This window comes from Kogia breviceps, chromosome 3, assembly GCF_026419965.1.
Source record: "Kogia breviceps isolate mKogBre1 chromosome 3, mKogBre1 haplotype 1, whole genome shotgun sequence".
NCBI lineage: Eukaryota > Metazoa > Chordata > Mammalia > Artiodactyla > Physeteridae > Kogia > Kogia breviceps.
In genome coordinates, this window is record NC_081312.1 from 47,737,548 (window position 1) to 47,798,495 (window position 60,948).

Genomic DNA, 60,948 nt, shown 5'->3' on the forward strand with positions numbered 1-60,948 from the left:
TATATCATATAGTATATGTCCTCTGACTTCATTAAATTAAATTACAACTCAGTAAGATAACTAGAAAGATAACTAGGAAATCTCCAAATGTGCAGAAATTAAGTAACATACTTCTAAATAACCAATGAGTTAAACAGGAAATCATAGGTAAAATAAGAAAATGTTTTGATCAGAATTAAATGAAAACTTGACACATCAAAACTTGTGGAATGCAGTGCTCAGGGGAAATTTTATAGTTCTAAACACATTTATGAGAAAAGAAAGAAGGTTGACAATCTATAATATAGCTCCCAAATCAAGAAAAAGAATAGAAAATTAAATCCAAAGTATAAAGAAGTAAATAATAAAATAAGAGCAAAACTCAGGGTAAAAGGAAATATATGTGTAATAGAGACAATCAACAAAGACAAAAGATGGTTCTTTGAAAAGAGTAATTAAATCAATAAACTGCTAGTAAGACTGATCAAGTAAAGAAAAAACACAAATTACAGATAAAAGAAATGGAAAGTAAACATCACTAATAAGTCTATAGACTAAAAAGATAATGAAGCTATTATGAACATTTTGGTGTCAATAATAAAATAATAATTAATAATTTCATCTGAAAAATCAAATGAAATGGACAAATTCCTTGCAAAACAAAACTTACCAAAATTGACACAAGAAGAAATAGAAAATTTGAATAGTCTTGTATCTATTTTAAAAATGAAATCCATAATTAAAACTCTTCCAACAACAAAACTCCAAGATTTAATAGCTTTGCTGGTGAATTTTCCAAATATGCCCAGAGCCACACAACCCTGTCTCATCCTCCTTCTGCCTCAGTGTTCAGATCCTCACCATCATGCTCTGCTTTGAGACCAGGGGGACCAATGCCACCATTTCCAATATCCCTGTGTATGTTAGTTGCCACCTGAAGCCCAAGGTCATCTCCCAATACCCTCATCTCCACACAGCTCTGTACATTTCTTAAATGAATCCATTTCTAATGCATCTCCAAATTTCAGAAACCTTCAGCTGTGCCCTCTGGAACTTAGCTCACCATCAACTATACCACCCATAAACACAACCTCTTATCTGAATAATCCCTTCACTTTGTTGCTCTAATTGAAACTGGTTCTTACCTGAGGACACATTTTTCCCTCTCAGATGGTGGCTGTTTTCTTTCCCACAGTCCTTGTATCTGGATCTAGAGTATGAATAAAGCACTAAGTATACTGGAGTCTAATAGTCTAGTTCTATACTAGGGTATAGATAGAAGAGCCCTGCTTGGTCACACCTTCCTCTTACCTTAAATTCCTTTCCTCTCTACATAACCAATTTATGACCTTGCTACCTATTTCAGTGAGAAACTTCACTATGAGAACTTCTATATAATTTCACCACTACATCTTCCCACAGCTATACTCTGGCTTTCCTCCTGTTACTATGCGTGGATTATTACATGCTCCTATCTAGCCAACCCTTAGCTCCCACCTAAGGTCACCAGGTCAGATCCCCTTTCACCTACTCAAGGACATCACACTAGGAAATGTTCCCTCTCACTTCTAAATCATCGAATGATTCCTCATTACTGGATCATTCCCATAAATATGCTATAATATCTCCCATCATAAAAAGAAAAAAATTGACCCCACTTCCCCCTCTAGTTACCATCCCATTTCTGTGCCCTCCTTTCCATGAAAATTTCTTGAAGAAGTTATCTATACTCACTGTCTCCACCTTCTCTCCTTTCATTCTCTTCAAACCACTCCAGCCAGGAGTTTGTCCCCACCATTCCAATGCAACTACTTTTGTCAAGGTCATCAGTGATCACAAGTCTAATGGCCAATTATTACACCTTATTTTATTCAACCTCACAACAGCATTTGATCCATTACTCTCTAGCTGCTTTCTTCTCTTGGTTTCTAGGACACCACTCTCTCTCGGTTCTCCTCCTACCTCAATGATGGCTGTGTATCAGTTTCCATTGCTGGAAACTTCCTCTCTTTGACCTCTAGCCGTTAGAATTCCCCAGACTCAGCCTTGGACCTCTTTTCTTCTCTATTTATACTCATCCCTTAATGATCTCACATAATTCCATAACGTCATGTTATGTAACTATTGACAATTCTTACATTTTCTCTCAATCCCTGGCTTTTACCTTGAATTCCTACCTTGCACAAGATCATGTTAGGTCCTAGAGAACATTCTCAACCCACAGGGAGTGAGCTGAAACCAGAGGCACAACAAAGGGTAAGAGGTGGAACAGGGACACCAGAGTTCCAATATCTGGAAGACCTCACATTTTCCTTTAAGGGAATATGTTATAACATAAATGGTTTAACTTTAATTGTTAGATCTATAACTCTGAAATATGAAATTATTTGTATGATGTGTAGAAAAAAAAGGCACACCAGATACAGATTATAAAATCTGAAGGAAAACATTCTGAAAAGGTCAGACCTAATTAGGTAGTTTTATTGTTCTACCTAATTTCAAATAATTTAGCTGACAGTATCAAAAGATAAGGAGTCTTCTAAGCAATTAAAATGGAATAAGTTTGCCTGGACAAATGTCATTTTAAAAAGCAAAGCAGTAGGGGAAAAGGTAGATTTTTCAAAGCAGTTAGCTTTCAAGCAATATGAAAAAGTAACAAATAGAACCAAGTAATAATATATATCTTCTGATGATAAACAATAATAACTTCCAAAATGATATATACAAAATAGGTCTGTGATTAGTGGTCCACACTTAAGAAAAAAGAAGATTTTAAAGGAACAGTTAAATTAAAAGAGTATGTAAATCTCAAATATATAAAGTATCCAGAGCCTTATAGACACCGGAGATCAATGGAGGAATGAGAGGAAAACAGAGACCTAAGTGGAGTAAAGATTATCTTGCAAGAGGATGGAGAGAAGTGTGTGATAACCTCCCATATCCTATTGTCTGACTGGCTTGTTCATCTGCAGCAAGTATGACAAGTGGTTTCACAAGTCCCATCCCTTGTCCTGTTAACCAGAAGAGAATATTCTGATGAGCTCCCACAGGAAACAGAGGATATATTTATACTACTTCCAGTTGATCAAGCCTGGAACTAACTCCAGTTGGAACTCAACATAATAGTAGAGGTTGCAGACATTGAGGGATTGCTAACAACTGCAAGTATATAGAGGTGCAGCAGGACTGAGAACTGTTTTGTACTTATCCTTTTTTTTTTTTTGAGTCCTTCAAATGAAACCTAAAATGTTTTGCTTCTTACAATGGCAGAGTAGGCCATTTTTAAAACAACCCCCTTGCAAAGAACAAGTAGAAAAGTTAGATGAACTTTCTTTTAAGAATCTATTGAAAGGTACTGGAGATCTCTCTAAATGGAGAAGATTATAAAATCAAAAGAGAAAGGAAGCCAAGAGAGAGTAGTATAGCATTTAAAGATGCTTTTCCAAATTTTCTAATTCCAAAAACAGCATCAGAGAGTCTGAGTAGCTGAATAAAAAACTTTGTATGGACTCATTGAGAACCCCAGAATTGGTGTAAAGATTATTTTAAGCAGAAAACATTTGAGACTCACCAGATGCAGAAAGAAGCTTCATTCGAGATTCACTTATCTGACTAAAGCAGAAACTTCTCAGAAATGAGGCTGTTATAAATTCCCTTTTCAGGGTAGGTCTATTTCCAGAAGAGAGACTAAGAGTAAACCTACCATAAATCTCCTCTCCAGAGAGTTTCATGGCTATGACAGAAAGACCACTTGCACCTGCATAAACAAACATTGCAAACCTTCTTAGCTTTCGTTTGTTCTCCTAAAAACCCATTTGTCTTTCCTAAAGAAACCTATTTGTTCTTCATAGAGGAGCCTTTTCTCTCCACTCCCTTTCTCCAACTATGTTAGGTGTATAAGCCCCAAGTTCTAACCACCCTTTGAGTTAGTCACCACTGGGCACTCCTGCATGTATGCATGTTACACACGTAAGTAAACTTTTTCTCCTGCTAATCTATCTTTTGTCAGTTTAATTTGCATGCACCCAGGACGTTAACATAAGAGAGTAGAGGAAAAGTTCCTCTCGGACACAAACTTCAATAAACTAATGGGGCCAGGAGGACAAAAGGGGAGGCTTAGTTTCTCCAAGGAAGAGAAGTTCTAGTCAACAGGTTTTCAAGAGTGACACCTAAGAACTATACTCCAGGTTAAGAATGAACACATAAACAGACCGGTCCTCACAGGAATTGAAAACCTTATTTGAATCATTCAATCCTGGTTAGGGTCATGAACTGGGATTGATTGCTGGTGCCATGGCTAGCTGAATGCCAGAAGCAAAAGTTAATCCTCTCTAGGGTAAGATATCATCACATAGCATCTGAAATTATCTTTACAGAGTTTTCATATTCAATGTTTGACACTCATGTTTGTATGCGTTTGTATATAAAAGGCATACAAAAATACAACATGATTGAAACCCAAGAGGGGAAAAAGGCAGATAAAAGAAACAGACTTCAGAGAGCAGGGAGAGCAGAAAACAGGGAGTGATTGCTAACTGATACAAGATTCCTTTGGGGGGAAGATGAAAATGTCCTAAAGTTAGACTGTGGTGACAGCTATTCAACACTGTAAATATACTGATAACTATTTACTTATACATTTTAAACAGGCTGATTTTATAGCATATAAATTATATCTCAATAAAGCTCTTTCTATATTCATTAATTAATTAATGGGGGAAGGATATGACTGTGAGAATTTTGGCTCAAGACCCTGGAATTGGGGAGACATCATAAACTGAGATGGAGGAATCTGTGAGTGGAGCCAGTCTAGGGGAATGAAGCTCAGGAGCTCAGCTTTGGACATACTGAGTTTGAGATGCCTGTTTTACATCCGGTGTAGGTATCAAGTAGAGAGTTGAACAGATGAGTCTAGAGTTTGGAAGAGAGATCTGGGCCAGAGATAAAAATTTTGGAGTTCTAATATAGAGACAAAGTTTAAAACTATGAGACAAGTGGAGATCACCAATGGAGTAAGTACAGCTAAAGAAGAGAAGAGGTCAAGAATTTAGCGCTGGGAGACAAAGACAGACAGAAAGGAAAGGAAAGGGGAGGGGAGAGAAGGAGAGGGAAGGGAAGGGATGAGAAGAGGAGGAAAGGGAAGAACGGCGGAAAAGCAATAAAGAAGAAAGAGAAGGAGCAACCAGTGAGTGTTCAGTGTCTTGGTAGCCAAGTAAAGAAAGTTTATCAAGGAGTAGGGAATCATCAACTGACAGGCCAATAAGCGGAGGAGTCACAACACTGGATTTTGCAATGCGGTGGCCACTAATGACATAAAAAAACGCTTTCTGCGGAGAGCTAAGAGAGAAGGACTGATCGGACTGAGTTTAAGGAAAAAATTAATGAAGACAATTAGGAAATTTTTAGAATGAATAATTTTTTAAAGATATTGTGGAAATGAGAAGCAAAGAAGTGGGTATATAGCTAACAGAAGAGTAGGGTCAAGAAATGAACTTATCCTTTCTTCAATGTCTGGTCTTCAAATTTCAGTTGATGGTAAAATTGTAATTTCACTACCACCAAAACCAGACCCATAGATAAGGAAAGTATCAGGGACAAACTTTAAAATAATGATGACTAATATATTAAGGGAATTAAAACATAAGATTGATCATTTTAACAGTTAAATCCAACTATTTTTAAAGAACTGGGAAATTCTGCAACTGAAAAAATACGATAAATGAAATTTTAAACTCAGCAGATGTATTTTTAAGGTTACTTCAAATACAGGGGTTCCATTTCTGTTAATAGCCAAGTAAATTTCTCTTGTACCAACCATTTCAGAAATCACAACTCTAGACGAATAATAAAACAACTATCTGCAGGCACTGGGGAGGGACCAAAAGCAGGCAGGTTCTGAAAGGGAGTCAGCACTTGGAGGAAGGACCTGGCACTGAGCGTTCCCCCATTTTACCATTTCTTGCTGGAGGGAAGGTACCAGTCAGATCCCTGCAGGATTTTTTAAAAAAACCTCCCCATCTTTCTGCCATGAGGAGCCAGAGCACAGAATTTAGAGCAGCCAGCAGCTGTGAAGTGAGAAGGGAATCCCAGACAGGGAGCAGAGAGGGGACTCCCAAGTCCTGCTTTAACTTCCTGCTTTCCCAGTGTTGTCAGGGTGTATTCCTAAACCTAGAAATTCCAGAAGTGACTGTGCTTGTCTCAGGGAACTAGAGACACTTGTAGATTGTATTGGGCTCGGGCAAGGAACCCTGGACAGAAGTAGTAGGTGGTGCCGAGGGCAGAGAAGCAGGCAGCCCTATCTTTGCTGCCACTGGGCTGAAAGGAAGAGGACCACCAGGGGATCCTCGGCCTCTGCGCAGGAGTAAGCATCCCACAGGAGGTCCCCAGCACCCATCCCCCAACTCCTACAGTATTCAGTCTCCAACTCCTTCTGCATCCTCTCTTTTACTCCAGTTGGAGACTTGCCTTCACAGCATTAACAACCTCTATGACTTGGAGTATAAAGATTCCCATTCCAATTGCAGGGAAGAACGAAGGGTGCCGGCATCCACTAATATGAAGCTTAAAGAGTTTGACGTTATCAGCTGAGGGTTGAAAACTGTAGTGCATACCATTGTCTTTTCTCCTCCACTAAATATATTGATGTTCCCACCTCTGTTAACTTATATGGTGGAAATAAAACTTTTCCACGCCAAATCATGTTCTGACTCACATAAGAGTTCATAATAATAAATAAAGACTATGTGCTTCACACCTATTAACTCAGTTCATGTTCATAACAATGCTGTGATGTAGGTATTATTCTTATCTTCATGTTACATATGACAGAACCGAGGCATAGAGAGATTAATTTATACAAGTTCAAATTACAAATTCCTTGCAAGTAGGTAGTATGGATTCACACCTGGGCTCCAGAATCCATGCTCTTAATCACTATACATGCAGCTTCTCATGGGCTCACAAGAACCTTCACCAAAAATATAAAATGCAAGAGTACATTTTTATTCTAATGGGCATCGAAAGATTATAGTTTTTTTTTTCATTTTTCACAGTTTTGCCCATTGACCAATACCTGCATTTTGTATAAGCCTATGCTAGGTTAGAAAAGTAGAAAGCTAGAAAAGAGGTGAGAAACACAATAGAAAGGGCTAGAATTGAGAAGGCAGCCCATGAGTTGTATGAGTCTAGTTTTTATCCAGATAAATAAAGAACTGTGGAATATTAATACATAGGGACTTCACAGCATCAAGAGACATTTTGAAATGGCTGAACCTAAACATATCAAAGAACAGTGTTTCCATGAAAAAATATATTAGGATTGGCCAATACAGCCTAAATTTTTATAATTAAACTTTTTGGTACCTCAAACATACCTGTAAGACAAAAGTAGGTATTAAAGCATAATTTTGCCTCATTTATTTGTATAAATGTATATCTTTATTTGTATAAATATTTGTATCTTGTCGATTCATTTTGTACGTTGGGTACATTCTTTGGCCAAAAATCCTGAGGAAAGAAGTATTTACAGATTGTCACAGAACATACGGGGACTTGAAAACAGTCTGTTAACCAAAAAACTTTTGATTGGTCATGTGGTAATAGTTGGGTTTGATGCGCAGAAGACTTTTCATTAGTGAATGGATTCTTAGCTAAAAAGCCACGCTTACTGTGGCTGAGGACCTTAACCAAGCACCACCTGGCAACCAAATGCGTCACCATCCCCAGGACCACTCAGAAAAGCTTCTCCCCTGGGGTTACCCATGATTCTTCCTAGACCAGGGGATACCTGGCCTTTCAGAAAGTAGCGTCCTAGTATATGGTTCTCCTTCCTTCTGTCATGGCTTCCCAATCTCAGCTCAGTTCTGTCTAATTCCACTTAACACACACTTACTGATATTTACAATGCACCAGATGCAGCTAAACACCAGGCATGCAAAGATGGAGAAAGTATGGATCTTGCTCTCAGGGATTTCACAATCAATAGGAAAGACAAGTATCAAGAGATGACTTTAATTCAGAGTGGTAAGTGACCAGATACAAAGATATTCGCAGTGTGGGAGCCCAGGGGAGAGGCCTTTAGCTAGTCTGGGGTTTAGGAATGGCTTCTGTGAGAAGCTGAGTATTAAAGGATAAAGGATAATAAAGGGAAGAACAAAAGCAAGGGCGCCAGCAGGAGGAGAAGCATGGTGTCCTGAGAAACCAGGACGCCAAGGGATGAAAGAGGAAGCCGCGTAGGGAGAAAAGGGCATGTCGTGGAGGAGGGTTTGCTTTGCTGCAGAGATGTAGGAAACTTGGGAAGGTTTTAAGCAGGGGAGAGTCACGATCAGATATGTGTATGGAGGCTGGATCTAGAAGTGGCAAGGCCTCAGTTGGCCTGAGACTACTCAGTAGCTGGAGCTTCGTGAGTGAAGAAGAGCCTGCTCTAGATAGGGCTGGGGGGCTCGAGGGCCCCTGGGTTTTATTTCGAGAGCAATAGAAATCCATGTAAGGGTTATAGCAGAGGAATGACATGACATCCTTCCTTCTTCCTTTCTTTCAATACATATATACTAAATACCTATTACTCAGACCCTACACAGATCTTCCAGTAAAGATATACAGTTAAACCAGCAATTCTTGTTTGTTTGTTTGTTTGTTTTTAACCTGTGCTAAGGATTTTGATAGGAGAAGAACCTAAAAGACCTAACCTGACCTCTAATGGGTCAGGGAAAGCTTTGTCGCGGACAGGGCATTCAGACTGAGCCTTAAAAAGAGACAGAAATTGAGAGTGGTCTGGGCCACTACTATGTGAATGTCCTGGCTGCTCCTCCTCTTTTCTTCTTCAGTCTTCCTTCAGAGATGTTAACTTCCAGGTAGGATACCTAAGTCTGGCCACCATCAAGAGCACCTCAAGACTCTTGGCTGCCTAAGTCTAATCATCTTCTTCTAGAAAGAGTTTAATTATAACATAAATTGTCTTCAAAAAGATTACACTATGATTTGTCATTGGTTAAAAAAAAAAACATTGCATATATAGAAAGACAGAGAAACAAGGCAATTGAATGTAAATTTGATATTGGGATGCAAATACTTGGATAAATGATTGCAATTCTTATTTTGTTGCAAAACGACAAGCAAGTGCTCTCCTGGACCTAGAAAGAAAGAAACACATATGCCACTGTGAAACTGTTACATTATTTTACTGACTCCCTTGGGAAAGTACTGCCCATCACTTGCCAAGCATTGTGATTAAAGGCAAAAGGAAATTCCAAGTCCCTCAGTGTAGATAAAAAAGATTTCACTGTAACAAGAGGCTATTATAAGAGGCTGATCCATTTATGCCTTCCACAGAACTATCATTAAGGCATTGTATCATAGTCTTAATGAAACATAAAATAATAGTGCATCTTACAACAGTGGCATCTTCAAGTTGATAAGATACAGTCATCCTAAAGCCAGGCTTTATTGTTGACAGAGAAAAGAGCTTTTTTTTTTTTTTTTTTTTTGCCGCCTTTAGTATTTCAAGATTCAACCTTAGTGCCCTAGATCATGAGCTTATTATGGGCTTTACTAAAACAAACTCACAATATAGAGGAAATAGAAGGCCTGTCCCTTCTTCCCAAAGGACTGTGAAAAGGAGAAAGGTATGGCTGCAGGAAGAACACACTGCAAAATCATGTATGATGACCACTCCACATCTAGTGAAAATCCTAGAGAGATTGTGTTAATATAAACCGTTGGGTAATCTGGAGGGTCCCAGGGAGACCGGTTTGATTCTCGGTCTATTAGGCAACTCTGAGCTAAGTGGAGAAATAGTGGCAGAGGTTGATACATTGATTTTTGTTCCCTGTGAGAGGCATAGCCTGAGAAGGATAGCTGGGGAAAATCAGGTGATTGGGAAGCTCATTTTGGGAGGAGGGTTTCCTGAGTCTCTTGGCATGTAATTAATTAACTGTGCCCAATAGCTCTGAGTCAGCCGGGCATTTCCCACCCATTCAGTGAGGAAACATAGATCAGGGTATAACTCTATGCCTGGTGTGGAGTAAGCACCATACCACGATGATGTTAATAACCAGGCCACTGGACTTTCCATATGACAATTTATTTAACTAACATTCTAGGGAGAGAGAGTTAAGTTGTATCAGATGTTTTTTCCCAAAACAAAGAGAGGTGCAACTCACACCCTTGGGAAGTACTATGCCTGCATCAAACTCAAGTGCCTGGTTCTCTTTCCCCATACTTCCCCAGCTGTCTGTCTTCTCAGCTCCTCACTGAGACTAGGGTTGAACCCACCAGACCAGCCCTAGCAGGGAACACAACTTAAACTCGGGTATGATTGATTCCCTGCTCCCAGAAGTTGGAAATCAAAGTCACCGGAAAAGTCCAGTGGCCTGGTTATTAACATCATCCTTGTATGGTGCTTACTCCACACCAGGCATAGAGTTATACCCTGATCTATGTTTCCTCACTGAATGGGTGGGAAATGCCTGGCTGACTCAGAGCTATTGGGCACAGTTAATTAATTACATGCCAAGAGACTCAGGAAATCCTCCTCCCAAAATGAGCTTCCCAATCACCTGATTTTCCCCAGCTATCCTTCTCAGCCTATGCCTCCCACAGGGAACAAAAATCAAAGTATCAGCCTCTGCCACTATTTCTCCACCTAGCTCAGAGCTGCCTAATAGACCGAGAATCAAACCGATTTCCCTGGGGCCCTCCAGATTACCCAGCGGTTTATATTAACACAATTTCCTGTGCTGGAATGAATCAGAACTACAGCTTCAGGGTGCTAGCTCTGGGGATGCAGACCAGGGTTACTAAAAGGCCTCACATATCCTGAGTTGTCTGCCCGTATGGTTAGAATGTGCCCCAGACACGGGGCACCACAGTGTTTTAGATAAGAAACACTCAGCATGATCTAAAAATAATTAATTTATTATGGAACTGATAGCCTCAAACTAAAATAATTAAATATATGCATTGCTTAGAAATTAATGTGGTAAGTAAATTTTATTGATTTATATAACATTAATTATGGATCATTCCAAGCAATTTGTATAGGTGGGTTTATTTTCTTCCTGTACGCACATTAATTTTTCAGCTCAACCATGTTAATGCATTTCATTTAAGTAAATTTTTGTTGTTCTTTTATTCTGAAAGATTGTGCTCTGGAGAGAAAATTTGAATAAAATAGATTTATGCCTTATTCATTGTAGTGGTTACCATTTCAAGGTACCACTTTCTGTATTAGTTGTGGTAACAACAGCTATACAAAATAACTCCAAAATGTATACTAATTTAAGACGAGAGAATTTGTTTCCCACTCCTCTCCATTCTAAGCAGTAGTGTGGGAGTGGAGGGGAAGCTCTGTTCCACATGGTCATTCAGGGTCCCAGGCTGTTGTAGGTCTGCCATCTTCACCAAGGTCATCCAGGGCACAGACATCCAGGAGAAGAGAGAGAAGGAGATTTCAAAGGTGTTTTGGACCAGGCCCCAAAATAGGGGACATCACAGATGCTCTCATTCCACTGGCAATAATCCACTCACTGGCCACACCTAGCTGCAAGGGAGATTAAGAAATGTAGTTTATCTGGGGTTTCAGGAGGTAAACCACATGGTTTGGTAAAGAGCTAGCCAATCTCTGCCTCACCCTTTGATCTAATAATGTCATTCCTGGAATCTATCCTAAATAATCAATCCAAAATATACAAAATTTTACACAAAGAATTCTTATAATAGTGAAGAAAAACTGGAAGCATACAATATATACAAAAATAATTTAATTAAATTCTACTTCAGTCATTTGATAGACTGAATTTCATGCATTTTTAAAGTGGTATTATTGAGACTATATAGAAACACTTGGAAATGCTTAAACTACAAATAGAATGAAGTCAAAGCAGAGCCCAAAATTTTATATACTTGTTACAACTATATTTAACTGTTCACAGGACAATAAAAGATTGTAGAATAAGCGCTAATAATTTTTAAAGTTATAATAATGATCTTTTATTTGGTTTTGTTTGTTTGTTTTTTTCGGTATGCTGGCCTCTCACTGTTGTGGCCTCTCCTGTTGCGGAGCACAGGCTCAGTGGCCATGGCTCATGGGCCCAGCCGCTCCACAGCATGTGGGATCTTCCCGGACCGGGGCACAAACCCATGTCCCTTGCTTCGGCAGGTGGACTCTCAACCACTGTGCCACCGAGGAAGCCCTACTAATGATCTTTTAAAGCATGCCTGCGACGGGCTAGGAAAGCACTACCAGCATTTGTATGTATTATCTCTAATGCTAACCACCCTGTCAGATAGATATTACCTGCAGCAGACTGAGTTAGTAGCTAACAGGTCTCAGCCAAGAAGACAGGGCTGAACCCCATTCCCACCCTTAATCACTGGTTGATGGGTCCAGAGATGACCCATTTCTGGCCATGAGACATATCAGCCAGAGACCATTTGGAAAAGAGTTTCTTCCCACATAAAAGTAGAATCTTCTGAAGAGAGAGTCCTATTGCCCCCATGTCTTGCCTTTCTGCTCTGAATATCATTATGTGAGGCATTATTTATTTATTTATTTTTGGCCACGCCCCATAGCTTGCTGGATCTTAGTTCCCCAACCAGGGAATGCTGAGGCGTTATTTCTGAGCTAAGGTGGCCATCTTGGGACCATGACTTGACCAGCCTAATAATGAAAATACTTCGGATGTCAAAGAAAAAAAAAAAGAAAATAGAGCTTGGACCCTTGATGACATTGTTGAGATGCTGCTGCCTCAGTCCTGCAGAGCTGACCTTCAGACTTCTTTTTAAGGGATATAATTTAATGTCTTTACTACTTAAGCCACATATGGTTGGGTGTTCTGTATGTTTAGCTGAAGATATTCCCAAGTGATATTTCATCCTTCCTTTACAGGCCTCACAGTCAGCTAGTAAGAAGCAGAACTGGGATATAAAACAGGTTGCTCTGGTTCTAAGGGCCAAGAACTCTCTACTCCACCACCATATGGTGAAATCAAAGCATTCTCACCTCACTCCTTTTCCTTCAGGTTATTTCCTATACATGTACACACAGCAGCCATAGCCAACAAAATCCATTTCCCTCTCTCTCCTCGTTAACCTCAGATGCCTATCAGCTTCCCTCATTAACTTGACAGATGGTGTTTTCTGCTACAGGTGTTTCCAAAATGTCTGTAAATATTATTCCTTTTTGGCATGTCTCTTTTTTTTTTTTTTTTTTTGCGGTATGCGGGCCTCTCACTGCCATGGCCTCTCCCATTGCGGAGCACAGGCTCCGAACGCGCAGGCTCAGCGGCCATGGCTCACGGGCCCAGCCGCTCCGCAGTATGTGGGATCTTCCCGGACCGGGGCACGAACCCGTGTCCCCTGCATCGGCAGGCGGACTCTCAACCACTGCGCCACCACGGAAGCCCCTTGGCATGTCTCTTGACACAGTGATCTTAGAGGTAGATGTTTGAGAAAGGAATGATATCCCCCAAAACATCTTTTTCTGGCCTTTTTCTGTTTTTTCCAGGTTCAACAGACTGTACTTGAACCTTCACTTTATTCAATGTATTCAATCACTACATACCTTTGGTTTTGAAACTACTCTTTCTCCAATGCAGTCCTTTATTTCCCATGTGCTATCTATCCTCCAACTGTTTGCTCAAAAAAAAAAAAAAAAAACAATCTGAAAGAAATCTAAAATGGTAACAAGTACATAGATGAAATACTATCTGTACTGCCAAAATCACCTTCAGACAAATTCCTACCCACTTTGTGTCTCTGTAACACATATTTCACTTTTTTCTGCTTCTTTTATGCACTTTTCTGCTTTTTTTATGACTTCATAAAATGAACTTCCTCCTACAGATCTCTCTGGCATAGGTCTCCTTTTTTCCCCATTTAATTTCTACTCCCTTTTAACTAGAACACAAGAAGCCAGAACATCATGTAGAGAGGACATTAACTCGCTCATCTGGAGAAAGGGACATTTTGTTGTTTACATCCAATGTCTTAACCTCAAAGAGATGCTTTGGAGGGCCCCACCTGTGATGATCTTTCAGATTAAGAATTGTGTTGGATATTTTGGATGCATGCAATCAAATACTGTGTAACAAGCTTCTGTAGATCCTTTGACACCACGTATTGTAGTGGAGAATGCATGATAAAGTTGAATTCCCCAGATATAAAACCATGTCCCACTCCCGAGAAGGGCAAACAAATGATCTGCAAAAGGGAAATTGCATCTATGAACACTCTTTCCTCTAAATTCAGAGAATTAACATGCACCTCAAGTCCAAGTCTAAAATTGTAAGGTAGAAAGACACAATTTAAATTTTTACCTATTTACTACTCAATGAAACCAAATCAGAGAATGAAAGAGAAAAACTCAACTGCTGCAAGTTGAAATAAAGCACTTCAGAGAGAGTCCATGGAAAAGAATTCAGTCTAAGAATTTGGACACTCAGCTTTTAGTTTCTCCTCTGTTACTAACAAGCTGTGTGTCCTTAGGCAAAACACTTACTCTTTGTGAACAGTCTTGGTTTTCTCATATGTCAAATAACAGTAGTGATGATAACATATTTATTCTGAGCTTCATGGTTACAAGGTCCTTCTTCATATTTTGATACAACATCCCTGGGAAGTGGGTTAGACAAATCCCCATTTTAGAGATAAGGAACCAAGACTCAGGGAGTTTAAATGATTTGGCTGAAGTTCATTCAGTTGCTAAATATAAGATGATATACAAATATAGGTCTTCTAAGTCTAAAATCAATGGTCTTTCTGCTATGCCCTATTGAGCAGAAAGATACCTATGATGCTATGATCAAAATTCCAAGAAAGTAAGGTTAAGTTATTCGTGTGTATATTGAGAGATTAAGTCCTTTGTTTTCATTTTCTTTTTGTTACCTATATCATTCTTAGGGCAAAGGCCATAGAAGTGAAGTGGGAATAAGCCAACCTTCAGAAATAGGAGAAGGGGCTATGTAATTACATAGGAAGAAGAGAAAGAGTAATGACAAGTTCAGGACACAATGGAAGGAGTTGTTGAATACCTCCAAATAAGAATTTTTATAAGCCAAGGAATCATTTTGATTCCAATAAATCAGTCTACTTTTTCTCCCTTGGGTACTTTGATTAAAGGATTTTTTTATCCACTATTCATCACAGGCATCTTTATCATCTCAAAAGAAAATCCTGCTGTGAATTAAACTGTGCAGCATAATCAGCTACTATTACAAATATGTTTCCCCCTTCAGTCATCATCCTCTTGGAATATACAAAAGTAATAAAATGAAATAAGTTAGCATGCTTTATTGCTCACGGATCTAAACTGTTGCCCATTCTGAAAAAGAGAGAGGACCAGTATATAAGATTTCCGAGAGTTGAGGGATGAGAATCTCAGAGTTATGGGGGAGGGGAACGTATATTAATTTTTTCCTTTGTGAATTTATTTCATCTTTTTATATGTAAATGTACATTTTCTAAAATGAATTTGGGGCAATTTAGGGTAAAAGACACCTATTAAGCCACTACAATTGAAATAAAAACAGCTTTTTTTTTTTTTTTTTTGGCCTCACCCTGTGGCTTGTGGGATCACAGTTCCCCAACCAGAAATTGAACCCATGTTCCCTGCGGTGGAAACGTGGAGTCCTAACCAATGGACCACCAGGGAAGTCCAATAAAAACATCTTTTATTTTTCTCTCCATCTTAAGTTTCAAAGAGTAAAGGTGTCTCACTTCAAAAGCAAATAATAGTAGAAACATATATTGCACCCTAAATACAAATTTTATAACCCCAGAAATTTATTACTAGTTTAACTAACTATCTACTGGTATCATTGAATGAGGTGAGCAATATAAAGCAGTTAAAGATTTTGCTTCTCGGATACCATCATTGTTGTCATCAATTTTATGAAAAGTGTTAAGTGCCTAATTACAAAAGTCAATATACTTAAGGATTATAGTTTTTAAAAAGTTGAATAGACTTGGTCCCTATCATCATGGAAGCAGAATATATCACATGAGAAGCAGAATAGGAACATTAAACCAAGCCTTGACTGGACAGCAGGGTCAAATGGGATGAAGGCATCTCTTCCATGACCATCAGGGAAGGCTTTGTGGATGAGTTTTGTCTTCAGGGACTTTGGAATAAGGGAGACAGGATGACTAACTAGTTGCAGAATAGAGAGTGTTTGTTAAATGGCATTGCATTGGAGGTAGCAGTGGTTGAACTAGTCTAATGGTCAGTCATTCTGACATTGGTTGGCAGCCAGTGGAATAACCATCCTCTCCTTGCTGGTAGGGAGAGAAGATGGGGAGTAACCATGGAAAGTCTGCCTACCAAAATGCTTCAGAGGACTTAGCCCAGACCATGAAGAGATGGCTCTGCCCATATACATAAATCTCAGGGTGAAAGGAAGGACAGCACAATTATAGTGATTTAATCAAGATAGACAACCAAATTCAGATAACATAATGACAGTCAAATATTTGCCAACATTTTCCTCTATACATGTATATTAGCCAATTTTAATCCCGTTTGTGAATATTGTGAAAGTCGTGAAATGTGAAAATGTGAATTTCAATTGTGAAAATGGTATAAGTCATTCTGATTATCAGAATGCTGATAATGACGTATAATGGTGTAAGTCATTCTAAATATCAGAATGCTGTAAGAATAAAAGGAATAAAGTATTAATAATAAAATGTCAAGTAGAACATTTGCCATAATCAGAGTTAGCAATGTAATGTGAAGAGCTACTTCATATTTTCAATTCAGTAATGTAGGATTTAGTTTCTTCCAATTTTCATTATCAGACTTAGAGGATAAATAACTACTTCTTAATTTTGTCTATTCAAAATACAGAAATCTCTGAGGAGAAAGAAATGAACTAACATTTTTCTATAGAAGCAAAAATGAGAAAAGATAGTAATTCTATAAAATCTAAGGAAATGTTGATATTTATGATTATTACTATGAAAAGTTTCATTATTTCAGAATTCTTAGCCAAATCTGATAAAATCCCTCTAACTCCCTCTCTCTGACCACTATTCTTCCAGTTCTTCACTCCTTCAATCCGACCTCACTACTTCCTACCTCCCAGGGAGAGCTCCAATCCCACCATACCCACTCCCTTCATCTAATCTATCAGCTTTCCACTTCCATAAACAGCCCAGACAGACCCAATGGTTCCTCAGTTCTATCGTGCTATTGACAGAATTCTCAGACCCCTTTTTCTTCACCTAGAGATCAATCCAGTTATCTACTGTGTATGTTCCTACATATGGCAGCCAGGTGGATTGCTGCCAGAACGAATGACTGATCTCCCACTGCAGACACTATTCTGTGTCAGACGTTATTAGGCTCAGGAAATATAGAAGTGACTAAATGTCCTGTCTCTCTCTCTAGAGACAGACCAATAAACCAAAAATTATATGAGACTGAAATGAGATACCATTACACATCCACCAGAATGGCTAAATGTTAAAAGTCTCACAGCACCAAATGCTAGTGAAGATGTGGAGCAACACATTTTTGGTAGGATTATAAAATGGTAAAACCACTTTAGGGAAAATCTGGCAGTTTGTTTTAAAACTAAATATAAATATTCTATGACCATAAATTCCAATCCTAGCATTTACCCAAAAGAATTGAAGACATATATCCCCAAAAAACTTGTACAAGAATATTCACAGTAGCTTTATCCGTAATAGTCAGAAACTAGAAACAGCCCAAGTGTGCATCTGTTGGATAATGGATTTTTTAAAAACTGTGATATATCCATACAATGGAATATCAGTAATATTTTTTAAATGAGCTTCTGATACATACAACAAAATGTATGAATCTCAAAAATATGCTGAATGAGAGAAGTCTTACATGAAAGCATATATACTGTATGATTCCTTTTATATGAAGTTCTATAACACAGAGAACTAGTTGGAAGAAAATCAGAATAGTCATTGCCTCTGAGAGAAGAGGGAGCAGAGATTTCCTGAGTAGGATCATGAGTGAACTTTCCAGAGTAATGGTAATGGTCTGTATGTAGGAAGGGTTTAGGTTGCTCATGTGTATGTATTTAGTGGATCTCATGGGACACTTAAGATGTGCGCATTTCATTGTATGTAAATTTTACCTGACATTTAAAAAACAAAGAACTGCAAACAGACACAGAACTCCACATGCTATGTATGAACTCTAAATGATACGTATTCTGAATTATTTGGAAGGAAGTATATTGATATCTGCAACTTACTTTGAAATGCATTTTTTAAAAAGATGGATTTATGGATAGATAGAGTGGTGACGAACTAAGCACAGTAAAATGTTAATTGTAACATCATGCAAAATTCTTTCAGCTTTTCTGTCTGCTTGAAAATTTTCATGATTAAATGTTGGGGAAAATTATATGAGAGTACAGAAGATAAGTAAGGTACAGAGATGCAGACAGAAAGGTGTTTCACTCTAGCTGTGGAGGAGAATGGAGCAACGTCAGAGATAATGTCAATGAGAAGGTGACATCTGAGATGTGCTAAATGAATAGTAGTATTTCACCAGGCATGAAAAACCTGTCTGGTTGGCTGCAAGCAGCCTGATCTTACTGGAGCATGGGTAAGCATGTAAGGAAGAGGGACCAGAGGTCGGGATAAAGTGGTAAGCAGAGGCCAAATCATAGAAAGTTGTGTGTACTATGCTAAGGTTTATCCTATTATGGATGGCGAATTATTGTAGGGTTTTTTTTTTTTTTTTTTTTTTTTTTTTTTTTTTTTTTTTTTTTTTTGCGGTATGCGGGCCTCTCACTGTTGTGGCCTCTCCCGTTGCGGAGCACAGGCTCCGGACGCACAGGCTCAGCGGCCATGGCTCACGGGCCCAGCCGCTCCGCGGCATGTGGGATCTTCCCGGACCAGGGCACGAACCCGTGTCTCCTGCATCGGCAGGCGGATTCTCAACCACTGCGCCACCAGGGAAGCCCTATTGTAGGTTTTAAACATAGTTTGTGGTGTGATAAACCTTGCACTTTAAGAAAGTTCACTCTGAAAATAGCATGAAAGAGAAATGTCCAACTATGAGGCTGGGGGCAGGAAAAAGAGGACAAAGCCTGCTGCACTAGCTTTGATAAGGGGTAAGAGTGGCTTGACTTAAGACAACGGAAGTGCAGGTGGTGAGGAAGCATTGGATTTGGAAACTGTTTAAGATGTAAGATTGACAGGAGATAAAATTGAGAGAGTTGGTGATTGAGTTGATGTGTGGGGTGAGAGAAAGAAGAGTTGAGAATGATCCTAAAGGTCCTGAGTGAATAATGATAAAATATAAGGGGTGGGAGGAGCAAGATTTAGGAGAGAATATGCATTCAAATGGGGAAATGTTTATTCTCTAATGCCTATATGGAATGTCCAGGTGAACCTGTTCAGGAGGTTATTGAACATAAAGCCTGGGCCTCAGTAAGGAAATCAACATTGGATTGATTGATTTCCTTATTTTCTTTTTATCATCGACTCACATCTAACTCATTCCAAAGAGGATTTTGGAGATAACGACCAATACATAGTTCAAGCCATCAAATTGGATGTGATCTTGTATATGACTAGCCCCTTACCAACTGCAAAGGGAAAAATCAATTGTTACGTTCTACAGCCACTCACATACAGTTTGTGTTTTCCCCCCATGGGGATACAGTCTTCTGTGCGTCCGTGATGTAATAGAAAGAACACTAAACAAGGAGTTTGGAAACATGGTCTCTGGTTCCGGCTTCTCCATTAGCAGTGTGACTCTGAGCAACTCATTTAAGTCCTCAGAGGCCTCCAATGTGAGACAGCTGAATTATTTGATCTCTGTGATCCCTTCTAGCTCTCTAGTGGGAATTTTCTTTGAGTTCCATTTCATGGGTTATTATCCAGACCCTTGTCTTCTCTCAGTGACCTTCACTTGGCCTCCAAGGTACTAATTAGCACCTCAACTTGAGAAGGAGAGAAAGAAAGGTTAAAAAAAAGTATGTGCTCTTTCCCGGATATTATGATAAGAAAATATTAAAAAGGGGAAAACATATCACTAAAATTGATGAGGTTTGGGTTTATACAGACTCTCCCTACCCCACAACGTCGTAGACAATGTAAATCCAGGTCCCCAACAGGAAAGACCATTTAAAGTAAGTTCATTTAAAGATAAATGAGGAAGTCCATATACTGTGGTTTTCCCATGCATTTCTATAAAAATCACAATGTTTTCAGTATAATAAAAAGAGTGTTCAGCCAACTTCAGAGTTTGATTTTCAAAAAAGAAAACAATCAAACTATCATACAACCAAAGTTCTTTCTAAATGTGATGAATAATCACAATCATAAAATTAAAATGCTTTATGACCAAATGACCTGAAATGAGAAAGACAATAAAGATACATGGAACAAAATGTTGAGCAAAACTGCTGCAAAATTCCAAGTACAGTCAACACACTATGTTCAAGCCATGAAAAAACCTCATGGTATGCTGTGAGTGAGCTTTATTCTGGTTTGGGGGCACAGTTTTCCAATGGCCTGCAGTGCTCCTTCCCATCTCCTGTCTGGAAAATGCTTCCAGCCACTGTTGTCAAACTTAAGTGTGTATGAAATCCAAAGGAGGGCTTATTAAAACACAAACTGCTGGTCCCTACCCTCAGAGTTTGTGATTCATTACATCTGGGAAGGGCCAAAGAACTAGCATTTCTAACAAGTCCCCAGGTGATGCCAACGCTGCCGGTCCAGTAACCATACTTTAAAAACCACTGGCCCTACCTACTTCCATTTCAAAAACCCAGCTCAAATCCCAGTCCCTGGGTGAAAGTGGGGTGGAGTGGGGAGGGGTCTTACTTTCCAGTTTTCTTCCCAGAAGACTATAGACAATACTATCTTATAGCTAGATTACAGCACTAGTCCTGAATCTGCTTCCATGTCTCTACCCTACCCCGACCCTGGTCCTTCAGAAGTTCCTGGAAAGGAAGGCCCAAATCTTATTCATACTTTTATGTTTCCCAGTATGTAGAGCAGTGTTTGTCCTCATCAGATACTTAAAAAATGGACCAAATAATAATAATAATATTAAATTAGTAAATGGATGAACAAAAGAATGACAATGAAAGCACTTTTACAGTCAAAGTGCCATGAAAAAAACATACTGCAGATGAATCTCCTCAAGATCTAGTTAAAATGCAGATTCTGATGCAGAAGGTTTGAGGTGGGGCCTGAGAGTCTGAATTTTAAAATTTCTAAGTCAGGCTAATACCATTCACAGACCACACTTTAGGTTGCAAGAGATTGTAACAGTAGTTCCCAGCCTTGACTGTACATTAGGACGCCTGTGGACCTTTGACAACATAGTGTCTGGTCTACTTCCCAGACCAATTAAGTCAGAATCTCTGGGTGTGGGTCCCAGGTATCAGTGTCTTTTCAAAACTCCTCAGTTATTTTAACACACAGCCAGAACTGAGAGCAGTTGCTATCTACAATAATCACATATGATATAGTCACCTTACCTTAAAAGTCAAACTTATGTGATCCAAATTATGGGAGTTTTATATTATTTATGATTATATTGATATTACCAAATATATAATTTTTTCTCTTAAAATCACTTAACATAAAATCATGTTGTTATCTGGCAGGTATTATCTAAACCCAGCTAGAAAAGAAATTTCTGACAGCTTTTAAAATAAAGTTTTATTTAATGTTTACTTAATGTTTCTCAAACCACCATATTTTAAAAGATCAGTAACTATTTTAGACAATTATGATATGTATTTTTCTTAGAAACAGGGTAATGTACCCCTAAAGAAAGTGCCTTCAACATTCATATATGACAAATGTCAGATTTCAGAGCATCTGGCCCTGAAATACTGACTTCCAGAAAGGACCATTGTTTTCACAGTCTGTCTTAAAGCAGAGTCTCACAGTCTATGCCACAATATAAGGAATGCCTCTAAGATTGACTTTGATCTTGGTGTTTAAAAAAGTGGCCCAGATACTACTAAACTTTCCAGAGTTGGGGTGATCTGTTTTGATATTCCTCTAGAAAAGGGCTACATAATCCATCCCAGGTCCCTGCCACCCAGGCTCCAACCAGCAAGTTCAGAGTCTTTCCTGGCCAGGATGTGTGTTAAACTGTCATACACAGTACTAGGTAGAGCTACTTGGCAGTGCTGCAGATTCTAGTGTTCTGTACCCGATTCTCAGGATAAGAAAGAGAAGCTCAATTATGCATATGTGCAAACCAAAGCTGAGTTCAGGGAATTAGGCCTCTTCCAGGCCTCTTATACTTTAAGAATAAAAGATTGGAATGAAAAGATTTGAAACACTTAGAGTTGAAACTCTTTATTAGGTACAACTCTTATGATGTTCCTTTTCTGATAATCTTAAATATCCAGTCAATTGTAATCATCAAAGACATATTTGAGACAGCATGACTTGCATATAAGTATGAGTAAGCATGGTGCCAAGTTCAATAAATTGTGCTGTTATAAAACAACCACCTGACAGAAAGGAGACATGCCAGAAATAAGCCAAAAGCTGTCTACACATAAATTTCCTACTGTACTGAATTTCTTATTCTTGTGGCTGAATTCAAAACCAAAAGGTGTTTTGAACACATTAAGGAAAAGCATTGTGAAATCTCAGATCGGACTTTTATTTTCTTCTAATTAATTCAGTGCCTTAAAATCCGATTTCCAGTTTTATTTATTTTTTGAAACTCTTCTAAGATCATCAATGGCATCTCACAAAAAAGAGAAGAGGTGCCAGAAATCTGAAGAATACCATTTTTTTCATTCCTGATTTCCAACAAAGAGCAGAATATGAGTTTTATAAAACCAAAAAGGTAAGGTAAGCCCACCACTGATTCTAGAAAAAATTCTAGAATCAATTATTTTAAAGATATTAAGATAGCACAGGGAACTATATTCAATATCCTATTATAAATTATAATGGAAAAGAATATGAAAAAGAATGTATATATATGTATAACTGAATAACTGCTGTACAGCATAAATTAACACACTGTAAATGAACTACAATAAATTTTTTTTTTTTTTTTTTGGCTGCGTTGTGTCTTCATTGCTGCGCACGGGTTTTCTGTAGTTGTGGCGAGCAGGGGCTACTCTTCGTTGTGGTGCGCGAGCTTCTCATTGCGGTGGCTTCTCTTGTTGCGGAGCGTGGACTCTAGAGTGCAGGCTCAGTAGTTGTGGTGCACAGGCTTAGTTTCTCTGCAGCATGAGAGATCTTCCCAGACCAGGGCTTGAACCCATGTCCCCTGAATTGACAGGCAGATTCTTAACCACTGTGCCACCAGGGAAGTCCTCAGTAAAATTTTTTAAAAATATTAAACACTTAAAGAGGAAGTTGTGATCACTAGGAACTACCCTGAATTCAAGAACACTCATGACAATTTTTTTTCCCTAAGATTAGTGGTGTGGTAGGAATCACAGACCTGCTATAGATATTATAAATCTGCATGTCAGCAATCATGATACCCTTCTAAACAAGATGGATAAATGTGAACCGCTTTAAAACATAAGTAGTGCCAAACCCAAAGAAAGCTGAGTTATGAATCAAAGTCACTCCAGAGAGAGGTTTCCAAAAGCTTTATCCTTGTTCCTTGTTCCTAAACTAGTTCATGCTTTTATTGGCAACTTGAATGAGGGTATTTGTGGCCCAGTGATCAAATATTCAGGCAACTTGAAGATGGAAAAGAGAATAATGGTAAATGACTGAATAGATCACAAAAAGATTACAACTGCCTGCGCCAACTGGCCAAACCTAATTCGATTAAATTTAACAGGGTAAACATAAAGTTCCTTGATCCAGCTCATCTACTACCTCCAGGACCAGAACGGGAAAGCATGTATTTCTCAGGGCCGATGGATGGGAGAAAACGCCAGGAGGTTGCTCAGCACAGAGCCTGGCACATAGTTAAGTCCCCCAAAATGCTAATTATTATGATCATCCTGATTACTCATTATTAGTTACTTTAGTTCATGAGGCTCTGCCAAGAAAATAAATCTATCTTTTAAAACAACTTTCAGACAATTGAAAAGCAGAGTCACACCCTTCATTCTGTGCCATTGTTTCCACTATGGTGAATGTATGAATGGATGACCTCTTGCCTCACTTCCTGTATTGGGGGAGAAGAGAGGTGCCAATCATGTACTTTGTATCTGTATTAATATGTTAATAATTTGGCTCCCAAAGCCCTTTACTTGGATTTTCCTGAACTGCCTGCCATATAGTTTTTCCTAAGCAAATCTGAGAAACATTTATAAACATAATAGCTACCATTTATTCAGTGTTTCCTGTGTACCTATCATTCAGCAAGGTATCCATTGGTAGATTATCTCTAAACCTCACCAAAACCCAATGGGGTAGGTATTATTCAATTTTATGCACAAGGAAACTGCAACTCAGAGGATCATAGAGACGTGTGTGTTCAAAGAATCAGTGGTCAAGTCCCTCAGTCACCTTCTCTCTCCTCCTTGAGGCCAGATAATTGTCCTCAAATATTTTAGGCATCCTGCAATCATAGCCCCCCACCTCCAAGCCCCAAACCACCAAATCCCCGGGCCATTCCTAACCTTAGTATACTTGCACACGTGCATTTTACACTCAGCACAGAGCAGTCATAGCTTCACCTGGTCACTGAGGATCAGCCAATCACAGCTGTGGGAAGGCATCCACGATTCTGAAAGAATTCTTCATTAAAGTCCCAATTCTCATCTCTCTGGACTCACAGAGGTCATTCCTTATTGAGAGTGAACCCCCTTCACCATGGTCACACTAGGACTTGAGAACTAAGGCCCTCCCCTCCTGCAGCTTCTCTCTTCCAAAACTTAAATGACCCCATAAGGGAGAATACACTTCTGGCTAAAAGCTGTATTTGAGCCCCCAACACCTCGTTGTAAGAACAACACCCTTAAGGGGTCGATTTAATTGAGTTGTATAGTAAGTGTCATGATAATGTTACAGAGTCCAAGCTTACTCTGCTCCCGAAGAACAGGTCAATAAATCAGGAGACGAGGTGCTGAGGCAAGGAATACAACTTTGACTTTTCCAAAAGCCAGCAGAATGAGAAGATGACAGACTAGTGTCTCCAAAAAACCATCTTATTGGGGTTTGGATGCCAGTTTCTTTTATAGAACAGAGATGGGGAGAAGATGAGGAAGTAAAGTGAAAAGGCCTTAAGTTTTGCAAATGTCCCCTGGGATGGCCAGCCTCAGTTCATTTCTTCTTTCTTGCAGCCATCCACAGGTGGACAAGGTCAGGGTGCTTCCCTGAACAAAGGCACTTTGGTTTAACATTCAGGCAGAGGGCAGTGTTCCCCAAGGCAGGTCACTGTGTATAGACAGTATCCTTTTAGTGAACAAAAGCATGGGAAGCAAAGGTTCAAGTGAAAGAAACAGATCCAACATGTAGTCAGATTTGGCTCTTTCCTGTTACAATAGTATGTCGTGGAAGATCCATTTTCAGTAGGCGATTCCATTTAGGAAGTAATTTTTTTTTTTTTTTTTTTTGCGGTACGCGGGCCTCTCACTGCTGTGGCCTCTCCCGTTGCGGAGCACAGGCTCCGCGGCCACGGCTCACGGGCCCAGTCGCTCCGCAGCATGTGGGATCTTCCCGGACCGGGGCACGAACCCGTGTCCCCTGCATCGGCAGGCGGACTCTCAACCGCTGCGCCACCAGGGAAGCCCCCCCATTTAGGGGGTAATTAAAGAAGAGTTTAAAGACCTCTCCATCACTGCAGTGTCACAGATTGCTTATCCATCTCACGGGGACATCTCGGACGCAGGGGCATCTCATATGAGAAACCAGAGGTAAAGCAGGCAGGATTCCAGGCTGATAAATCAAAGTCAGAATCCCAGGTGTCCAGCATTCTGGGTTCACCTTTTCTTTAACATCTAAATGCACTGGCTAAAACCCTCATTCTAAATACTACACAATCCAGAATTAGGGAAGAGCCAATTTCGACTCCTTGTAGGATCTGTTTCTTTGACTTTAACCTTTGCTTTTCATTGCTTTTGTTATTATAATCATACATAATGGCCTGCCTCAGGGAACCCTGTCCCTCTGCCTGAATGTTAAACTAAAGTGCCTTTGTTCAGCTCACAGTTAGACAATCTGACCCTGCCCACCTGTGAATGGCTGCAGAAAAGAAGAAATTAACATGTCGCCTCCCGATGCTGGCCATTCCAGGAGATGTTTTGCAAGACTTATGGCCCTTTTTACCTTACTTTCTCACCACCTCTCCCTCTCTATTCTGCCTTTTTACTTTACTCCCTCTTTGATGGTATAAAAGAAAATGGCATCCAGACCCCAATAAGTCGGTTTTTTGGGGACCCTAGTCCGCCATCTTAGTCTTTCAGCTTTCTGAATAAAGTCGTATTCCTTGCCTCCGCACCTCATCTCCCGATTTATTGGCCTGTCGTGCAATGAGCAGAGTGAGGTTGGACTCGTTAACAGAATCTCTGGTGGGATTTTCTTTCATTCCAACAATTTTTTATTGAGTGACTATTGTGTGTCGAGCTTTATTCTAGGCACTAGAGATAAAGCAAGAAGAACATAGATTTTAAAAAAAAAAGTCCTGCCCTCATGGAGCTTACATTCTTTGTGTGTGCTGGGAATAGGGAAGTTGGGGATAGGGTGGGCTGATCTGGTGAGTCCATTCTGAAGCCTGTAGCCCCCTGTATCCTGGTAGCTGCTGCCATCTCTCTCTGCCGTGGTGGGCAATACCACCCCCACTTTCTTCACTCCCCACAGAGTACCACTAATACAAGCTGGTGTATAATAGGTTTTTGTAGGGGGTGAAGGGTAAAAGAAGATGATTGCATTAGTGAAATGCAAGAAACAACTTAAAATGGAATATTAAATACTGCTGATCTAAAAAGCCACTACCCATTCTCCCTGGTGGGCTGTTTCTTGCTGGCCATATTCTCCCTCAGGCTCTGGCTTGTTGCCATCTTCTCCCACCTCTCTCCCAAGGTCCTTTTCCCAGCCCCTGGTTCTCCTAGCAGCCAGCCTCTGACCCTCAATTTCTTTTACTTTTCTCACGCAAAGCAATCACCCACAGCTTCTGGACTATGCCCTGGGGTGAGGTGGATGGAGAGAGAAGGGCTTCACCTTTCCCATCCAAAAAGTCAGCCAAGATATTTTTTAAAATAAAGAGCCATCTTTCCTGTTTTGAATCATGCCACTCCCGTACTAAGGCAGCTGCAGTCTGTTCTAGTTTCAATAGAATTTTTTTTTTCTCATTGCCGTCAGCCAGCAATTGTGGGAAAACAGTATGCAGAATGAATTGCTAAAGACTACCAGTAAAGTGGAATTTTAAGCACTCTCATTAACAAAGCCTTTGGAAAATGTCATTAAAGATTCCAAACAAGTAAGCAATCAATCCCAGTAAACTCAATGAAGAACAAGTAGAAAGTGAGAGCCTTTCGAAAAAATAAAGCTGGATCACTACCTCACGTATTACATTAAAATGACTTTCAAATATATCAAAGATTCAAACAGAAAAAAGGGTCCACAAAAATAATAGAACATGATTGAGGTTTCAAAAAACAATATTTTTGGAGTAGAAAAGACTTTGTAAGTATGATATTGAATCTAGAAAAATAAAAGAAAAAAGTTAGCAATCTGACTGAATATAAATATTAAACTTCCACAAAGCAAAATTACCATAAATCAAGTCCAAAAAAGGTGTGAGAAAACGTTTAATACAAAAAACAGATTAGAGAATAAATTTCTCAATAGACAACTCAAATATCATCGAAATGAACAACAGAAATTTTAAAGGTAGGCAAAGGATATGAACAAGCAGCAACACACACATGGTCACTAAAAATATGGAAGTATGTTCAACTTTGCTCCTACTTAAATAAATAAAATTTTGAAAAGGACATTGTTTTCCACCTAGCAGATTGGCAAATACTTCAAAATTTACAACACCAAGTGGTGGTAATAATAAGAAGAAACACTCATTTTCATATACGTAGATGTGTAGTGTAAATTGGTACAAACTTTTTGATAGATACTTAGGTAATATCTGACTCAAATTCTACCTTGGGAATTTTTCCTCAGATGTATGTAAAATGATGTTTTAGTGCAGCGTTGTTTATCATGACAACACAACTATAACAGTGGAAATGCCCATCACAGGAGTGGTTATTTCAATTATAGTGCATTCATACAATAAAATACTGTGCCACCATATTAAAGAATGAAGATAGTTATATCATAGATATATTATTATGGAAAGAAGTAGTAATACCATTTGTATAAAGATGTATACATAGCACTTTTGAATCTTAATTTAAAAATTGAAGAGTACCCAAAAAGTGTAACTTTATTTCTTTTGAGCTATATGTAATGTCTATATTGAATTCCTATTCAACCAACTGGCAAAAACCTAATTGTAATCAATTTGATGTCACACTTTCCTGAGGGTTGTTGTTGTTTTTAGCTCTGCAAAGGGTTATTTTTAAGTTCTGGGGGAGCTTCCAGCTTGGAAAGACCTTTAACAGACAAAGACATCTGTTCCCTTGAATGGTCATATATCCACATTGGCTTCCACGAGTCATCTTTTTTCCATCTGGTCTACCATGATCAGTTCACCAAGGACTAATATTTAACTGGTACCCACCTGTAAAGGCAGTACAATGTTTAACCAATTTTTAAAATATTGAAAATCTTCTAATTGGTAAACAGACTGCTTTAAGCACTCTCCTTCACCCACTAGACCTGGCCACCCTCCCCCTCCTCTACCAGAGGAGCCTTCCTTAGCGCCTCCACAATCCAACAGCTAAAGGGTTATTGCCAGGAACAGCCAGAGCTTCCAGGAGCCTTCTCTAGGGACACAACCAGTATGTCTTCAGATTGGCAAGTATGCTATGCCTGCTGCTAAATATTGTCAAATGCTGACTCCCTCAAAACACTGCCGAAATAGTCTGTTCATAAAGCAAAGCTGAGTTTATTGCTCACTGTAGTAAAAGGAAAGCGCTACACTGACAGTGTCTTAGTTGTATTCTGAAGTGGAAAGGCAAAGTTGGAATGTTTATGAGGTTTGGGGTTTTGGTTTAAGGCAAGTCTTCAAATAAGGGGATGATTTAATTAATATTGGGGAAGGATCATGACATAATAGTTTAGGATTGGTGTATACAGCAAGGTAAGGTGTTTTTTTTTAAGTTTTATTTTTTATGTATTTATTTTATTTGTTTATTATTTTTGACTGCGCTGGGTCTTCGTCACTGTGTGCGGACTTTCTCTAGTTGCAGCGAGCGGGGGCTACTCTTCGTTGCGATGCATGGGCTTCTCAATGCGGTGGCTTCTCTTGTTGCAGAGCACAGGCTCTAGGTGTGCGGGCTTCAGTAGTTGTGGTGCGTGGGCTTCAGTAGTTGTGGCTCGTGGGCTCTAGAGCAGAGGTTCAGTAGTTGTGGCACACGGGCTTAGTTTCTCCATGGCATGTAGGATCTTCCTGGACCAGGACTCGAACCCATATCCCCTGCATTGGCAGGTGGATTCTTAACCACTGCCCCACCAGGGAAGCCCAAGGTAAGGGTTCTGAGGCAAGGGTTTTAAAGAGTCTTGGAGAATAAATCATCATTTGATGTTATGTATTAAACATTTAGATGTTTATTTAAATGGGTTTTTAGGAAAGTTCTTAAAATGGGAAATACAGGTATTTGCAGTTTTTATCTTCTTGGTTAAGAGTTTCCTGAAGTCTTGGGTGAATCGTGTCTCTTTCCAAAGACTTTCTACTTTGGAGGGTTCTTAAGAATCTTCAGTTTGAGTTCTCCTGCAGTGACTTTATTGCAGTGATTCAAGGATGGTTTGTGCCTCTTTAATTAAGAGGCATGAATCCAAGGAACAACGCTTTGGAATATCACTACCATTCTAGTTAGCTAATAGGGTCTTTTCCATCAGGGTTCAAGAGCTGTCTTTCTCTTATATTTCTTCCAAAGGCCAGATCTTCAAGTTTTAGGTCATAAAAGGAATATTTAGATGTTTAGAAAAGGCTACTCATAGTTGCTGATAAGACTGTGTGTACTATGAATTCCCTGCATGTCTACTTGGTCATGTCTATTTGTGATAAGATGGTCTCTAAAATTGGGGAAAATATTCCTAGATGCATGGCTGGCCTGTTAGTAATCCATGAGAAGAGAGTCAGTGAAATTCAGAAGAAAAACTGATCTCATTGTCATTAAAGTCAATAGCAATGTCTTAGGACATAAAAATACTGGAGTCTCTAAGACCTTTGCCAATAGAGTTTTGGAATTCGATTTGTATTTTCTGCCACTCCTGAAGATTGTACATAATATAGAACAGTGAAGTTTCTGTTTAAGTTGCAGGCTTTGCAAAGTTCTTAAATAATAGTCTCAGGAAGGGGAATGGGATTAGAGACATAGGTTGGAATTCCCCAGGTCAGAAGCAAAATCAAATAAGTTTGTTTGCAATTGTTGGAGCCATAACTCTCTGACAAGGAAAAGTTTCAATCCACCCTGAGAATAAGCAAACAGGAGTTTGCCGCTGTCTAGAATGTAGAAAGCTGGAAAGAGTTTCACTCCCATCCTAACAACAAGAAAATGCCAGATAGTGATATTTCTTAAACCCATTCAAGACCTGAGGTCATAATGCAACCAAAAAGCCTGAAACCCAAAAAAAGACATACCCTTCCAAGAAGAGATGGGACATGTGCACTGACTCACATATGGCAGAGTACTGAGGGGGAAAAAAAGACACTAGGTGCCATAGATGCCTGTAGGAAGAATCCAGCTAACATTTATAATGAACACTAAAGTTGGAGTGTGGACTACCATGAGAGGATAAAGCCATAGGAGCAGTAGACACAAATGGAGTTCACACATACTCACAGGATCTTCTCCATGAACCTCCAGCAGCTGCTGACGAGAATGACTAAAGCAGAGCAGGAAACTGGCAAATTCTCCTTCAGTGAGGCATGAATGAAGAGAAGTGGCCACCACAATGCAAACCTTTGGGACTTCCCTGGTGGTCCAGTGGTTAAGACTCTGAGCTTCTACTGCAGGGAGCGAGGGTTTGTTTGTTTGTTTGTTTGTTTGCTTGTTTTTTGCGGTACGCGGGCCTCTCACTGTTGTGGCCTCTCCCGTTGCGGAGCACAGGCTCCGGACGCGCTGGCTCAGCGGCCATGGCTCACAGGCCTAGCCGCTCCATGGCATGTGGGATCTTCCCTGACCGGGGCACGAACCCGTGTGCCCTGCATCGGCAGGCAGACTCCCAACCACGGCGCCACCAGGGAAGCCCGGGAGCGAGGGTTTGATCCCTGCTGGGGGAACTAATATCCCACATGCTATGTGGCATGGCCAAAAAAAAAGTGCAAACCTTATCCAGTCCCTATTCTCCTATGGATGAGGAGACTTAAGATATTGGAAGAGCAGAGAGAATCCTGTAATATCCAGGGCACTGGTGATGACCCATTGCAACTGGGGAAAATGTAAAGGAAAAAACCCTCTGCTGCTGAGAGTGGAGCAAAAAACAGTCCTGTGCCCAGATGACTAAAGATCTCCTAGGAATAACAGAAGGGCAGAAACGCTCTCCTATCCAATACCCAACAAGGTCTGGTGGCAGCCATCAGCTGAGCCGAGATGAGTGCTTACAAGTACATCCAGGAGCTATGGAGGAAGAAGCAATCAGACATGATGTGCTTTCTGCTCAGGGTGCGCTGCTGGCAATACTGCCAGCTCTCCGCACTGCACCAGGCCCCCTTGCTCCCCCCGCCACCGGGCCCAAAGAGTAGCGCAGGCTGGGGTACAAGGCCAAGCAGGGTTACATCATATATTGGATTCGCGTGCGCCACAGTGGCTGCAAACACCCAGTTCCTAAGGGTGCCACCTATGGCATGCCTATCCACCATGGTGTCAACCAGCTGAAGTTTGCTCGAAGCCTTCAGTCTGCTGCTGAGGAGTGAGCTGGACGCCGCTGTAGGGCCCTGAGCGTCCTGAATTCTTACTGGGTTGGTGAAGATTCTACGTACAAATTCTTTGAGGTTATCCTCATTGTTCCATTCCATAAAGTTATCAGAAGAAACCCTGACACCCAGTGGATCACCAAACCAGTCCACAAGCACAGGGAGTAGCGGGGACTGACATCCGCAAGCAGAAAGAGCTGCAGGCTCCACCTCACTATCCGTGGTTCTCGCTGCACAGCTTGGAGAAGGCACAATACTCTCCAGCTCCACCGCTGCCGCTAATATGAGTAATGTTTGTAAAATTCTTACCTGATAAACAGTTTAGGACATTCATGTCTACTTAAAAGTGTTTTTTAACTTGTCTGTTAAAACTAGTTGTCTGCAGATTGACTCATTGAATGCGCTGTCAAATTATGAAAGTTTAAGTGCAATCATGTTTGAAGACTTTAAGTGATGGTATATCTTGTTTCTAATAAGGGAAATGCCTGTGTTTTTGCTTTATTAGGGAGTTGATATGTCCGTGTTTAAAATGCTGTTTGGTACAATAGGTGTAAAACAAATTCTGTAAAATAGGAGTGCAGAAACTAGTCACATAGATTTGTTGGTGCATGTGATGAAACCTACAGCTTTACTGGGTGATGCAATGCTCTGCTGGCTGTTTTATGGAGTTTGTCAAGGACAAACATTTTAAATTGGATTTTCCTTGGAATTGTGAAGGGTGTCCTAATCCTTTATCATGATCATATGCAGAAAAATAATGAAAGTTGACTAGGGCCCACATTTTTAGACTTAATCTAATATTCCATTCATGTAACTGTGCTTCTGAAAAGTGAAAAGTAATGCCACCATCTTTAAGAGAATTGAATAAGCCTGTTGCAAGAGGGTTCTCTTACAAATGAAACAGATCCTAGTTAACCTAAATTAAATTGCCTTAGCCTCAATGGTACCTCTGAAGTTCACATAAAAGGTGGGAGCTCCTGGTTCAATCCCATGACTCTGGGATCTGTGGAATACTTAACTTCATGCAAAAGAGTCATGGTATTTACACTGGTGTATCTTGAAACTAATGGAAATTGAACAGTAGAGAAATGAGAAGGGAGTTATTAGCCCTAAGGTTTGTAAGCTAGTGATGGTAGGATTGGGAAATTGGTGTTCAACAGATACCTTTCAAGTGTGGGATGATAGAAAAAGCTTGGATCAAAATTTAAAATGTTTTATCTGTAGTATTAGTTTGTGACCATTATGAACTCTCTAAGCCACCTTAGGGGGGAAAATAGGGTCGGTTTTATTTAGAAGTAACATTGCTAAGTCTAATCAGTGTTATCTTGGGTCAAGCCACTTTATTCATTCCCATAAGGCTACTGAGAAAAGTCATGTAGTTGGTGTCAATACAAGTTCAATTGGTTTCCAAAAAAAAAATCCACCAAATACAAGGCAGAGTTTGACTGCCAAAGGAGATTGAGAAGGATCATTGAGAAAGGTCTACCCCAAAAGACCTAGGTATACTGCCTAAGATTGATACTGGACAAGAAAATAGAGAATCCCCTCTGTCCTCTACCACCAGGCTATTACGCACCAAATAATAAGCTACAGCAGCCTAGCCCTTGGGGAGAGTTAAGAGCATGGAGATAGATCACCTCTGTGGCAGTGGCACACAGGGAAAACTGAGGTAGAAAAGCTGAGGGTAGAATTGAAACATTAAGAGAAATCCATTAATACTAAGCCCTTCCCCTAAGCACAAGGTAATGCTAAAGGAAGTTGAAGTTTGTAGTGTGCATTGAAGGTAACCACAAAGCAATAACAAAACCCAAGCTCAACTCAAATCCTGACTATATTGACTCAGTCCCCTGTGCAAACAGCCTAGAACAAGAAATGTGCCTATTTCCTGGCCTAAATACTATTTACCTTAATCTCTACTATATTACACAAGAAGTACATCTTTCAACAACAAAAAAATATGAAACACAAAGACTCAAATGAAAGGAACCCACTGTCTAGAGACAAAGCAATCAACAGAACAGATACAGAGATGACACAGATGTTAGAATTACCACAGGGGCCATTTAAAATAACTATGATTTATATCTTAAAGCCTCTAGTGGAACATTTGTGAGGTTTCAGCAAAGTGATAGAAACTATAAGAAATAAAAACTATTAGAAATAAATTTTAAAGTCTATTTAGAATATAGATAACAGAAACACAGACAAAGGATGGGCTCATAAATAGACTCGACATAGTTGAGGAAAGAATCAATGAATTTGAAAATAGACCAATAGAAATTAGCTAAATGGTTTCATTATTCTTGGAGTGGCGGCACCCTTGGCCACTTCTCTGCAGTATTTGGGTGGCATCCTGAAGGCACTGCGCAGCAACTCCTACGTCAAGCTGAGCCAGTACTGGGACCAGCACTTCTGGCGTGACAATGAAGAACAGGAAAAATTACTGAAGAAAAGCTGTACATTGTATGTTGGAAATCTTTCCTTCTATACAACTGAAGAACAAATCTATGAACTCTTCAGCAAAAGTGGTGACATAAAGAAAATCATCATGGGCCTGGATAAAATTAAATTAAATTAAATTAAATTAAATTAAAACAGCATATGGGTTCTGCTTTGTGGAATACTATTCAAGAGCAGATTCAGAAAATGCCGTGCAGTACATAAATGGAATGTGTCTGGATGACCGGATCATTTGCACAGACTGGGACTCAGGCTTTAAGGAGGGCAGGTAGTATGGCCGTGGTCATTCTGGGGGCCAGATGTGAGATGAGTATCGTCAGGACTACGGTGCTGAGAGAGGAGGCTATGGAAAACTTTCCCAAACCTGTGAGTGGTGAGAGCCCCATCATGAAAAACTCACTCTTTTGGCCTGTTGAATTTGACATGCGTTACCCAAGGTCTGCGAACCTTCCCATTTTTACCAAGCTTTAATCAATGTCTCTACTGAGCTGGAAGCCTCTTCATGGTTTTCCTCTTAAAAATTATTAAAGGACAGAATCCAAAAGAATGCCTTTAATTCTATAGTCTTCGCATCTTGGTCATGTGTCAGATTACTAGAATAATTTACCAGGTCGAAAATTGTGTTCCTGGGCTTCCCCGGTGGCGCAGTGGTTGAGAGTCTGCCTACCAATGCAGGGGACACGGGTTCGTGTCCTGGTCCGGGAAGATCCCACATGCCGCGGAGCAGCTAGGCCCGTGAGCCATAGCCGCTGAGCCTGCACGTCCAGAGCCTGTGCTCCGCAATGGGAAAGGCCCACGTACCGGAAAAAAAAAAAAAAAAAATTGTGTTCCTTAGCAACAGACTTTATGTATAATATTGATCTATCAGCCAAAAACACACTTCTTTTAGGAAGATTGGAAAAAAAAAATTTTAAGTGTTTACCATGTTTACTTCTAAGTAGGTCTACCTTGGGGCCTGGAATTACTATTTTTTAAATTTTAAGTTTGCATGAGATAAAGTTTAATAAGTGGAGTTTTGCTATGTAATGTAGCTTTGCTCTAAATTAGGAATAGATATTTGATAACTGAATTTTTTTCTATGTTGAATTTTAATCTCGAAAGGAAAACTTAAGAGTCAAGGGAACTTCCTAAATAGTTGGTGCAAAAGTAAGCCTTAGACAGTCACAAGGGACACCACCTCTTATATGCTTTATATATCAGGAAATTAGGTCAGGACTTGAAGGGTATTTACTAAACCCCTTTTTCCAAATATGTGTTTTAGCTAACACTAAAAAAACCAAGGCTCTGTATTACAGGGAACCTCAACTACTCTAAGGGCAGGGGGGACGTTGTCAGTAGGAAATGGGGAAGAAACATCAGGAGATGTGAGTTAAAACATTGCCTTGACATGCTGAAGGCTGCTGTGAGAGCCATCAGATCTATTTTTTTCATTTTCAGACTGATCTTGGGAATTGAGTAGGGTTTTTTGGGTTTTGTTTTGTTTTTAAAAAATAACTTAAAGATCAAGGAAATGCTTAACAAAAACAAATTCAGAAATGTTTCCCTGGGGAAATGTTTTGGCTAATTGTCATTCTGAAGTCTGTCTTGTTTTTTCCCTAATTGTGCTAAGTTTCAGAGCCTGGATAGTGAGCTGATGGTCTCTACAGAGAAGGGAGTCTAGAGGGTTTATTTTGCATTTGTAAGGCAAGAGAGAATTTCTCTAATATTATGTGAACTATTGCTCATTTTAAACTGGTAGTCTAGTATAATTTTCCCTGACATAAGTGAAATTTTTTCATCTAGCAACAAAGTATCTCTTAATTTCCAGTAGCTTGTGAAATTGGGGCTGCAGTATCTCAATATGACATCTTTCAAGTTACAGTAAGTATGTTTTCTCAAATTTAAACTGGCTATTTGAACTTTAAAAGATATCTAAATTCGTTGTAAGTATTTAGGAAAATATTTGTAAATATCTAATTTAATGAAGACATATAATTCATTATTAAAATCTTTTTATACTGTAGTTTGAATTAATACATTATATATTTTGCAGTAAAACATAACTCAGATTTCTATAGGCCTTAAAACCACAGCAGTGGTTCCTATTTGAATTGTCTTCTGTAAAAGATTTCTATAAAATTGGACCAACTTTTTAAAAAAGAAAGAAATTAGCTAAATGGAACATGATGATAAAAAAAGAATTTAAAAAAACAGAGAATTCAAGATCTGTGAGACAATAATGAATGTTTAATCTACAAATACTGGAAGCCTAGAAAGTGAAGAGGGAGAGAACAGGACAGAAGAACTACTGGAAGAGTTCATGGATGAGAAATTTCTAAAAATAAAAAAAGACATCAAACTACAGATCAAGATGATCAGAGAATCCCAAGTAGGACAAACACTGAGGGAAAAAAAACAAAAAACTGCTGAAACCAAAGATAAAGAGAAAATCTTAAAGGCAACCAGAATAAAAAGATCTATTATATATAAAGAGACAAAGACTAACATTAGCAGGCTTTTAGTCAGAAACTGTGCAAGCCAGAAAACAAGGGAATCACTTCTTTACTGAAAGAAACTGTTGGCCAGAATTCTATACTCAACAAAAAGTATTTTTTTTTCAAAAATGAAGGTGAAATAGTTTTTAGTTAAGCAAAAGCAGGCCAAATTCATTACCAGCACATCTGTGCTGCAAGATATGCTAAAGGAAATTCTTCAGGTAGAAGGAGCATAATATCAGAGATTTAGATCTACATAAAGAAATGAAAAGTGCCAGCAATAGTTAAAATGAAGGTAAATGTAAGTTTCTGTGTTATTTTTAATCATCTAAGGATAACTAACTGTCTAAAGCAAAAATATAGAAATGTAATGTGGTTTACAACACAAGTAAAAAGTATGGCATTAGCACAAAAGATGGGAGAAGGAAACTCTCTCCTGCATAAAACCTGCCAAGGATATAAGTCAAAGTTTGACTGTCACAGGAAAGAAAGACAGGATCACTAAGAAAGTCCCGACTCTGAGAAAGAAAGACTATTCATTGGAGGAAAGGCAAAAAAATGTTCTTTTCAATAAATGATTCTGGAACAAGTGGACATCCATACGAAAAAAGAGAATTTACCCATACTTCACACCATTTACAGAAATAAATCCATTGGAGAATGGATCACAAAACTAAATGCAAAACTTGAAACAATAAAGTGTCTAATGGAAAACATAAAACTTGTTATCTTGGATTCTTAAATATGACACAAGCCACTGCCTAGGGGAAAGTATTTGTAAAATGCATATCTGATAAAGGACTTATATTTAGAATATAATATTAACAATTCTCAATGTTCAATAATAAAAAGACAAAGATAAGTTTTGAATGAGTAAAAGATTTGTGTAGACACCTCACTGAACAAAAATTTTAACTGTCAAGTAAGCCCATGAAAAAATGCTCAACATTATTCGTCAAGAGAAAAATGCAAATTAAAATACAAAGAGATACCACTACATAACCTATTAGAATAACTAGAAAAAAAAATTTTAACTGACAATACCAAGTGTTGACCAGGATGTGGAGCGACTGGAACTCTCATACCTTGCTGTATGAGAAGGTAGAAAGAAGTTTGAAAGTTTCTTACAAAGTTAAACATGAACTTACCATTACAGCCCAGCAATACCACTCCTAGGTATTTACTCAAGAGAAATAAAACCCTATGTTCACATAAAAGCATGTATGTAAATGTTTGTAGCAGCATTATTTATAACCACCAAAAACTGTAAATAACTCTTCTTCAACTCATGAATGGATAAGCAAATTATGGTACAAGCATTCAATAAAAAGAAACTATAGATACACACAATGACACGGAAGAACCTCAGAATAATTATGCTGAGTGAAAGAAGCCAGGCTTGAAAGGCTACATACTTTAGCTTCTGTTCATAAGACATTCTGGAAAATGCAAAATTATAAGAATAGAAAACAGATCAGTGGTTTCTAGGGGCAGAGGCTAGAAGGAGAGTTGCTGACAAAGGGTAATGAGGGAATCATTTCAGGTGATAGAAATGTTCTATATCTTGATTCTGGTAGTGATTACATGACTATGCATTTATCAAATCTCATAGAATTGTACTCTGAAAGAGATACTTTTTCTGAATGCAAATTATAGCTCAATAAATTTGACTTTTAAAAATACCTTTGCCAGTAGTTATGAGAAATCTGTTTGGAGGTGTCTATATACTACCTTCACAATTTAACCAAGATTATGCTGGTGACAAATGAGACATGAACCAGAAACACCCTCAGTAGTTTGACATCAATATAGATTAAGTATAGTACCCAATTTATCCTTACTCTGGTGGATAATTTCATGAAAATTTTTTGCAAGGTCCCATTTGAGCACCTCTGTTGCTAACAAGAAGCCAGAGTGCCAGAGACTATTCTCGTGTGATTTGCATCCAGATTTCTCCTAGTATCTTTTTCTGACTCTGAAGCTAACCAGTGCCATTCTAGAATAGATTTTTTGAACCTCTGCAAAAACTTGGTCTCAGGGTTCCATAGGGGCTAGGATATTAGCAAGGGCTGCCTCTGAGGCATAATGATCAGCCTGAGCATTTCTTTTATCTTCCATGTTATCCTCCTTTGCATGAGCTTCTGGCTTTAGAGTAGCCATCTCCTTAGAGAGCATTAGATCACTCAAAAGTTCTTTAGGCTGCTGACCATTTTTAAAGGGTTCCTACCAAAGTGAAAAACTTTTGTGGTATCCAAAGCATTTCAAAACCATGAACTTGGGCTTCCCTGGTGGTGCAGTGGTTGAGAATCCGCCTGCAGATGCAGGGGATACGGGTTCATGCCCCCGGTCTGGGAAGATCCCACATGCCGCAGAGCGGCTGGGCCCGTGAGCCATGGTCGATGAGCCTGTGCGTCTGGAGCCTGTGCTCCGCAATGGGAGAAGCCACAACAGAGAGAGGCCCGCATATCGCAAAAACAAAAAACAAAAAACCATAAACTTATCCAAAATCCTATCTACTCTCATTGTATGTGTTAAATCTCCTAGCCCTAGCTAATTGACAAGCTTTGATGGGTACAATGAGTCCTGCCACCTGCACAAATTTTGCCTCTGGCAAGAGGTCATATTTTGAAGTGTGAAGCCACACCTGTTATAGTGCACCCCACCTGTTTCAGTTTTAAGGTATGATTTGTCAACAAACAAGATTCAGTCGGAATTTCCTGAAGTGATTTTAGTAAATCAGTTTGGGGCACAGTTCACAAGCAGAGGTTGAACATTTATGAGTTTCTCCTTCTTCAGATTATGGAAGAATAACAGAATTTTTAAAACCACAATGATGACTGGAAGAACATAGTAGGATTTCATAAGAAGTAACCCTACTTGCTGAGAGTGTTGCATGTTATCAGTGTGCAATGAAGATTATACAGCATGAGGGACCATTAGGTTAAAGGACACCCTAGTACCAAGTCAACCGAAACCTCCACTAGTTTAGCTGCTGCAGCTGTTGCCCTTAGGCAAGGCCAGCAGGTTTTGCCACTGAGTCAAAAGACTGTAGTAGCTATTGGTGTTTGACGAATGCCAAGAAGGTGAAAGAGAACTCCAAGGTCTTGCTCAAGGGTTTACAGAGAAGTGGTTTGGCTGCCCATTACTTAGTAAAATCATATGATGGCAAGGCAATTTCAGTAGCTAGTGACATCCAGGAATCTTTTTAAATGTCTCTTTGTGCTAGTCCAGGAAATTTTTTAACAGGTTGTAGTCTGTCAAATGTAAGGGATTTACTGCTGGATAAGTCACGTTTTAGCTAATAACAAAATTGTAACTTTGGTGGGGGGGGAGAAATCTTACATCTTTCCAAGCTAAAACAGTAAATCGATAGCAGGATTAGTCTTAGAGCGCACCTCAAATTTGGAACACAACCCAAAGGTCATCCACAAATTACATGAGAATAGAACCACAATTTGTGGTTGAGGACTTGTGAAATGAAGAAGGATACCTCAATAAACTCCTGGGGCCTAATGGTTCAGGTATATTATTGACTTTCCCAGGAGAAGGCAAATAAGCACTGACGATTTTGATCTAAAGGGACTCTAAAGAAAGCAGAACACGGATCTATAGCTATAAAACATACAGCCTCTAAGACACCAAAGATAAAATAGTCTTTGGGTTTGCTACTATGGTGTGTATGATAAGAAATCTGACTGGCCTTTGAATGCAGCTGTATTGCCCAGTGGTAGAAATAACCCACTAGTTCTGTACCTATGTAACTGTCAACCTAAATAAAGAGGTAAACTGGGGCAAGCTTGAGGCAAGCTACAGGTAAGTCTGTTGAGGGTTTGGGGAGGACTGTATTTATTCACAAGGGATACAAAGATTGGGGAGTCCAGCCAGAGTCCAAGTAGTAAGTACGTTGGCTTGAGGATGGGGAGAGATTCTTAGATGTTCATCGGTCAGGAGATAAGTCTCAGTCTTCTGTAAATCAGGCTTTTAGGAAAAACAGTCTCTCAGTTGTTAGGTTCCTTTCTTCTTCTTTTTTTTTTTTTTTTTTTTTGTTTGTTTTTTGTTTTGTTTTGGTTTGGCTTTTTTTTTTTTTTTTTTTTTTTTGCGGTACGTGGGCCTCTCACTGCTGTGGCCTCTCCCGTTGCGGAGCACAGGCTCCGCAGCCATGGCTCACAGGCCCAGCCGCTCCGTGGCATGTGGGATCTTCCCGGACCGGGGCACGAGCCCGTGTCCCCTGCATTGGCAGGCGGACTCTCAACCACTGTGCCACCAGGGAAGCCCAAGTTCCTCTCTTCTGATGGTGCATGCATGAGATTCTCATAAAGAGAAGGAGGAATCTTCTTAGCTGAGGTAAAGGAATAAACAAATGGGTTATGCAATGAGGGAAATACAATGCTACATTAACACTTCAGAAGAGGCTCAGAGCAAGAAATGATATTGTCTCTTAGCTCAATCATACCGGATGCCTGAAAAGGTGAAGCTATGTATTGTTGAGATCATTTCTGCTTTTGGAACCCGACAGGATCGAATGGAAGCCTGTAAACCTGAGTGACCTCACCCTGGAAGACATTTTTGTCATGTGATAAGATGATGGACTGGACTAATTATTAATGGCTAAATAGGACTGTAGCAATGTGCCAGTATCTTTTGACTTTATTTTTAGGCTACATCTACCATATTGTACACTGGCATTGTTAGTAAGATTATAACACTGAATATAATACTGATATCGATAGTCAAATGTGTTAGGAGATAGAGTTAAAATCCTGCTGTCCCTACCCCTCATTGGCTGCTCCAAATGTTAGGCGTATAAAAAGAATGATGGCCAAAGGCCAAGGGGTTGCCTGCCGTGTAATAAAGAATTTCAGTGGCCTTTACCACTGGCTCCTGGGAGAGAGACTCTAAATCCTTGCAATTTCCTAAGTGATAGGAATTTCTTTGTTATTTCTAAGCCCCTTGGATCACACCTGAGTTTATGCTAAGAGATAAGATGATTCAGGATGGGGCCTGGTCACCAGAAAGACCAGCCATGTAATTAGATAGTTGGGAATTTGAACCAGCCTGACCTCAAGGGAGAAGAGGAGGACTGGAGATAGAGTTCAGTCATGTGGCCAATAATTCAATCAATCATGCCTCTGTAATGAAACCCCAATAAAAACTCTAGCTTCCTGGTTGGTGAACACATCAATGTGCTGGGAGGGTAAGGCACCCTGACCCCATAGGCAGAGGGTGGGAAACTCTGTATTTGGGACCCTCCCAGACCTCACCCTATAAGTCTCTTTACTTGGCTGGTCCTGATGTGTATCTTTTATAATAAAACTGTAATTGTAAGTATAACACTTTCCTGAGTTCTGTGAGTCATCCCAGTGAATTATCAAACCTGAAGGGGGTGATGGGAACCCCCTGGATTTGTAGCCAGTTGATCAAAAGTGCAGTGGCCTGGGGCCCTCACTTGCAACTGAAGTCTGAAGTGGAGCAGTTGTTATGGACTCTTCCCTTTAACCTGAGGGTCTGACACTAACTCGGAGTAGTTAGCATCAGAACTGAATAGTTTTGCAGCATACCACTTGGTATCAGAATAACAGTGTAGTGTGGAAAGTCTGTCTTGTTTATGGCCCCCAGGACCTGAATGAATTTACATCCCTGCCCACTGGGTTTTCTGACGGAGAAGATAGGAGTGGAACAAGGACAAGAACAAAGTAGAATAATCCTCCCATTCATTAGCCTATGAAATTACCCAGCCCATAAAAACTAACCATGGCATATTTCAAGGCCTCTCACCTTCTGAGGTGGCCCACATTCTTTCTGTGGTGTGTGTTTCTCTCTAAATAAATCCATTTCTTACCTATCACTTTGTCTCTCACTGAATTCTTTCTGTGAGGAGACATCAAGAACCTGAGCTTCATTAAATCCTGAGACCAGGTGTGTAATCTCAATTAAAAGACCGTGGGTTCAAGTCTCAATCTGAGTTGCAGTTTCTAACAGGAACACCATCTACAGCGTCTGTACATTCCTCTAATTTCCTTCACACTCAGCATCTTTTTTTTTTTTTTTTTTTGTGGTACTCGGGCCTCTCACTGTTGTGGCCTCTCCCGTTGCGGAGCACAGGCTCCGGACGCACAGGCTCGGCAGCCATGGCTCACGGGCCCAGCCGCTCGGCGGCATGTGGGATCTTCCTGGACCGGGGCACGAACCCGTGTCCCCTGCATCGGCAGGCGGATTCTCAACCACTGCGCCACCAGGGAAGCCCACACTCAGCATCTTTTAAGTTATCCCAGTGTCATCTTATTCTGTCTTTTCCATCCACTTATTTTGCATCTGAGGTTTCCTCTAATATATGACCTATTATACAATCTTACAATAATGCAAATTTCTTTGCAAATTTCTGTTTATTTTACCTAGGCTTTCAAAAGTATTTAAACTCTCTCTCAGGTCAGAATGAGACTAGGGAATAAAATCAACCACAAGTGATTTTTCCTGCTCTCAGTTAAGGGTTAACTGGTGTTTGGGGGGTTTCTGGCTGACCAAGAGAGAAGGGGAGCCTATCAGGAGATACAGGGGCACAGGGAAATGCAGGAGCAGAAATAGTAGGATAAAGTCCATTAGATTATATCCTGATTTGTTTAGATTACTTTATGTTTTTCAGAGTTTTGTTTTATGCCATGGTCAAGAAATCCCTTCAGGAAGCAATTTTGGAATCTGAATTTCTTCTGGTGCTTCTTCATAACAACCAAAAAATGTAGAACATTGGATGTTTTAGATTTTGCTCTCTTTTTATTCTAAGGTACCTCTAAAATGAACAATTTTGTCCATATCAAAGGATCCCCCAAATAGCCACTGTAATCCCAAATTATCATTGATGAAATTGTGCATTTAGAACGATAAGTGTACAAGACTGTGTTATAGCTTAAACATACATAAGAAATAGGAATCTGGCTCAAAGAATGTATTAACTCAAGTTTAGACCAGAGTGGGCAGCTCATTGGCTATTTATATAAATAAAGTTTTATTGAAACACAACCTTGTCCATTTATCTACACATTGTCTATGGCTGTTTTAACAGGACAGTGGCATGGTTGAGTAATTAGAACGAGACTGCATGGCCTACAAGTCTGTAATATTTGCTACTTGACCTTTTACAGAAAAAGTTAGCAGGTCGTCAGTTAAACTAATTTAAACCCGCAAGAGCCTGGAAATGGTCAGCTGTCGTTGCAATTAGATCAGCTGACTCTGACCACACCATTGTGACACTTGGAACTAACTAACTATGTAACGTTTTTGGCCTTTTGGACCATGGTGTACCTTTTATTACCAAAGCCACTCAGCATGTGTTTGATGGACCTTCCACGCTTTGTACTGTGCACAAGAATCTGGTTTTGTTGAGCTTGGAAGAACCTCTGTAAAAATCAGCTCAGGGAGACTCTATCTTCCTCACCTCCTCCTGGTCACTGAATTCAGCTGTCTCCAGAAAGGGATCATCATCTCTCAGCTGCTTCCAGAGTAATGGCCAGGATGAAAGGGGTATAGGTTTATATAAACCCATTTCGAAAATCCAGGATTCGATCCTGACCACTGAGCATACTTCTTTCTTTCCCTAATGGCAACCCTGCGTTGGCCTGATTTGTACATCTTCCAGGTAAAAATGCCCAGCCGAAAGAGGGCCTGGGGCATTCAAACTAATTCTGGTTCAGCCACCTGGATTCTCTTGTTGGATCAATATCGTTGTACATCATTAGTATAATAACCACTTTGTTGAATACACTGCTCACCAAGTCCTTCTATAGCAGCCCACATGGGCCAAAGTAGGGAATATAACAAGTATCTATGATTTTTATAAAAATCCTTTGTCCATCTTGTGACTGAGCCTTTCAGACAAAATGTCTGGGTGCAATGGGGGATGACTGGGGGAGAGGGGAAGTGAAGTTATAGATACCGGAATGGGTCACACTGGTTTTGTGCTGATGGAGGGAGAACAGCACTTGGCTCTTAGGAGAGACCACCTCAGACTCCAAAGATATGGAGGAGGAGGGACATTAATGATCTCTGTCTTTTAGAGTCACTCTAGGGGCCTTCCTCACAAAGAAAAATGCCCCGATTATAAGCAGGAAAAAGTCCCACGTTGGAAATGGTTATAAGCCCCTTAAATTTGACTTACTGATGGCTTTCTCATTCCCCTAACAGATGGCTCTCACCATATTTAACTGCCATTTCCCTTAACCTTATCAAAAAGTCTGTCAGAAAAAGCAGAGGATGACCCCAGATCCTGCATCTCTCATGCAAATCACTAATTACTACCTCTGATATCTTCCCCACTTCTATTCTCAGTCATTTTGTGGGGTAGACAGATGTCACCTGGTTAATGGCTGTACAAACAGGACAGGTTGGACTGACTGCCTTCAGAGAGTTCCTCCAAAAACAAGGATTAGACTCAATTACTGGAACTAAACTGGGAACCTTAAGGCCTGCCAGGTGACAAGGACTGTACATGGAGATGCTGTCCACCTGTGCACTGGACTAACGTAAGTCACACTTGGAGGAACCTAACAACCATAAACAACATTTTCCTTCCAGGCACACCATGTGAGCCTCCAGGACTATATTTCTTGTGCAGAAGCCAGGCATTAACTTGCCTCTCTCTCAAAATCAGGGTGACTTTGCCCCTGAGGGGTTGTCTCAAGAGCCCTTTGTGTTTTTAAGGAAACATCACCTGTAGACCATGTTGCCCTCGGATGACTGTGAAGATCTGTCCAAAAAGAGGCTGCCCTTGCTTACTGGGAGGAGTCTCCCAGAGGGATGACTGACTCGTTTCTTATGTGCATCCTTTTAGGCGTTATCCCTACAAGGGGTATCATTGAATTAGAAAAGGTTATGTAAAATTTGTCCCAGACTTTAGCTGACATGATCAATGACAGGCCGGGGTTGAGGCTGTAGACCGCTATGGCCTGTGCTCTTTCCATGTAGGGTGGTGCTGCTGACCTTGCTGGCATGAGGGGTCCAAAGGTTGTGTGCTAGGAGACCTAACCTTATTATGGCAGGTCTGGGATAAAAATCACAACAGGTAATATTTAGGAAGTCCAGGTGTGCATAGAAAGAGAGAGCTGGAGGTATAAGTTCATGAAGTTGGCCAACTAGTAATGAGTCAAGGAATCTTCCACCTTGTAGCAAAGCCAAGCACAACGAATATGTTGAAACCTTGCCCTTGACCTGGCTGTCCTCCTACAGAGTGTGTTCATATGCTAAGGCTGAACAGCTCTCCCAAGTCTGTCTATAGGTATTGTAGGCATGTAGATCATCAAGGTACTGGTCAGTGGTTGTATACTTGAGAAAAGAGACTAAAAGAATAATAATGCAATCTGTAGTTTTAGTAGAAGGATTTGTTCTAGGTAAAATTATAGAGAGAATCACAGATGAGTAGTGGGTGATTCATCTGGCCAGGAAGTAAGGTCTAGTACACAGGCACTCCTCTAGTATGTGGTTAAATCCATTTTTCTCCAGCAACTGGACTGGGGGGATTATGGTAAAAGAGTGGATATGTATTTAGGAAGCCTTGAAACTGTCCTCCAAAACATGACTGAAAATTAGACATCCTGGTCTTAGATGATGGAGTTGGGGAAACCAGTGACTTGAAAGACCTTTGATAGGATCTAACCATGATATCTAGAAGTTACAGGGATATCAAGTAACAAATGTGGCCATTCTGACCAACTTGTCAACAAAGACCAGGTTGGCATTGTGGCCCTGGCCTGGGCAAAGTGAACAGAGAATGCTGGCTCTCTTCTTTCTGGAAACCTGCTGGAGGTTCACCTCATAGAGCTCACACCACCAAGGCAGTCATCACAGTAGAAGTTGGTAGTAGAAGAGAAGATCCAGGCAGAAAGTACAACCTAAGATAATACTTCCTGGCAGTCTCCATCCTACAACTATGAGGGCTGTGAAAGAAATCCTGAATGTTATCATTTCCAAGTAGGGAGCTGGAAGTGAGAGCGAGTGAGTCTACCATGGGCCATGTGAGGAGGCCCTAGAGCTGAGGCTGCAAAGGGCTGGCCCCAAACCAGGACCAAGCTGGAATATGAGCAGGGCCAGGGCTGCCCAGTTAGCTGGGGAAGGCTGACAGCCTCCCCTTGAGCAGTCTTGCTGCATTGTCAAGGCTGAAGTCATAGACAAGTACAAGAGCAGTGGATGTCAGCAAAAGGAGCAGCCACAAACCAGATACACACACACACACACACACACACACACACACACACACACACACACACACACACACACACCGGCACCTGGAGTAACCCCTTAAGAGACAGCAAGAAGGGAGAGAGAGGGAGACCTGAACATGCCTGGGTCCTAAGACTAAGTTTAAACCAGGAATGACTAAGTACATTTAAATGACACAGAACCATCAGAGGAAAAGGGACCAGAGAGTAAAAGACAAAGTCTTGGCTGTTTCTTGAACACACAAGGCACATTCCTGCCCCAGAGATTTGCCCAGATTTCTGTCTCTGCTCTTTCCCCAGGTATGTGCACAGGACTAACTTGCTGGCCTCCCTCAGACTTTGCTTAACTATCTCTCTATGGGCCCACTCTGATCACCCTGTTTAGAACCAAGGTCCTCCCATCCCCTGAACTCCTGATGTGCTTCAGCCTGCTCTAGTTTTTCCGTGGTACTTTTAACCTTCTGACGTACTATGTCATCTACTTCTTTATGGTGACTATGGTTAATTGTCAATCTGCTCACTCCCCAAGAGCAGAAAACTTTTCTGTTTTTTTTTCACTGATATATCCAAAACACCTAGAAGAGGACCTGGCACATCACAGGTGCTTTAAAAATATCTATTGAGGCTTCCCTGGTGGCGCAGTGGTTGAGAGTCCGCCTGCTAATGCAGGGCACACGGGTTTGAGCCCTGGTCTGGGAGGATCCCACATGCCGCGGAGCAACTGGGCCCGTGAGCCACAACTACTGAGCCTGCGCGTCTGGAGCCTGTGCTCCACAACAAGAGAGGCCTCGACAGTGAGAGGCCTGCGCAACACGATGAAGAGTGGCCCCCGCTCGCTGCAACTAGAGAAAGCCCTCGCACAGAAATAAAGACCCAACACAGTCAAAATAAATAAATAAATTTTTTTTTTTTTTTTTTTTTTTTTGCGGTATGCAGGCCTCTCACTGTTGTGGCCTCTCCCGTTGTGGAGCACAGGCTCCGGACGCGCAGGCCCAGCGGCCATGGCTCACGGGCTCAGTTGCTCCACAGCATGTGGGATCTTCCCGGACCAGGGCACGAACCCGTGTCTCCTGCATCGGCAGGCGGATTCTCAACCACTGTGCCACCAGGGAAGCCCTATTTATTTATTTTTTTAAAAATCTATTGAACAAGTAAAGAACTTTAAAAAGAACCTGGCTTGTCCAAGTCCATCCAGGCTGCTATAACAAAATACCACAGACTGAGTAGGTTATAAACAACAGAAATTCATTCCTCACAGTTCTGGAGGCTGGAAGTCCGAGATCAGAGTGCCGGCATGTTTGGCTGAGGGCCTTTTCTGGTGGCAGACTTCTCATTGTGACCTCACATGGCCAAAGGGACAAGGGAGCTCTCTCAGACTTTTTTTTATATGGATATTAATCTCATTCATGAGGCTCTGTCTTCATGACCTCATCACCTCCCAATATTCCAACTCCTAATACCATCACTTTGGGGGTTGGCATTTCAACATATGAATTGTGGGGCGGAGGACACAAACATTCAGACTATAGCATGGCCCATAGTCAATGCTATATAAGTGTTAGTTCTCAAGGAGGAATATCTAGAGGAAAAGAAAGAAGAAGAAAGAATTCTTTAACATAAAAATAAAATTCTCAGTTGTTAAATTAGCAAACCTAACCCTTCTTTAATTCACTTTAATTTAGGAGAAGCCAGTTGGTAAAGTTACATTTGCATGTAATTTAAAAGAGGTTTTTTTCTTACAACCATAAATAACAATTCTTTTAACAGAATGTCCAGATAGCAGTTCCTCTGGATCTGCCTTAATGACATACTTTAATTAGCAGATATTGGCATATAAACAGGAACAAAGCCCTTCATAACATTCCTTTTCAGATACAGAGGAAAAGTTGATATCTTAAAAACATCATCTCTATAGCTAACTAACTGTGTTAGTTTGCTAGGGCTGACATAACAAAGCACCACAGATTGGGAGGCTTAAACAACAGAAATTTATTTTCTCACAATTCTGGAAGCCAAAAGTCTGAGAGCAAGGTGTCATCAAGGTTAGTTTCTTTTGAATCCTTTCTTTGTAGCTTGTAGATGTCTGTCTTCTCCTTGTGTCTTCACATGATCTTCCTTCATATGTGTCTGGTTCAAATTTCCTCTTCTTATAAGGATACCAGTCATATTGGATTAGGGCCTGCCCTAATTTTAACTTAATTACCTCCTTAAAGACTATCTCCAAGTACAGTCATATTCTGAGGTACTGAGTGTTAGGAATTCAACATTTAAATTTTGGGGGAACATAGCTCATAACACTAGTAAAATTTAAAAGAAAGTTATTTATATTGATAAGGGATAAAATTAAGCAAGATCTATGCTTAGATAAGCCTAATAGGACAGAGAATATTAGGTACAACACAGGGCTCTTTTGAAATCTGTTCAAAGTAGTCAACTTCAAAGTACATATTTTGAACAAATATAAAATTTCTTCCATATTTTTTGCCTTTTACTGTACATTGTACCTAGACAATGTACAGTAGGAGGATTACTTGAGCAGCTTCTAAAATTTTGAAGAAGGGACTGTTATTTGAGGAAGAGAATGCTTTTTGTAAATGCCATACAGTTTATTTTTCTATTAAAAAATAAAGAAAATGGATGATTTTGAAATATCACTGTTTCCTGAGTTTACACACTTTCATAAGAAATCAGGAATTTAAAAATTATCTTTTGATTCAAGAAGTGTGGTTGTCTTTTCTAAAGTCATTGTTAGTGAGTTACATATCTTTAGCCCTCTAACCATTAGTGATCTGTAATCTCTAGAGTAATTATATATACTTCTCTCTAATGAAAGGAAATGACATAATAAGTGTATAATTGTAGTGAATCCCTATTTGATCATCTGCCCTGTCCAGTCCCCTTTCTTGGAATTGTCCTTTTCCCCACTTCACTTGGTTACACAGGGAGCAATCGCCAATGTTGCTTTATCATCTGAGAAGTAGACACCTGTGCAAACTGAACCAGTGATTGGCATCTGGATCAAAAGTCTATTCAGAGGACTTCCCTGGTGATGCAGTGGTTAAGAATTCGCCTGCCAATGCAAGGGACACAGGTTCGAGCTCTGGTCCAGGAAGATCCCACATGCCGTAGAGCAACTAAACCCGCGAGCCACAACTACTGAAACCTGCATGCCTCGAGCCTGTGCTCCACCACAAGAGAAGCCACCACAATGAGAAGCCCGTGAACCACAACGAAGAGTAGCCCCCGCTCACCACACTTAGAGAAAACCCTAGAGAAAACGTTGCACCTAGAGAAACACCTAGAGAAAATGTTGCACGCAGCAATGAAGACCCAACGCAGCCAGAAAAAAGAAAAAGTCTATTCAGGTGTCAAGAAATAAAAAGACAACCTCCAGAATGGGAGAAAATATTTGCAAACCATATATCTGTTAAGGGGCTTGTATCCAAAATAGAGTTCTTTCACTCAACAAATATCCCATGGGAAACAGATTTCTATAGATATTTCTCCAAAGAAGATATACAAATGGCTAATAAGCGCATGAAAAGATATCAAACATCATCAGTCATCAGGGAAATGCAAGTCAAAACCACAAAGAAATACCATTTCACACCCACTAGGATGGCTATAATCAAAAAGACAACAGTAACAAGTGTTGGCAAGAATGTGGAGAAATTGGAACCCTCATACGTTGCTGGTGGGATTGAAAAATGGTGCAGCCACCTAGGAAAACATAGATAAACCTTGAAAACATTGTACTAAGTTAAAGCACCAAGACACAAAAAGCCACACATTGTATGATTCTATTTACACGAGATGTCCAGAATAGGCAAATCCATAGAGACAGAAAATAGATTAGTGGTTGCAAGGAGCTGGGGGTAGAGGAGGAACGGGAAATGACTGCTAATGGGTATACTGCTTCTTTTGGGGATGATTCTTTTTTAAAATAATTAATTAATTTTTGGCTGCATTGGGTCTTCGTTGCTGCATGAGGGCTTTCTCTAGTTGTGGCAAGCAGGGCTACTCTTCGTTGCAGTGCATGGGCTTCTCATTGCGGTGGCTTCTCTTGTTGCGGAGCATGGGCTCTAGGCGTGTGGACTTCAGTAGCTGTGACACACGGGCTCTGTAGTTGTGGCTCACAGGCTCTAGAGTGCAGGCTCAGTAGCTGTGGCTCATGGTCTTAGTTGCTCTGCGGCATGTGGGATCTTCCCAGACCAGGGCTCTAACCTGTGTCCCCTGCATTTGCGGGCAGATTCTTAATCACTGCACCGCCAGGGAAGTCTTGGGATGATTCTTATTTGGAATTGGTTAGTGGTGACTGAGACATAATTTTGTGAATATACAGTAAATTCTCATTTTTCATGGTAGTTATATTCTATAAAATTGCCACAAACACTGAATTAGTGACTACAGAGGCATTACTCCTAAGGCAAATATAGGATTAGGTTTCCAAAGCTTCTGGTCATAACATTTTCATCAGTTAATCGTACATTACCTTGTTTTGTGTGTGGTTCTGTTTAAAGACAACTTACTTAATATAGATTTCTTTTAAGTAATTATATTTAGTATTTCTTTATACTAAAACACCAGCCAAGAAGAGTTTAACATTTTCCTCACCTGGGTAATGTGACAGTAAATTTCTTTGACTTTCAGCATCACAACTATGCTACCTACTATACTTATGCTTTTTAAAAGTTGGTTATCATCTCATGAATCCACAAATTTAGCCACTTTTCCATCTTATCCATAGCCTCATCACACTATATAGGTGTTACATCAATACTTGGCAAACTGCCTATTCCTTTTTCTGGATATACAGCATTGTTGATTCATTAACATTGAACTCATAGCCAACAGCACTATAAATTATGCCTGAAAAACAATTATCTAACATGCGTTTTCTCTGTCAGATCCCTCCCAGCCTTCCTGTGTTTAGGAACGCTAGACCGCACTTCAGCTCTACACTTGGGGGCCATTCAAACCAGCAACATCACTAACAAAAAGCACAAAAATGCTAAAAATGTGCCCTCAATAGACTACAAAAAGGGTACTTGTCTTTAGTATGAGAGTGTGTGTCCAGCAATTCAAATTTTTCACCATTCTGCACAGGTCCGTGAATGAGCGACTATACAAAAAAACACTGAGTTGTACACTTAAAAGTGAACTTGATAGTGCTGTTGAACCCAAGTTCATATGCCTGAAGCACAGTGAGACCAAACAAACCAAAACCTCAGAGTTTGGAGCAGAGAAGGGTTTATTGCAGGGCCAAGCAAGGAGAGTGGTAGCTCAGGCTCAAAAAGCCCAAACTCCCTGATGGTTTTCAGGGAAGAGTTTTTATAGGCAAAATTTCGGGGGAGGTCTGCAGGATGTTATCTTCCTCTAATTGGTTGGTTAGTGGGGAGGTAACAAGGTGGTGTTCCAGGAATCTCAATCATCAACCTTCTGGTTCCAACCAGTCTGGGGTCCAGTGCTTGTGCTCTGCCTGAGGTAACCATCCTCCACCAGGGCAGGGCCTTAGTTCCTATAGAAGAGTTCAGAGATAAGTATCAGATTGTTATGTATATCCCTTGAGGAGGAATCAGGACCCTGCCCCATCACTGCACTATTTTTCTTGACTGCCTTTCCTTTATTTCTGCAATCCCTCACTCCCCTAATTAGTAGCTGCTTGAATCTGCCCTTTGCCACTCAGGGAAGGTTATAAAGCCTTTTCCCTACAAACAAAAAACAGGGAACATGGAAAAATATTTGTACCCGGTAGAGCCCCACAGGGTCCTGCTCAGTTTCAACAGTATGTGAATTTTAAAATTATATCTCATTAAAGCTGGGGGGTTTTTTAACTTAAAAAAAGAAAAATATCAAGTATTTCAGTAGGCAATTCTACATGTAACATATAAAACTCATGACTATCTGTACCTTTTCTTCTCCCATGTATCCTGCGAAACAGAAAAATACCATTCTGTTCCATGAAAGAACTTTCTGGGCTCCTTACAGTGCTCTAGACCCTGGTTGCTACCCTCTAGAGGCCTGCTTGTCCAATTGTTTCTTTGATTGCACTGTAATCAATGCTCCCTTCTTGCTTAAGCTGGCTCAGGTAGATTCTATTTTTTGCAGCCAAAATAATTCTACTTAATATAATAAATTTTTTAAGAGAAATTTCTGGGATCTTTTGATGAAATGATGAATGAGTATAATTGGGTCAACTAGAACTTGAAGAGATATTGAGATGGCTGTTAACCATCAGACTGAATTCCTTGAGAGCAGGATATCATCTTGGTCTTTGTTCTACCCAGTTAGACCCACCATCCATTCCCTGTAAGGGAAATGTTGAGTGCTATCAGGTATTCCTGGCACTGCATATAGTGTATTAGAATCCCTAGAACAAGCTCTCTTTAGGAATGGTGACAACTCACTTTGTCATCCTGCCTCTATCACCTCTGTGAGACCTCTGTAAAATGAGGAGATCAGAAAAACAATCAGTTCCTAAGGCCTCTTGTAGCTCTGATATTTTTTGTTATGTAAATTAAACATACTCTTAAAATAGTTCATATACTATAGATCATCTTACTAAACCCTCCTTCATGGCCATCACAGAAGATAAATGTCAACTCAGGCTAACTCAGCCCATACATCCAAATCAACTTACAGTGTCCAAACAAACTCTATTCCAGCTTTCAGCTGAGTTAGCAAATCCCTATTATCCCCCCCCCCCCCGCCCCCGCAAACATCCAGTTTCTCCACTGTCCAAGAGCCCAAATGAGATTTCCCAGGTGATCTGAGCCACTGGTACACAGCAGTCTGGGAGGTTCTGGGTGGAGCAGTGGTTCTCAAAGTTTAACCTATAGCAGGATCCCCTGGAGAGCTTGTTAAAAAACAGATTGCTGGGCTCCACCCCAGAGTCTCTGATTCAGTAGGTCTCAGGATGATCAAAAATTTTACACTTCTAGCTGGTGTCCAAGCAGCATGTTGGTTCAGGAACAAACTTTGAGAACCATAGAAGAAGAAATTCTCAAGGAGTTGACTCTTGGGAGTCAGGTAATATTGCCCCTGAGAGGTTGTCAAGTTGGGGCATTGTTGTAAGAGACATTGCAGAGCCTCCATAATGGTTTTCACTGTGGTCTTCACCCTTCCTATTTTTAGCTTTCCTAGAGGGAGTTAGGGAGCTTCTCGTAAGAGCTTTCTAAAGCACTAGGTATATCTTCTTTCAAAGTCCCACGACATGACATACCAAATGAAAGAAACCTGTTCCCTCCTGAAGCATCTGCCTGATTGCTATGTAATGTGAGAATAGTTCCTTAATGAAACTGGTACGTTCAAGCCTCACATGAATATTTTATGCCACATCCTTTATCAGGTAGTGACTCCCCTCCCCTTAGGTTGATCTTAGAGATGGAATTTTCTGATACTCCTTTATGAGTTCCTACTATGCACAAGGTACCAGATTAAGAGCTATGGGAGCTGCAGATGCCTAAATGTACTGGCCACAATGCATTTATATTGCACAGTGGAATTAAGGGTACAAAGTAGAAGATGGCCTGTGGCATTAGGAGGGCATGGGCAAAATTCTATCAGGGTGTGGAAGTGGTCACATTCTGAGGAGGGAATTGTGGATAACTTCATTGCGTGGCTTTTTTTTTTCTTAAGGTTTTGAGCTTCTGGAAATTTGGCCTTCTGTCACCTGGTGTTTAGTGCTTTTTATGAATGATTAAAATGATTAATGAATGACTATGAATGATTGATCTAACATTAGTAGTATAACATTGTCTCTCTAAGAAATAAAAAGAGAGATAGCTGCATAGGACCAAAGAAAGCAAAGGGCTACTTACCGAATAAGAACTGGGAAGTGATAGTAAGGTAACTGGTTACCCTTAGTAGTTCAGTGGAACTCCCTTTTCTAACTTTGTCTCTTCCTCTCCCATCTCTCTCACACACACCTCCACCCACATTGTCAGTTATCAGCTTACACATGGGCTAAGCTAGCTGGGATATTTGCAATTTTAGAAAGGCCAGAGAAAAAGAGCATAAAAACAGGTTGCTCACCTTATAATTTGGAGCTGTTGGGACAAACATACTTGGAATTCCACTGTGACCTGCATTTATATTTAGTCTTAGAATAAATAGCATTATGCATACCAGTCTCGAGTATTTCAAGACAGATATAAGAAAGAATGTGTGTGAAATCCAAACTGTGACAAACCTTTCCACTTAATATGTATTTAGTTCAGTTAGATACACGTTTCTGATCATACTTAAATCTGAGAAGGAGGGAAAAGTATCTTAAACTTTTAAATTAAGATATAATTGATATATTTAAAGATTAAATATCTTTAATTAAGATATAATTATATCTTTAAGATATAATTAAAACTGTATTAGTTTCAGGTGTTCAACATAATGATTCAAATAGGTATATATTACAAAATGATCACTGTTGTAAGTCTAGTTAATACACATTACCACACAGTTATAACCTTTTTTTGTGTGTTGAGAACTGTTAGAACTTACTATCTTAGCAGCTTTCAATATACAATACAGGATTATTAACTGTAGTCACCGTGCTGTACATTGCATCCCCAGGACTTATTGATTTTATAACTGGAAGTTTGTACCTTTGACACCTTTACCCATTTTGCCCCTCCCCCACCCACTCTACAGAAACAGCCAATCTGTCCTCTGTACCTATGAATTTGTTTGTTGTTGTTTTTTCAGATTCTACATATAAGTAAGATCGTATGGAATTTGTCTTTCTTTTTCTGACTTATTACACTAAAAGTATCTTAGATTTTTTTTAGCAGCAGGTGGGGGGAAAAAGGTACTTATACCAAATTATTATATGATAATGAAAATTTTAAATGGGCTCTTAATACACAATGCTATGTTTTTTTAAATTTTATTTAACTACTCTAGGTATATTTCATTTCAAAAGTCAGAGTAGAGCAAAAGAGACTGTACTATGATAGTTAGTTCTGTTTTTTAAACCAAGTGAATGATCTTTCAGTTTCCTCTTTTTTTTTTTTTTTTTTTTTTTTTTTTGTGGTATGTGGGCCTCTCACTGTTGTGGCCTCTCCTGTTGCGGAGCACAGGCTCCGGACGCGCAGGCTCAGCGGCCATGGCTCACGGGCCCAGCCGCTCCGCGGCATGTGGGATCTTCCCGGACCGGGGCACGAACCCGTGTCCCCTGCATCAGCAGGCGGATTCTCAACCACTGCGCCACCAGGGAAGCCCCTCAGTTTCCTCTTAATTCCACATCCTGAGAGACTGCACCAGTGTACCCCAGTCTTTTATTTAAGTGATTTTTTGAGGCGTTTATTATCTTACCTCCTAACTGCTGCTTCTGATTAGGCATACTGGTCCATTCAGAGCTAAGCTTCCCTCTCATACAACATCCAAGAAAAAATATTTTAAAATTATTTATAGAGCTGTGTCTATGGAATTGAGGCTATGGTAACCTTAGCTGAAATATGGAAATCTATGTGATATAATAGAAGGGACAATACTAAGTTCTGTCACTAACGAGCTATCAGACTTTGAGCAGCTCACTTCAAATCTCTGGGTCTTAGTCTCTTCATCTATGAAATAGAGTGACTGGACTTCATATGTGGTTCTGAACTAGAATCATCTGGAGAGCTTCTTAAAAGCATCCGTGCCCAGTCTCCCATGCCTAGCTCCTATACTCCAGATCACCCCATCCAAGTCCAGCAGGTATGTTCTGAAAAAGCTCTCAAGATCATTCTGGATGGTCTTCTGGATCCTCCCTCCTCCCTTTTCTAAGATTCTCCAAGGCTATGAAATATATCTATTTTTTCTAATTTTATCTCAAAGTGGAGCCAAGTAAGAGAAACACTTAAAGCACTTCAATAAAAACTTGGATATTTATTTTTAAAAGATGCCTTCCTGTCTTATTTGGATTGAAACCTTAGAATTTCAAGCTCCCAGAGGCCATTATAAATGTAGGCTACCCCCAGAGCTTTAGAAATGAGACATAATTCCATATTGTTTTAAAACTGTCCAAAGTTTATTGGCCTCAACACTTGGCTTATTTTCACACTGGAATGTCCTCTCTTTTTTTTCTTAACTTTGTTAAGAAAAAGAAAAAGAGTATCCTTTCTAGCTTGGATTTAACCGTAATCAAAACATTTGTTAAATACCCTTTTGTGTCTGATACAATGCTAGAGGATACATAAAGCAAGAGAGAAAGAAATCATTGCTGCTCTCTGAAAACACATGCCAAAATCAGTAGCATAAATAGCAAACCTTGAAGATTTATGATTTCATGATTCAGGTATAGAATTTTGTCTTGACCCATCGTGGATTCCTTATTTTCCAAAACACTTGAATGTTTATAATCTTTTTTTCCACACAGATCAATAAATAAACTAAAATTTATTAGTTTATTTGATAAATAAACTAAAAAACAGGTCCTAGTTTTGTCTTGCATGCTCTTCTGTTGTGGTATGTGAACTCTTAGTTGCAGCATGCATGGGGGATCTAGGTCCCTGACAGGGATTGAACCCCAGCCCCTGCATTGGGAGCACAGAGTCTTATCCACTGTGCCACCAGGGAAGTCCCTGGATCCCTTGTCTTCTGTGAGCAACTTGAGTTCAGGAAATGTGGATGATCATTGTAGCCTCAGTGCCTAGCGCACTGCCAGGCACAAAGTAGGTGCTCGATAAATGTTTGAATACATGATGTGTTGCCTCCTTCCTCCGGCCAATTCTCCAAGGCAAAAGCAGGAGAAGCAATTGAAGCAGCAGGTTGCCTTGACTGCTCTGAATCTTCCCACAGGGCACTGGGAGAGTGAGCAGCCACCTTTCCTCAGTCTGAGTTCCTAATTTCTGGGGTTTCCTTCCAAGTGGTGATGCTTTGAAAAAAACAGGTGAGATACTATGGATACACAACCACATGATTGATTCTTTTCATTGACTTTGACTTCAAGGATTCTTTTTTTTCTTTTGCGGTACAAGGGCCTCTCACTGCTGTGGCCTCTCCCGTTGCGGAGCACAGGCTCCGGACGCACAGGCTCAGCGGCCATGGCTCACGGGCCCAGCCACTCCACGGCATGTGGGATCTTCCCAGACCCGGGCACAAACCCATGTCCCCTGCATCGGCAGGCGGATTCTCAACCACTGCACCACCAGGGAAGCCCCAAGGATTCTTTTAATTGCCTCCTGATCTCTGGGGCTGCTCAACCTTGCTTGCTTTTGTAGCAACTGCAGCAGTGACAGCTTTGGAATAGTTCACAGCTGCTAACTGTTGTTCATGCTTACTCAGCTGTGTACACCTGGCATCTCACAGAGCGCCTGTATTTAGGATCAGTAGGGTTTAATACATGTTTGTTAAATTCAGTGGCAGAGGCTGCTGTGTCTGAAAAATACAGATGCTTGGTTCCCAATTAAATCAGGTTCTGGTTTAATTGGGCTTGAGTGCCGCCTTTCATCAGAATGTTTAACAGGTTTTCAGGTGATCAGAAGACCAAGGCTAAGAACTATTGAACAGACTTCTCACACGCTGCCCCTTATTAAGAGGGAGATGAGTTGTTCATCAAAAGCCACAGGGTGGGGACTTCCCTGGTGGTCCAGTGGTTAAGACCCCGAGCTTCCACTGCAGGGGACACGGGTTCAATCCCTGGTAGGGAACTAAGGTCCTGCATGCTGCGTGGCATGGCAAAAAAAAAAAAAAAAAAAAAAGCTACAAGGTGTTGAAGAGAGATTAGCACCTAACTGGAATTTTCTCTTTGATGGAGTCAGAATTCAAAGTTTAGAAATAGGGGTTGGTACAGAGAGAAATGGTCATCATTGTCACACCCTTTAAGTACACCTCTCAAGGGCATCATATTGATCCTGAGATAAGATCCCAAATCCTTAGCATTGCTTGCAAATCTCCTACCAGGACCTCAACCTGGTTTTCCCACCTCATCTGGTGCCCCCTCCTCCCTCACCTTCCCTGTAGCAGCCCTCTTTCAGCTCTTGACTACCACACCTCTTCTCACTTCAGGCCCTCCCAGCTCTTGTACCCTCTTCCTGGAATGGTGCCCTCTCCTCATCCTGTCTCACAGCCCACCCAACCACTCATCCCTTTGCCTCACTAACTCCTATGCAGTGTCAAGGATCACAGTTGAACTCACTTTGTCAGGCAAGAATGTTTTCCTTGACCCTCAGAACTAGAGGTCATGTGTTCTCAGCACCTGGCATGACACTCCTCACAGCTGTCATCAATTATTTATTTGGTTAATTGTTCAATATCTGTCTTCTCTCTGCAGAGCTGGGATGGAATCTATCTGGCTCACCCTTCAATAGGGCTCTGTGACCAAATCATTCTGTAATTTTTGGCATAGTATTTAACCTCTCCAAGCTTCAAGTTTCTAATTAGTAAAGTGACAGTGTCAATAGTACCCATCTCATAGAATTGCATAGGAATTAAATGAGGTCATTAGTGCAGAGGCTTGTGATCTGGTGCCCATCACGTAGTAAGTGCTATGAAAAATGCTAAGGATGATTATTTTGTGGAAGTCTTTAGCTTAGAAGTGGTTCCAGATGACCTCTTAAGGTTCCTTCCAAATTCTCTCTTACAATTGTATGATATCACGCAGTGTTGGAGTTTAGGGACTAAATAAATAAGAGCTCTTTTCTTCCTTTCCAAAATCTGCAACCAAATAAGAAATAAAACCTGAGACAGAAACATAAATATCTGTTAACTTTATAACAGATAAAGCTGATTGGATAAAGTGAGTTTAGATATGAAGCCAAAGGGGTTTATAAGACCCTCTCCAAAGTGAATTTACCCCAACTCTGAAGCATCAGACCTCATCTCAGAGGTGCAGAGATGCCTCAGTGAGTGAACCACAGAGAAGAGCAGAAGAGGTGGGCATCCCAGAGACAGACTGGCTCTGAAAGATAAACCCAAAAGGCACAGAGCCAAGCCAAGCCCCCAGTGGGGCAAGTTACCCCATCTCCCTGGGGGAGGAGTTGGTGGTGGGGAGCAAAAGATAAAAGGAGTCCTGACATGACTATTCCTCCTGGCAAGGAAATGGATCATCCACCCCTGTGTGGAAATATGAGGAGTGGGAAATAAGTACTGTCTCCATCACAATAGAGTTTCAATGCCAGAATGGTGTTTTTCACAAAATAATTTGCACACTTTACTTGGAAAAAAGTCAATTCCAAGTGCACTACGGGTGGTATGTAAAAAGAAGTTTGGTGAATGACTGCTTTGGTCTTTTAAACCAGTTGGTGTCTCTTTGTGTCTACAGGTATAGCAATATTTGAAGATAGCATCAAAAGTCTAAAGTTGAGGCCCCTCATGGAGCTCAGGCCAAAGCCTACACTGGCCCCCTACTCTCACCACCCACCTCTTGCCCCTTCCTTGAGAGATAACCTGATTTTCAGGTAAGAGCAGGTCTGCGACCAGGTTTTTCATCTGTTAATATCAAAATTAGAAAAATAAGTTATGTAACCTTTTTTTTTTTTTTTTTTTTTTTTTAGTAAAATTAAATCTTTGTGAGGACTTACCAAGACTTGTCACATAGTTTTTAAAACCATGGACTCTGGAGAAATGAATCCAAAGTCTCCCCTTACTACGTTACTTTAGACACATTACCTCTTTGTACCTCAATGTCCTCATCTGTAAAATAGGAATAATAATAGTATCCATTTCACAAGGTTGTATGAATAAAATAGTACATTCAAATGGCTTAGAACAGTACCTTGCACGTAGTAAGTGTTTAATAATTGTTATTCACTGTTATTCACTTTGAAAGACCATTCCTTATTCTGAAATGATATCCACCCTTTTATTTTGGTATTCAGATGTCTTTCTTCATGAAATGATAACAATAGTTTATAGTCAATCTCATTTTTAATTTCCTCACTTGACAAATCTGCAAAAAAGTTAGTATCCTTATATTAGTCCC

At 40.2% G+C, this 60,948-nt stretch overlaps 2 pseudogenes; both read left to right on the forward strand.

Annotated features, from left to right (window-relative positions):
- The first annotated feature begins 31,583 nt into the window (after nt 1-31,583).
- On the forward strand, nt 31,584-32,188 carry LOC131752205 (large ribosomal subunit protein eL15-like; annotated as a pseudogene).
- Nucleotide 32,189: 1 nt separating this feature from the next.
- Nucleotides 32,190-60,539, forward strand: LOC131752802 (nuclear cap-binding protein subunit 2-like; annotated as a pseudogene).
- The last annotated feature ends 409 nt before the right edge of the window (nt 60,540-60,948 follow it).